General features: G+C 44.8%; 3 protein-coding genes across 8 annotated transcripts in view; 2 read left to right on the top strand and 1 right to left on the bottom strand.

Moving 5' to 3' along the window:
* The window catches only part of LOC115532669 (5-hydroxytryptamine receptor 4), a 49,390-nt gene extending 34,113 nt beyond the window's left edge, over positions 1-15,277 (top strand). Inside the window, exon 7 of the mRNA XM_030342550.1 lies at positions 12,757-15,277. Coding sequence (XP_030198410.1) covers positions 12,757-12,850 — 94 coding nt within the window. The 3' untranslated portion in view covers positions 12,851-15,277. The remainder of the gene's footprint in view (positions 1-12,756) is intronic.
* An 11,971-nt stretch (positions 15,278-27,248) lies between these two features.
* On the top strand, positions 27,249-47,106 carry slc26a1 (solute carrier family 26 member 1). Of its 2 annotated transcripts, none has more exons than XM_030341377.1 (8): positions 27,249-27,370; positions 35,704-36,178; positions 36,538-36,726; positions 40,785-41,031; positions 41,348-41,579; positions 41,841-42,024; positions 44,283-44,570; positions 45,010-47,106. In XM_030341377.1, exons 2-8 carry the CDS (start codon positions 35,780-35,782, stop codon positions 45,595-45,597), a joined length of 2,127 nt encoding a protein of 708 aa, XP_030197237.1. In that variant the 5' UTR covers positions 27,249-27,370; positions 35,704-35,779; the 3' UTR covers positions 45,598-47,106. The 2 variants fall into 2 exon arrangements, with proteins under 2 accessions (XP_030197237.1, XP_030197236.1); XM_030341376.1 differs by lacking the exon at positions 27,249-27,370 and adding an exon at positions 28,189-28,348.
* Positions 47,107-47,902: 796 nt separating this feature from the next.
* Positions 47,903-58,522, bottom strand: paqr3b (progestin and adipoQ receptor family member IIIb). Of its 5 annotated transcripts, none has more exons than XM_030341378.1 (7): positions 57,993-58,513; positions 57,209-57,469; positions 56,652-56,814; positions 53,055-53,210; positions 52,407-52,604; positions 52,206-52,296; positions 49,938-50,300 (listed from the first exon to the last, which is right to left on the bottom strand). In XM_030341378.1, exons 2-7 carry the CDS (start codon positions 57,421-57,423, stop codon positions 50,155-50,157), a joined length of 969 nt encoding a protein of 322 aa, XP_030197238.1. In that variant the 5' UTR covers positions 57,424-57,469; positions 57,993-58,513; the 3' UTR covers positions 49,938-50,154. The 5 variants fall into 5 exon arrangements, with proteins under 5 accessions (XP_030197239.1, XP_030197238.1, XP_030197240.1 ...); XM_030341380.1 differs by having other exon boundaries at positions 57,209-57,315; positions 57,993-58,511; XM_030341382.1 differs by having other exon boundaries at positions 57,209-57,315; positions 58,105-58,508.
* Between the last annotated feature and the right edge of the window lie 13,567 nt (positions 58,523-72,089).

The raw sequence follows: 72,089 nt of genomic DNA, 5'->3' as shown, positions 1-72,089 counted from the left end.
AAAACCATTATAAGGGCTCGAAGGGTGTGTCTTCTAAGTCAGGCTCAAATCGGCTTCTGTCGGTTTACAATGCAAAATTCCTTCCTTGGAATCATGATTTGGTTATGAAAGTGTTTCCAGAATCCAGTTTCAATCTAGATTTACTAGCTTGGTGTAAACAGGGTAATCCGTGAGACACCTTGTACTACATTGTCAAGGGCGATTGGAAGTTTTCTGTTGTTGAGCAGTATAAAAATAATGGCATCATCTAGATAAATCACTGACCCCAAAACCAAGATCTAGATCATCTTGACCAGTGATTATGTAGGTCACAGATTGGCCAGGCTCAAAACGTGTGTCTTTTTGTGTGTGTGTCGATGTGTGAGTGGGTGTGTGTTTTTATTCTCTGCGGTCATCTGCTGGTCTGTGTGAGTGAATGTGTGAGTGTGTGTGTCTCTCAAAGGTCTGTGTCTATGCATGTTCTAAATGTGGCTGTCAGTGTAATTGCAATAACAACCTTGACCTCCCAGCGACCCCAGGGATAGTCCCTCAGAACACACACTCCCCATATCTCAGAGCCGCTCCAATGTCGGAAGAAGAGGAGAAACAGCAAGCAGTGTGTTTAATGTAAAGCTAGACGGATACAGAGAGGAGCAGGGGGAGATCCAAGTGTCTAGATATATGGTCTAGATCTCATCTTGTGGATGTTCTGTCCCAACATGTTTAGGTGTGCGCCTTCTGGATGTGGTTGTGTGTGTTTGCTCCAGTGCGTGTGGAGGGGTGTGTGGGTGGAAGGGTAGGAGTGTGTTAGAGTGTTTGGAGTTTGCAGGAATGGATGACCATGTCTTTGTGTGTGTGTGTGTGTGTGTGTGTGTGTGTGTGTGTGTGTGTGTGTGTGTGTGTGTGTGTGTGTGTGTGTGTGTGTGTGTGGGGGCATGTGCATTCTTGTGTGTGTCGGAGTCAGTTTCACACATTTCTTGGACAGATTAATCTAATCTCAGATGCAAAACAGAATTCAACCCTGTGCTCATCATGGACAGAAGAAGCCAGCGTTGATTTGAATGATGTCTCCTCCGTTGAAAGATTAGACACGATGCCATGAAGGTTCCTTAACCTTGCCCAGGAGCTCTCCTCTCACAGCAGAACACGTTGAGTGAGTTGCTTCGATGTGTGTGTGTAACCGTGAGACGCGTAGCGTCCGGTATGGGACGTCACGATCCAGCAGTAAACTCTTCAGGTAGAGCCGCTAGGCTTCAAGGAAGACTTAATGTGGGTTTCACAAGTTTCAGAAATCGAATTTGTCTTGCTCCTAGCACCGTTAACCCCCAGCCTATGAATTGCATTTCGGTAGCCCAGATATATGCGATAAAACTCATGACCTTCTTTCCCTGTTTGTTGTGTGATCTCCACTGTGATTGTCTACTCTTTCCTGTCAATCAAAGAGGGAGCATTGTGAGTTCTGATGAATAAAATAAAAACAATAATCAAATAAATAGAAAGAAAAATTATATATCCATAAATAAATATCAACAACCCAGACCTCAGTAGTTGTCGTGTGCCTGCTGGAGGAAGTGTTTGTTCTGCAGGGTGAAGATGAGACCGGAGGGTTTGTTTGTTGGTCGGCAGCTGGTGGTGGAGATGGCTCTCAGAATGCGTCTGTGTGACTGTCGACTACTGGGGGTCTGGTACCTGGTGGGCGTATCTAGGAGCTCAGTCTGTCTTAATGTTTTATATGAGAGAGGGAGAGAGATAGAGAGAGAGAGAGAGAGAGAGAGAGAGAGAGAGAGAGAGAGAGAGAGAGAGAGAGAGAGAGAGAGAGAGAGAGAGAGAGAGAGAGAGAGAGAGAGAGAGAGGGGCATCAGCAGATATGAAAGTGTGAATTAATGTTTAATTTATTGTTATTCATATTATCATATAGTTTATTCATAATACAGGAGGGTGATAGAGCAAGGCAGACAGACGCTCACCCTGTGTGTGTGTGTGTGTGTGTGTGTGTGTGTGTGTGTGTGTGTGTGTGTGTGTGTGTGTGTGTGTGTGTGTGTGTGATTGTTTGTACGTGTGCGTGTGATGTGTAACGTATGTAATTTGCTTTAAAATCATTGCAAAGAATCGGGATGGCTCATTTAACGAGAGCCCCTAGATCAGGCCTATTCAATTACAAATTCAGTTGGGCCAGATTTTCCAAACAAGAAATTCAGCTGGGCCAGACATTTTCAGCAGCAAGTAATGACAAATTTTGGACCAACACAAATGAATGTATTTAAATACACAAACGTTTTATTAACTGAAAAATTACATTAATACATCTTTGGTGAATCTGACCTAGGCAAAACTCTGTCAACAATATTAGGACTATCAAAAGCCAGTTTCCTTTTTGAAACAAAATAAAATAAATAATTGTCATATCTGACCAATAAGCAAAACACAAGGTGCATTGAAAACAAAATATAAAAAATGTAACAAAATATTTATCAGATTTTTCCTTATTTAAATAAATAAAATAAACATTTGGGTCACATATTAAAACAAGCATATCCCCCCTGGGATCAATATGCCAAAGTGCATGAAAAAACCAGAACCAGGCATATTAAAGCTTGGTAAACAAACCCAAAACAAGAAATAACTAAGTAGATTAACACACATGAATACTTTGTTACTCACTTAGTTACACATCCTTTTGTTGCTATGTATGCAACAGTTTCACTGCTGAGTTCTCAGTGGGAGAAGTGACATCTTTTTTTCTGAATGAGAGCAGTGATTCTGGGCTCATAAGATGTCAATGCAATTCGGCGGCATTCGTGAAGTGTACTGTCAGACAGTGAGCAACGAGAGCTGCTTTTAATTGAGTTCATGTGTGAGAAGCTTGATTCACATGTGTATGTTGAGCCAAACGTACTTAGCACGTGGACTGCTGCTCTCTTGACGTTATGCCCTGTTTACACCTACCCGATAGTGGGCCCCGATGGTGCCCGATGGCTAAATCAGCAGCTATCGTTATAACATCGGCAAATAGCGTGGTTGCATCGGGAAACACCGTTACTCTTCCCGGGAACATCGTTAGACAACGGGAAGAAACGGGAAGAAATGCTCAATGATCGGGCAACATCGGGCAACATCGGCAAAGAACGAACATGTTTGTTAATTTTGGGTCTATCGGGGTAGAATCGGTTACCAGGTGTTGCTATGGTCTAATCGGCTATAATCGGGAATAGAATGGGAGTATAACGTAAAACATCGCAAATCGTTCGAGAATTTTCCTGGGCACATCGGCTATATTCGTTAATCTTCCGCGCTTTATCGTGTTTTATCGTCTTTATATCGGCAACCTCAACACACGAAAGACCCTCGAGAACCCTAGACAATTAACGATTGTGAGTGACCAGATTGTGTCAAGGAAGACCCTCAATCTGGCACTTGGGTATAAATAGGGGGTGATGGATGGATGTCCTACTTTTATAATTAAAGGGTACTTCGCCCATTTAGAACCGGCGTTCTATTATTATAAAATCGCTATTGTAATATAAATAAATATATAAATAAATATCAGTCTAAACCAGTCTCCCCTTTGCCTTCTCCCGAAATGACGTCAAATGACGCCAAACGAACTTCGGGTGTCTTCCCTGGCATAAATCGTTATGTTATCGTTATAACATCGGGTATGTGTAAATGCTACCCCGATAAGTTGACCCGATCATAAATTTTTAGCCCGATGTCACCCGAATCACCCCGACTTCCACATCGGTGGTCCATCGGCCATTAGCGGCCATTAGCGGGATGGTGTAAACGGGGCATTAGGGAACTGATGTGGGTTGACATCAGCCCAAAACCTGGCAGGCCCGTTGGTGCGCATCTCCTGTGCCATGGTTAAGGATGACCGCATGTCCACAAGTTCGAGAATGAATTTCCCCTCGTCAATGGGAACGGCCAACTCCTTTGCTTTGGCGGATAAAGCCCCTTCTATTGCGACAGTGAACGGGTCTCTGGCAAAACACATCACCTCTGTTTGCAAAGCAAGTCCATCCAATCGATCAGCAAAGTTTTCTTTTAACCTCGCAACAAAATCCGTCATTACAGCGGTAATGCGTGCCGGGGATGAGATGCATTTGCAGAGCGTCGGAAAATGCAACATTCAGCCTGTGCTCAAGTCGGTCCCCAAAAGATCCAGTTTGACTTGGAATGCGCACATCTGTTCCACCAGTTCAATGACAGTTTTGTCTCTGCCTTGTAGTCCCACATTTAAGTCATTCAGGTGTTTGAATATGTCACTGAGAAAGCAGACATCGCCAATGAAGTTGTCATCCAGCATTCGGTTCAAGTGTGTTTCGGCTTTTTTATGCTTGCTGCTGCCGAGGAAGGCTGTGATTTCCCCTCTTAGATCACAGAAACGCTCGAGCGCTTTGCCTTAAGGACAGCCACCTGACGTCGTTCTGCAAAAGCAGGTCATGGTGCTCAGCAGACATTTCTGACAGCAGCATGCGGAATAGGCGGTGTTGGAGGCTTGATGTGGAGCGGATAAAATTAATTGTTGCCATCACGCTGTCCATTGTTGACTTGAGCTCTCCGCTTAGTTTTGCGCACAATACCGTCTGATGTACAATGCAGTGTAGGGATATCATTTGAGGTGCAACAGCGGACCAACGTGCAGCCAAACCTTTAACTTTTCCCGTCATGGATGGAGCCCCATCCATTACAAGCATGCCCACACGTCTCATATCAAGGCCATTGTCTTCAAAAAAAAGTTGAAATCTTCTCAAAGAGTACCTCGCTTGTTGCGTGTCCTTTTAACGGCAGTAAGCTGAGCAGTTCTTCTCTGAAGCATTTGCAGTCAAAAAAACGGACATATATGCACAGTTGGGCGGTGTCCGTCTTATCTGTGGACTCATCTACTGCTATAGACATGACATCAGCTTTCTTCAGGCCTTCTAAAAGCGTTTCTAACACATCAGTAGCAAGAAGTTGAACCCTGCGAATATTTTAGGTGTCTGACAGGGGTACGTTTTTAATGGAGGTCACGCTTGTTTTTACTTTGTCGTCATTTATAACCTCATTCACGACGGCCAGCATGCACTCTTTCACGGTTTCAGAGTCTGTAAATGGCCTTTTCTTTTTTGCCAAGATCCATGACACAAGAAGGGAAGCAGCTGTAGCTCTCTCTTGGGCCGTGCATGTCCGCATCATAGTAGCACAGCTCCGGTTGTAAGATGCCAGCAAACTCTGAATCTTTGCAGCCCTATCCTGAGATCCCTCGGGAAAGCTTGAGCGGAAAGTTGAGTGTTTATTATTGTAATCTTTAAGTACCGCAACACACTCATTACAAATTAAACACATCGGTTTGGCGTTTGGATTCGGCGGCAAAATGAATAAATACTTGTCAGTCCAGGCAGGGTTAAACCGACGGTTTTCAGTGTCCACTTGGCGTTTTTGAGTTGACAAAGCCATGTTGGATTCAGATAAGACGACTCGCCTTCAATCACTTTCTTGACAGACCATGGACATTTAAACACAACGCGCGTAATTGAGGGTTGAATGATGCTAGGTTCCTGTTGCTAGGTTGCGCTGAGTGTTGCATTCAGGGTCTGTACTACTGTAGGAATTTCTGAATACAAGGCTCGATATATATATATATTTATTTTATTTTTTTACTTTTCTATGCGCTTTTTGCGGGACCACGGGCTGGGCCACTCGGAAGGGGCTTCTGGGCCGGATGTGGCCCGCGGGCCGCCATATGAATAGGCCTGCCCTAGATGCTTGGATAATATTTATTTGATTAAACTTATTTTAACATTCGGTTGTCAGTCCGAGTGGGAGCGGTTTAGCATTGCCTCTGGATATTAAACCTCTTCTCCTCTATTCTACGAACTCTACACCACCAAATAATTACTGAAATACACATGAAGTGACGGGTGAATTACAAACGTCACGTAACGTTATTTCTTCAAGTGCACTAAACTGGTCAGTTTGTTGGCCTGCAACACCAGGGCATGGACCTTAGTCATCTTGGTTCCATATGGGGTACTGAAGGCAGAACCAGTTCCCCCAGCCAGTCAGTGTTCAGAGCCAAGATGGAACCAAGATGGCTGCTAGGTGGCTGAGGCCCATGGGGAGCAGATTGGGGAGTGGAAAGGCCAAGATATTCCGCTGTGATTAATTAAACTCAGATTACCAGCCGGTCCTCTGGCTGCCGATGACATGCAAGTTGTGGGAAAAGGGCAAAGTGTGGAAAAAACAAAAAACACGGATAAGAAAGATTATCTATCTATTTTAATTTCCCACAAACCCGCCCTATATAATGTCACTGAAGATTACGCAGTCCATCATGTGTAACCAGTGTCCTGCTAAAGAATTGGTGGTTGTAGAAAATGGCTTTGCTTTTTCCGTGCACACAGAGACAAAAGAAGAGTACGTGACATCTTCAATTTGTCCACCCTTGAGCAACCGCCGGCCCTATCCTCCTCAACCTAAAACGAAACAGTCTGGGAAACAAGAAGGGATGAGTGGGGACAGATGGGGGCCCTGGATGTGTTTACTTCAAGGGGCTGAGCATATCTTCCTGTAGGGTATCCTGCAATTTGTCGGGGTACAAAGAAATGACTCAATCAGAATCAGGTGAATTCTCAACATGGCCACAATAAAGTCAGTGTGGGGTGACTCTGAAGTCCTAAAGTAAACCAGCAGAAAGGTAATAATAACTTTAGCCACTGTAGTAATGTATCGTTAAAGGCCGGCCTATTGTCACTCAACCACCAGGACTATGAGAAACCTCATAAGAAGCTCTGCCTCTACTCTGTATTCCCGCGTTCCCACCAGAAACATGACTATATATGAACATTTGTTCATTATTGTTATCGCAAACCAAATATGTTGTAGCGCTCTCCAACTCTCAAAACATGGAGAGAATCAAACCCTGATTGCGGCCGTGATTCTGTGATTCATGTTTTGGTTGAGGCCGCTGCCATCGGCCAGCTGTGCAGACCTGCACTCGAGTCTTATTGGCCGGGAGCCCAGGACATCAGACTTCATTAACCAATCAAAGCACTTCCTGGGAGAGAGTAGACCCGGACAAACAACGGATTTCACTTTGATGGTTCATCCTGCATTTCTTTGAGCTGACAATGGGAAGCAGACGAAAGGAGACATCCACCACACACACTCCATTAGGGAGGAAGGAAGGAAGGAAGGAAGGAAGGAAGGAAGGAAGGAAGGAAGGAAGGAAGGAAGGAAGGAAGGAAGGAAGGAAAGGAACGCATGTAGAGTTAGAGAAAGGAGCAAAGAAAGAAAGAGAGAAAGTAACGACAACATGTCAGTTTAATCCTTTTGTTCCTGCAGTATCCATAGCGTTACTGTTGGAAAACCTCCCCCCGCCTCCACTCCAGAGAGCGACATCTGAGCCAGGGTGACATCCCGACATGTCCCTCCAAAGTTATTAGCTTGAAATGAAAGGTACACAAAGCTCCCTCCTCTCCGCGGGCAGGGGTCATGATGAGGTCACCCTCACCATGACTCTAAAGTCTGACAGACTTCAGAGTTATGCACAGTGTGACGTCACATTGTTTAGTAATCTCCTTTATGAAAATGGACTTCTGTGTGTTTTGGTGTAGTCATTTTTCATTTTATATGGCGTTCGTCTCTGATCTAAATGAAGTGCGGTGAGATATTTGTTGAAAAAAGAAAAGTGTCCTATCTTTATCAGGACATCAAGGCAGGTGTCCTGTGTTAGGCTATGTACTGGTGTCGCTGTTTAGTCATTAGGCAGACACTTCATCCAAAGAGACATGCAGTGAGTTCACTAATTAATTGAGGAGCGGTTAGGGGGCGTCTTGCTCTCGGAGGCCCACAGGTTAGGCTGTGGACACAGGGGTTCAAACCCAGAACCTTTTGGCGAGGAGTCAAACAACACTTTCTTGGCTCATTGTATGTACTGTTATGAATTTGCCTTAAGGCATGCAGCTGTAGCCCGAAAAGCACGGGAAATATACTGTTAAACTAGTAAACAACGAACACAATTTTTTCCTAAAAAGAAGGACCCAAACAAGGACATTAGAGTCATTTTGAAATCACATTATCCCCATGACTCAAGAGACACACACACGCACACACACACCTACACACACATGCACACGCACACACACGCACGCGCACACACACACACACACACAGATTGAACACAATAGTATGGGGTCAGAACAGTCTCATTAATAATGAGTGCACAGAGAAGGATTCACAAATGTATTTTGTGATTTATATATAAATTACTCTCTTCTCTCAAATACATTTCAATGCACACACAAATGGATATCGGTATGTATAAACGTAAAATAAATCCATAAACAAAAATAAGTTTCACAAACACATTTCTGATCCACACACAAATGTGTCTTGTTTTAAATAAATGTAATATAAGTCCATAAAAATATGAATTAAAAAATATTTGCAAATTTCATCAAAAATGTATTAGGATGTTGTTACATTTATATACAAACTGTTAAACTTGAATTAACAAGACGCTTTTCATTTGTGAAATTGTTTGCATTTGTGTGTGGATTTTTGAGACTCTCCTGAAGTGGCTGGATTCACAAATGCATTTTTTCAACAAGGAACTCTCTGTAGCCAATCAGATGCCTCCCTCGTTTTCAGCCAATCACATGACTGCAGTTCCGACCCGTGAAGAATATTCCAGCCTCCGAGCCTCCCGGTTCCCTCGGTCAAATGTCTGGGAAATAACATGGGGTTTTTGAATGATCGTACATAACTAACAATCTCTAGGTGGCGAAGAAGTAAAAGCTGCTTCACGTTTTAAACTACACACTTTTCCCATCTAGTTTCGACTGGGTTTTGGGATTGTCGGTGCCGTTAAAGTAGTAAACGACACCTACAATCTAAAAACCCAGTCACTGCAGTCATATGATTGGCTGAAAATGAGGGAGGCATCTGCTTGGCTACAGAGAGCTACAGAAAAAAATCCATTTGTGAATCCAGCCACGTCAGGAGAGTCTCAAAAATCCACATATAATACAGACCAGTTCACACCTAAATGACAAGTTCACAAATGAAAAGCGTCTTTTAAATTCAAATTTAACAGTTTGTATATAAATGTAACAACATCCAAATACATTTTGATGAAAATTGCAAATATTTTTTTAATTCATATGTTTATGGATTTATATTACATTTATTTAAAACAAGACACATTTGTGTGTGGATCAGAAATGTGTTTGTGAAACTTATTTTTGTTTATGGATTTATTTTACGTTTATACATACCGATATCCATCTGTGTGTGCATTGAAATGAATTTGTGAGAAGAGAGTAATTTATATCTAAATCACAAAATACATTTGTGAATCCTTCTCTGTGCAATCATCAATTAATGAGACTGTTCTGACCCAATACAATAGAGGCTAATATCATTGCATAGCTATCAATGTTCCATGCTAGCTATGCTATCTGGAGCATACTGTTTTATACTCATTCCCAAACTGTTTATTCCACCGCCATATGAGTCATCTGGAACTCTGTGGGTCCCCCATTCTCTCTGTGGGTCCATGTATTTATACGTTAATCCATAGATAGAAAAATACTGACATCAGTGCCATTCTACCCCACGCATCAAACTATTCATACAACACTCTTTATGTCTGTGTGGTTCTCTTCGACAACCGTTCATCCGATCAATTTCACCCTTGGCGGTTGTATTGCTTAGGACTCAATTAAGTGCTGTCTGGAATGTTAAGTTGTTTGGATGAGCGGTTCTCCATCAATCTCGCATGCTCGCGGCCGTGCAATCGGCTCGTTCCAAACAGGCTCTTTTTGGCATTGCACTACTAGACTATTTAGATTCCAGCTATAATTAATGCTAATTTGAATGGCAGCACCACATGGCATTACTGTTCCTCTAGATGCAGTCCTGAGACAATTTCATCCAAAGGGACTTACATGTGAGGCCAAGAACTTTTGAGCCTATATAAACATGGGAGCGGCTACAAAGTACAAACTAATCCAACTATTGTATGAAATCTGGCATAGAAACTTAATTGAAAGAGATTAAATAATCTATATTCCCTTCTTTTTCCTAATAAATGAATATTGAATTTTGAATATTCTTGCACACGTATTTCTGTTTGATGACTAGCTCTTTCTTCAATTCTCTGGTGAGGGTCATTTTGGTCTATTTGTTCTTTGTTCTACAGTCATGGGTTCATGATATATCCAGGTATGGGTTGATGTGTTTTGTAATATCTGTGTGGTTTGATATTCTCATTGTTTATAAGGTATGATAAAATTGTATTCACTTAATCCTAAACGGGCCATCCAGGTGTCACATCAGAAAGAACACGACAGTAGCAGACAGAGTAAAATGTGCATAAGAAATATGTATGCACAAAATAAATCTGGATACACAGAATGAGCAGTGTCAATGTAGGGATGAATTCAAAATAATGTTTGTCCACATTAGGAAGTAGAAGCTATACATTATTGACAAATACGACGAAAAAGGACGATGATTATCTTCATGTTAAACATCTTTGGCTGCTGTCAAAACACCTCCTGTTGTGCGTTGATTCTCTCGATAACACGTCTGTCTTTAAGCTGTGGATATAACATAACACCAAGTGTGTGTCACTGCTGACCTGTACGTGAACTACATCAAGAATAATTGAGAGTGAAAAGTATTATATAAAAAGCCTAACCCCAACTTCATCAGTTCAGCTATGGTCTTGTGATTGTATTTGTCTGCCTCAACTTGAATCTGAATCTGATATGGCAGCGGAACTGTTCTGAACGCATCCAGATGTTCACAACTTATTTCCTAATATTTTCTTCGTGGAAAATATTTGATACTTCTTCCACACACATTGACTGTGATTTATTCATTTTCATCCAAAGCGAATACAGAGACAGACCCTCTCCCAGTTGAGCCCCTCCCTCTCCTAGAGGACAGACCCTTTCAACTGGGCTGCAGACATATATATACTGTATACATCAAATATATAATAAACATAAAGAATAATCTGTGTTTATAACACATGAATATAAGAGATACACATCTAGTGGAAAGTGATATCTAAAAAAAAAAGACAACCTTTGCCACATAAAGGATGCTAGCTCTGCATTGGCTTGTTTTTGTTTAAAGACAAGGTTTGTGTTTTGTGTTGTTGTTGGTTTTGACCTCACAGAGCCGCTGTGTAGGACTGTACTGGTCTATTCTTACTGGCTGTTGCATGACTATTCAAATAAATCAGATCAACGCAAAATATTGCCATAGGACATTTTGGAAGTGAGCAGCTCTCAGAAGACTATGAAGAGATTGAATTAAAGCCTAGTTCTTCTCAGGACAGGAGAGTTACAGACTCGCGACCAAAGCGGCTAGAAGAATCTCATGGTGAAAAAGTACCAGGCCCGTCATTACACTATTGGAGGGGTTTTGGTTCAAATCACAACGTGCCCTCAATATATTGATATAAAAAAATACCCATATTAAGAGAGAGCAGAGGACTAGAGAGGTAAGGGAAAGAGAAAATAGCCTTCTTATTTGATTATGGTTATGGTTGTACTTTATTCATCCCAGAAATTACAGACAATTTAAAAAAGGTTTAAGAAAAACTGAAAAAAAAAAAAAACATAATGCAATGTACTTTTAGACATAATTGTAAAAAAAAAGAATAATAAGAACTTCAGAGTTGGAGTTCATTTGTTTTATTAGGAGAGGGGCAGTGGACCCGCGAACCCAGCAGAATCGTTCCCTAAAGGTTGACTCGATGACTACGGCCTCGCACAAAATGGGCAGCAAGCAGAAGACAATGACATTGGTTTTGTTGCTAGGGCTACGTCTACCTGTATTAGCAAATGTTTGGTTTCTTGGAGAGTGAAGGTGCCATAAAATGAGATTACGACAGCTGTCATGATAAAGAAGGTGTATAAGTGTGTGACTTTGCTAGCGGTTGGTATCTTCAGTTTGTTTGGGTCTATGAGCAATGAGCTTCCCGTTTTCCCGTAAGGAAATATTCCTGTGTGTGTCCTTGACTTGTATGTGTGCTAATCAGATGCTAGATGCTTCTGGGAAATGAGGAAGAGTTGGGCATATTAAAGCGACCGGTCAAACCTTGAGTGGAGAGACCAGTGCGTCTGTTTTTCCTTTGTCTAACATTTTTCCTGTCTTATTTATTGCCGTTGCATTATCAGGTTTTCCTAAGAAAGCACTGTTTTCATTTTGGCTTGTACCTCAATTCTTTTGATTATTTTGCTGTTATTCATGTCTGCCCACCCAACATCTACAGGCCTCCTACCCATTCCTGGACAGAGAGTAATCTGTCCTGCTTTCCTTCTCAGCGTTCCTGCGTTCTCCCTCTGTGTTTCGGGGAGATTACATGTCCTACACACAACACTCAGAACACTCCCAGCATTGGAGAGAGCAAACCAGCATTGGAGATCCTTTTGTTAGGCCATTGTGTCCCACGGCCCGGGCACACTGAAAGGAATCTGCTCTGGACGGTTGAGGGTTTGAGGGGTGTAGTCTTATGCAGGGGTTCAACCACTCAACATGGAGACGTGTTGAAAATATGTATTTGAATCAGCTTTCAATTCAATTAATTGAATGTATCTCTCTTTTTCTCTCTATCTCTCCCTCTCCCTTTCTTTCTCTCACTCAATCTCTCTCTCTCTCTATTTCCCCCTCTCTCTCTCTCTCTCTCTCTCTCTCTCTCTCTCTCTCTCTCTCTCTCTCTCTCTCTCTCTCTCTCTCTCACTCTCTCTCTCTCTCTCTCTCTCTGTCTCTCTCCAGACTTTCCTTCCTACCGAACCGTAGTTACAGTGACAACGGACGCCGGATCCTCGCCAGCGAACCGGAGTCCCAGGATTCGTTGGGGCCACTATGAGGTCGTATCCGCGGCAATGCACATGATGTAACATGCCGCCACACGCCATCCGACAGCATCGTGATGCAGTACAACATGGTGGCTGTAGGGTTGTGTGTGTGCGCCAGGGATCATTCCTAGGTACTCAAGGGCTCAGCTGGAAAACAAATATCGGGCACAACAACAACCACAACAAAAAATCGAGCGCTATGGAGCGATTCAGCTCTGTACTCAAAACTCAAAGCTAAACCTGTACCCACGTTCCGCTGCTGCTCCTACCTCACCTGGACAACACCTGATGCATCACCTACACAACAGGTGTCCTTATGACATCTCCTACACAACAGGTGTCCTGATGACATGAACTACACAACAGGTGTCCTGATGACATCACCTGGGCAACAGGTGTCCTGATGACATCACCTGGGCAACAGGTTTCTTGATTACCTCACCTACACAACAGGTGTCCTGATTATCTCTCCTAGACGACAGTTGTTATGACTATGGCTGCATCTTTTCGGTCCAGTGACATCATCCATTGCTGCAGCCAATCGCTGGTTAGTTCTTGACCTCAGACGGACATTGAGCATGGTTCATTGGGACCAACAGAACCAGGATTATCTTCCAAAGATGAGGGTCAGGGATCAAACATGCAGGGAAGGACCTGTTGATGCCCTTGGGGGTCTGGTGGTAGTGGGGTCCACCGTTGGTAGCTGGCATGCTGCTCTGCAAAACAAACACATCTCACCTAAAGCCATGGGGCTTACTGTCTAGACTTCTGTCTGACTGTAGGAACACGTTGGGGTTCAGCTACACACTGTGCTGCCTTTTCCAACTCTCCTAGTCCCTTTCACTCTCTCCTCTTGACGTTGGCGATTGAACGGATGACATTAGACAAGGGTTAAAACACTGAAATGGCCTGGAAGAGAAGAGGAGAGGGGAGGGGAATGGAGGGGAGGGGAGAGGAGATGAGGAGAGAGGTAATGAGAAGAAAGGAGACGAGGAGAGGACACGAGAGGAGACGAGTACTCTGCAAAGCGAGGGCTTGATTCTGCTGGTCTTTGTCAACATTCCATGAGATGTGAGCTCAATGTGGGCCGTCCTGTGACTTGGTGCAGGGGTCCCGAGGAAAATCCCAAGATAATGAAACACGAGCAGCTTTCAAAGGTCTTCATATCGGCGCAGAGTTTAAGATTGTTGCCACAATTGGGGAGCAACGTTTGTGTCATTATTATTTTGTTTAAAAGCATATCTTCTGTGTCCCTAGAAATACAAATTAAATGGGTTCTATGTGGATAAGGCACCTAGTCCTTTCTCTCTGAAACCCTGACAGACGGACAGACCAAAAGAAGGACGGACCAAACCCACGTAGGACGCAGGACCCCATGAGGGTCTGGGAGGGAATAAAAGTTTGCATCCAGAGGCTTTTCCAGTTCCAGCTAACGACACGTACACAACGACTAACTGTGGAACCGTTAATTAATGTACTTACCATGTTAAAAGATGTATGCCATGTTTTGATCAATCTTTCACCGCAAGGCAGTTGATACTTTGTGCTATTCTCAGCTTTTTTAACAGGACGTTTTAAGAAAATCACATTTTGCATTTTGCACTTGTTACTTGTGTGATGCACAATTCACACAACTAAACAAACCACAGACGGGATGGAGGAGTGGAAAGTGCATTCTGTCTGTAAGGTCGACCCAGATCACAGTATTCATGATGAGGACTGAAAGGTTGAAATAAACACCAGGCCTATTTGAAGCGCACAACGTCTACCAGAGAGGTGCCAAAGTCGATTGTTTATATCTGTTGTCGCCAGGGAGGATGATTAAATACATATTTGGGTGGAAATCTGGCATGTTTGGACCATTTTAACCCCAGCTTTACAGAGGTTAAATGTTCAAGAGGTAAACTACTCCCTCCCCTCTCTCTCTCTCTCTCTCTCTCTCTCTCTCTCTCTCTCTCTCTCTCTCTCCCTCGTCCTATCATCCATTCTGTTTTCCCTGTTTTCCTTATATTTTATAAGTTACAAATGACACATAGATAAGGCCAACAGGTGTGATTTTGATCAGCGGTTGCAAGCGCCTTGCAGATGTGAACCACATCACAAGGAGGAGTGTCCACCCAGATGTGTGTTGTGATGTCACAATGAGGTGGATTGAAGTCCTACCTGGTGGTGAAATAGGGACCCTTTAAAGAGCAGAAGAAGGAGATGCTGTCCTCTAAGCTCAGAGTGATACATTGGTAATCAGTTATTAGTATGCTGTTGTTCTGCTCACACCCCCCTCTGCTGTAACCCCCAGAGGAACAGCCACACTTGTCATTTGGGCTTCTCCCCATGTCAGTTCCCAGCTCAATAATGGATGTCTTGTTGCTATGTGACAACAGTTCATCGTGCACTGTCCCGTGTTCCCTCATTGTTATGAAGGATTTTGAAGTAAAGTTTTGGAGGTCATTCTAATGTTCTGTTTGTTCATTATGAGGTCTGCTGCCTCACCCCTCTCCCATGTTAACCTTTCTTCTTCCTTAAAATGCTGCATCATTAGAATGTGACATCCTTAGCATGTAGCATACTTAGCATGTAGTGGACTTAGCATGTAGCATACTTAGCATGTAGCATTCTCAGCATGTAGCATACTTAACATGCTGCATAATTAGCATGTATCATACTTAACACGCTGCATAATTAACATGTAGCATACTTAGCATGTTCCACAGTTAGCATGTAGCATATTTTCCTGTAACAAGTAGCATGATTTAGCTTTTAGCCTACTTGACCTGTAGAGTACTTAGAGGTGCCAACCTGGTTTCAGAGTTTAAACCAAGTTGGCTGTTAACCAGCCTGGAATTCTACCAGGTTAACCAAATCTGATGACTTTACTGATCAAGTCTCTCGAGTTCTGCATATACTTAACAACCAATGAAACCTGTGGCTGCTGAATCCGATTAACTGAACAACTGATGAACACATGCAGGCTACACCATGCAGGGTCCTCAACATGGGCGTTTGGCGTGTGGCATTCCAACACATCATACCGTGTTAAAACAAGCCTTTGTTTTGAGGGGGCGCCGATGTATTCACTAACCCCTCTCTCTATGGGCGCCTGCTTGTTCTACAAGGTAATCGTCTTCCAGAGCAGCAAATACACACAAATTCAGATTTTGTCGTCTTGGAGATGATACACTTATTAGAGCTGACCTTGGAGGCCGCTGGCATCTACCAATCAGGAGCCAGTGTTCAAAATATATTATTATACTTATATTATTCTGAGCCCTTGTCTAAACTTGCGGAATCCAAAACAATCTTCTCAGGATTACGCTTGGCCTCCAGTACCGTGATCTCATGGCTTTACCTCTGAGGTGAACGCAGCCCGTGTTCCACCTCCCTAAGGCAAGGCATTCAGCTCTAAGAATAGCCCGATGCCGGAGCAGGGATCATGTTTATCTATGCTGTGGAAAAATCGGAATTGCAGAAAAAGTACACAAAGACAACGTGAGAAAACGTGTCAGTGGAACAGGATGCTTTTTTGTAACGTTCCAAGAAATGTCAGAAATTTAGACTTTCAGGCACAAAATGAATAGACATTTATTATTTCATTACACCCTCCACTCGAGCGCAACAGCTGTCTCAACTATCCTTATTCTAGTCATGTGTGGCCTTAATTCTGTTTGTCTTTCAATGTTCTCTCCTTTGTCTCGTCTCTTTAGATTCTCCAGGGCTCTATCCATCCCTGCTCTGCGGAACAAACCATCTTCACAGAAGTCCTCTCAAGGCCTGAAGGGTGGAACTTAAGAAGGAACTCATTCTTAGCAAAATACCATCAAATCAACAAGTATATCAATGACGGAAAGCGAGCGGTTGTTTTTGTATGATCCTACGTCGGTCAGGAGGATTTTCCAGGTTACGATCTGCAGGTCTGCATGCCTTCCTGTATGAACTAAAATATGCCAGATCTTGTCTCCTGTGATTTAAAACAGCACTGAAATCAAACTGTCTGAGGCTTGTTTAGGAAGGGGATCAGGAAGTGTTTTTTCACTGCCGAGCAGGAGTTTTAGACCTAGTACGAGAAAACAACAAAATAATCTGCTACAGATACAGAAAACTTTTAACCCTCTACACCAGGACGTCTTGATGCCCAACTCTACCTCAAAGTGAGGTTCCAGAGCGGACAAATGTTTAGTCAGTTATTTACCAATCAGTGAATCAATAATACACCAGAGACAAACCGTTGCCCAGTGGACGACATACTTTTCCAATAACCCTACACCTTGTTTTGGATCCTCAACAATCTTCATGTTTACATGCAATGGCCTGGTTTGATATGCAACACACTGGTCATTTAGACACTAATTGCCTTTTTTTAACTACATACCATACTAACTTGCCTTTAAGTAGTACATATGGTGTATTTTCTGAGCTTTAGTGTTTGTGCAATTGCTTCTCTAGTTTTCTCTTGCTTTTAGTTTGGTCATTTTGTCACGATAAAACGTGACAAACACCACACGGTCTATCGTTGGTTTAAAAACGTCTTTACGTGGCTGGCTATTGCTCAAGGTACAATGCAATGATCAACTTTCAGTGATGATGGCCAGTAAAGGAACAACGTAACCTATAGGATGTGTTTTAATGTTTTAAGACAATTTTTGGTGCTGAGACAGCTTAGAGTTCAGTGATCAGCTCTCAGGTTCTGGGTCCTGACAGCTGAGAGCTTTAATTATTATAGTTATTAATTATTATAGGCATTTCTACCTAGAAATAGGTATATAGGTATTAGGAGGTGGAGGGAGGAGCCTACTTTTTTATAGTGTAGTGGTTAGTGTGTAGGATACTCAACCAGCCTAGAAGTGACTTACTGGCCTAGTGGCTATACTCACTGCCTTGGACTCCAAGCCAAAGGTCTTCAGTTTGACCTCCATGTCTTAAAAAGTTTATCTTAGATCTAGATTGAATTTAGCTTTTACAGTTTGGTTTTCGGTAGTAAGGTTTGTTAGTCCGGTTGCGCTCTGAAACCCGGCCTTGTACAAGGCACAGAGCTCGCGTTTAGGGCCAACTGCCCAAGACGCTCCGGCTCCGGTTAAACGACATAGTTTGCATAGATTACCATCAGAAAGATAATCCTTTTCTATCCACTTATGCTACTAATACTACATTTACTTCTACTCGTATATCTTGTGTATGAGAGGACACTGTCCATAAGCATGTGTAGGCCATAGAGGAGAAAGAGGTGATGTCCTCAACACAAGAGCAGAGCTGAAAGGGTACACTGATCAGCGCTCTGTAGGCATCATGTTCCCGGTTCACGCCTCACAGTGGCCACCAGAAGTACTGCATCCCCTATTATATATATATATATATATATATATATATATATATATATATATATATATATATATATATATATATTAGAGCTGTCAGTTAAACGCGTTATTAACGGCGTTAACGCAAACCAAATTTAACGGCGTTAAATTTTTTATCGCGCGATTAACGCAATTATTTTATAAAAAAAAAAAAAAAAAAATTTTTTTTTTTTTTTTTTCTTTGGCTCAAAACAAAGAAGCAGTAGCCTGACTGCTATGTTCAAATGATATTTGTTCAAAGCAGTCGTTCAATTGCACTATAGGCTCATTTTTTGTATCGTCCTGTTTTGATCAGTGTATAAAAGTGTAAAAATCATTTGCACAAGGCAAGCCGATGCACTTCACCATGTTGATAAGAGAATTAAAATGAGAAGAATTATGGGACAAAAAAATCAAGGGATATTTAGCATAGAAAAATAATTTGTGATTAATCGCGATTAATTAGAGTTAACTATGACATTAATGCGATTAATCACGATTAAATATTTTAATCGCTTGACAGCTCTAATATATATATATATATATATATATATACATACATTAGTGCTGTCAAGCGATTCAAATATGTAATCATGATTAATGTCATAGTTAACTCACGATTAATTGCGATTAATCTAAAAAAAAAATCCATTCTAAATATCCCTTGATTTCTTGCTGCTAGCCTTTTAGTGAGATCAGAGATTGTTGAGAAGGACAGTAATAAAATATATTTGGTAAGATGGATATAAGGAGAGACCCGCAGTGAATTCAACCCGGTCCTCTTGACATCGGGTAGATGCATGCCAGTGGTAGGCCTACCGTAAAACGTCAATAGTCCAGGCTTTGATTTGTTTCAATCACTGAACTTTCGAACAAAACTCTTGCTCAGCAAAGATGGGAAATACTATAACATTTATTATTTAAACCAGTATGAATATTCCTACCCTACGTAGGCCTATACACATTACCAGGCTATCGAATAACGCCTACACACACACACACACACACACACACACACACACACACACACACACACACACACACACACACACACACACACACACACACACACACACACACACACACACACGGTTGCGGAGTGGTAATCGGGAGAGTCGGGAGAATTCCCGATGGGCCGTTTACGTTTCAGGGCTGTCGGGCTGATTACTGCGGGATAACATAGCGTTTATAGCGTTTATAAAATTCCTTGCAGCGCGATCCGGCAGCCTGAGCTGAACTGTCAACGTCGCAACCAAGTCGAATTTGTCTAGAGGGGAGTAACTGAGGCCTTGAACTGTGATTGGTCAGAAAGACGTAACAGCTAATAACATTGAACTCTAATGCAGGCTCGAACAGAGTGACACACAAACACACACACTTTTAAGGAGTTTTTCACCCGCTCCGTATCCTTGCTTGCCCCAACAAGTTTGTGCGGCGTGCTTGTTGTTTTGTTTCCGGTGTAGCTAGATCCGGTATGGTGTTGTAGTTTTTCTAACGTGACTAGTTGTTGCTAGACAGCAGGTGAAAAAACGACAACGTTTGCCAAGCCAAAAGAGCGTTAATCGGGCGACAAAAAAATTAACGCCATTAAAATTGGTTTGCGTTTACGCCGTTAATAACACGTTACCCTGACAGATCCCTCTAGCGGTCGAGAGATCATTTAACATGGAGTCAGTCCCTGAATCATAAACCTTGGTTCCTGTATATGTATTTGTTTAGTATGGTAAAGTATAATTTAATATGTTGTTTTGGTGGCCTGTATAGGAATACTCAAACAAACTACCCAAACCACTGCTGTTTCTTTCTGTAGTTGAAGGGTTGTTTGTGATTCCTTATTGTTGAAGTAAAAATTGAATGAGTTCAATGTTGAGTACAACTCCACTAGGGGGTGATACAACACTATCTTTGTACCACGACTATGACCATGAAACATGTACTGTGTGTGTGTGTGTGTGTGTGTGTGTGTGTGTGTGTGTGTGTGTGTGTGTGTGTGAGTGTGAGTGTGTGTGTGTCAGTTTGTAGACTTTTAAAAAGACAAGATCTGGGGAGCTCAATCATCATTGTTCCTATGGTTTATTTGGTCTCCATGGCGATTTAAATACTTGGATAAGAATTCCAAAAGGGATAGGAAGTTTAATGTCAGAAGAGCAAACAAACAATATTATGTTTTTAATATCTTTCTTTTTGTCTTTTGCTCCTGCTCTCAAAGTCATAGTGGGGTCCGTGTAAAGGCAATTTGTCATTTTCATTTAAAATTGATGCAAAAGTTTTGTTTACACTTCTAATTTGTTTGTAAGGGTCTCTATATAATTGTTTTAGCTGCTATAACTTTTGATCAGATTATCTGATCTGAACATTATAAGTATATATTGATTCAGGATCAGAAGTAGCAACTGATATATTTATCATATGACTGATACAACCCATATTTTGTCCAGGATCACTTAAAAAATAGACAGAAAATCATAGGGCTGGTGATGTAAAACAGGTGTTTCTTTTTAATAATCTTTACAGTTACACTCACTTACACTTGCACAGACGTGTACACTTCAGCTTCTCTTTCATGCACTTGCATCGAGAGCTGGTAGACCTACTTGAACAAGTGCTTTTACAACTGCACTTCCCATCTAAATGCAATACATCTTTAGCGATGGGCAAAATCCAAATGGTAAGCAGCTTGTTGTCCTCTTCCTCCCATCCATGTTCAATGGGATTCTGAACAGGAATCATGAACCTGAATTAAAAATGTACTTAATTGATTAAAGAATAATGTATGAATGAATTAGAAATGTTGATACAATATATGTACACAATACTCCGTTGGGCTGTTGGAGGACACTCCTTTTGAGATGTTGATCCAAAGCATCACTTGTTGGGAGAATTCTCTCCACATCCCTAGTCTTCTGTGAGACTAGACTCATTCTGAGAAAAGACATCAATCTCTTCATTTGATTAATTGGAATACAGCCAATAGACAAATTTTGACACCACTTCTTTCATCCTTGGTGATGTTTGGAATGGAGTGTCGTCGATGGTTGCAAATTCCTCCATGAGGAATGGCACTATGTGCACCAACTTGCAGCAGAATCGCTTGCCCATTACCTTAAAATAAGATGTGCTGTCTTATCCATTGAATGCACAGAAGAGATTGTGTTCAAGGATATCATTCTGGTTCTCTCTGCAGCTTTAAAGCAGATCAAGATTTCTGCAGCCACATTCACAGCCTTCATGTGATGGAAATAATTCAGAAGGATTACAATCACATCCGTGCCTCCAGTGTGCACCAACCCTAGTGATGATGTTTGGAGGGCATGGAGGAGATCTACTAAGACACGAGTGTCAGCTTCCTCATGATTGCATTGACCCATTGGATCCCTGCCAACATGGTGGACTTGATCAGCCTGCATTGATGTAGACATCCTTATCATCTGGGAACTTTTCATCTGTTAACAACTTATTTGAAAGGAATGAGAAAAGCTCCTTCTTGTTGTCAACGTGTGCCAGAAACTTCTGCCAAACTCCTGGGATTTGGCCATTCCAGATACACGTTGTGGGGTGCCTGTTCCTCGCTTTTCCCTTGTGCCTCCTTTGATTGTTAGTTCACGATACTGGTCCCAGATGATATCTACTCTTGTTGATCGTTTTGAGTCATAGTGAACTCTTTGGCAGAATACCTTGTCGAAATATGAGTCAAAGGTCTTCCCTTGGACAGTTGTACCAGGAAGAGAATGTATCAGCACACCACCATCAATGACAATGAAGTCATAAACACCTAGCGCAACTAACTCCTCATCGATAGAGATGTTGCTACTCTTACCAACATCCATGATGTATACCAACAAAACTGACTCGTTGCAAGAGTTGAGTGCTCCTTCAGATGATAATGCAGGTAGGTATGGGGAAGATTTGTGACCAAAGAACCCTTCCAAATCCCCCCATGTCTAGCACAATGAAAGCTTCCCATAAAGCTCAGTATGATGTTTGAAGTGCTGCATTCTCAGCTTATTTACGGTCTTCTTCTGTTTTCGTCTCATGGAACAACAATAAGTTGTTTTGCTTGATTGGTGTTGTCAAAAGTGTGTCATTTGATTCAAGTACACTCTTCCTGAAGTTTGTGTACTGCTTTTATCCAGTAGATTCAAGTTGGTCGACAGATACAGCAGCAGCTGCAGACTAAAACACCTTGTTGTCCAATGTAACCAGGTCTTTACCGACCTCATCTCGAAGCTGAGATGCAGATCCTTTCTCCTGATGTGGACGTTCTTCGCAATATTCGTTTTCACCTTCAGTGATAAACTGCTCGATAACGCGGCTGATTTCTGGGCCAGTCACAACGCACGTACATCTCAGGTTTCTCTGTCAGACCAATTATGCCACAATCTCCTTTCACATTTTTGTTGGTCTGATCTATCAGTATAGATGAGAAACAATGATTGCTTCCGGTTATTGTCCAGTGTCCCTCCTTAAACTGTGCCTGGATGGTATCTGGGAGCCCATCCAAGTCTCTAATAAAGACTGGAATCAGCCTGGCATCATTTTGGGGATCAAGAGCAAAGAACAGAGGCACAAGCTTCTGCAGGGTAATGACCATGAACTCAAACTTCCTTTCTCGATGTGCCCGGATAAACATGAATATGAGCGAGTCCGTTATCCCCTGTTTCTCACCCATTCGTTACAGAAAACAAGGGAATTAAGAATAGTAGATAAATAACTAAAGGGCATGAAATGTAAGATTGTTAAATATTCATGGCATACATTAGGCCTATACCAAATTACTGTACTTGAAATGGAATAAATAAAAAACACCTTCCCTTTTTCGCAATACTCACATTATCCAAAGTTACTATAGCCATCAATATAATGAATAAAAAAATATAATTCAAAACTTCAATATTTGAGCAGCAGTTGATCCCCTCCAAGTTAAACAAATCCTCTCAACCTCTTCGGACTTACTTGTTCTATACTAGCAATTACTAGCAAATGTTGAATTTGATTAGTTGGTTAATGATCTTTATGTAAGCAGAAAAGTTTTCTTAGACAAGACAACACAGGACAAAAAGAGTAATCCCACTTAAACATTGACCCACTGGTTGACCAACCTGCCTCACCTTTTGGGCTTAATCAGTAGAAGAGAAGTGCCCTACGAAAACGTCCACTCAGATCCAACCCTTGACTGGGAGCACTTATATAAACCCACGTGAGGTCGTCAGCTAGAAGGACCCTTTCCTCTCCAAAGAATATATTAAGTAGTTAGTAGCAAGAGGACACCGTTTCCATCACTGTATATACAGTGAGCAGGCCTCATAGTCACCTTCAGGTCATTCTGCAGACATTTGGGAATCAAACTGAGTACATTGTGCTCACCATAGTCCTGCCTCCTTCAAATAGCAGAGGAAACGTTGAACGTCCCTGTTGTCTTGAAATAGCCCTTAATATCACCAATGGTTTAATGGAATAGCATTCATCCCAGTATGTAATAGCAAGCATCCCAGTATTGAATAGGAATCATCCCAGTATGGAATAGGAATCATCCAAGTATGGAATAGGAATCATCCCAGTATGGAATAGGAATCATCCCAGTATGGAATAGGAATCATCCCAGTATGGAATAGCAATCATCCCAGTATGGAATAAGAATCATCCCAGTATGGAATGGGAATCATCCCAGTATGGAATATCAATCATCCCAGTATGGAATAGCAATCATCCCAGTATGGAATAAGAATCATCCCAGTATGGAATAGGAATCATCCCAGTTTGCTGGTTAGGGTGCTCGAGTCCCAGCTGAGAGGTTCTGGGTTTGATGTCCACCTGTAGCCTGCTCCTTAATGACCTGGATCTGAAATCACTGTTCTATTACGGCTTAATTATATAACCTAATATCACAGAAGCTGCTTGATATATTAATACAGTATTTCTGGATGAGGAACTAGTCAGACATTTCAGTTCACTCCTAGGGTTTGAACTCAGCACATTTCAAAGCTTTTAAAGATGGAGGGGAATCTCCCGGATCAGGAAAGGATCTTTAAGGCGTCAACAGGATGGTAAATAACACAGTAGCTCAGTACCTTAAGTATCTCTAACACCGTACCTTCCCACCTCACAGGTGTAATGAGTGTTCCTGTCGTAGGCGCCATAGCAACCTCAGATCGGGCGTTTGTGAAGACCAGGTGATCCAGACATGGCCATCAGGTAAGCACTTAGCGGTATGACCACAAGGTTGGTTCTCTGTTCTGTAGACACTGTGGGGCTACACACTATGGACAACATGCACACATAATACTGAACTATACAACATTATTTATTGCATCATAAATCTTTAATTTGTTCTTCATTGGATGCTACTTCACTCACAACGGAACTTCCCTCTTTGGGTTAAACAATGTTCTTAGTATAGTTGAACATAGCTTAGCTTAGTTTAGATTTGCTTTTTATCTTAATTTGGTTTAAAACATAAGGTACCATAATAAAATATATTGTTTATTCATATTTATGATCTGTATGGGGAATATTTGATAATAATAATTACTCTGTAACTGATAGAAGCCATTTGATCTTGTTTCTGTTGTGATGGCTATATCAGAGTGGGTGCTTGGAGGGCCCAGTAGAGGGAGGGGTTTAGGACACTGGTCTTAGTCTGAGACGTATTCTGTTCAGGACTGAGGACACATATCTTCCTCCAGAGTCTTCACCAGTTCAAACATTGACCAAGAGCCTGAAGTTTAACCAGTTAATGGCCCTAGAGGTTTTCCACTGGTTAGGAGGGTTTGTAATGATTAAAGAATGGACCTGTCCCACTTCGTGCTTCTTTGAGTTGAGTCAGCTAATGTCCACCCTCCCCCTTCTGGCCACCATTGTACATTGTATTGTATTGTGTTGTATTGTATTATAGTACTTAACTGTGTAGCAACTGCAGTAGCTGCTAGCATTGCTGTAACACGGGGAATTGGTTAGCCTAGCGATTGTTGTACATGCACTTGGTTCTATGAACATCCTTACTGTACCGACAGCGATATATTGTGGCACTTCTTATGACAAATGTACTTATTGTAAGTCGCTTTGGATAAAAGTGTCTGCTAAATGCCCTAACTGTAAATGTAAATGTACTTAAATAGCTTTCTCTTTCAACATGTCTAGATGAATAGATTGATAAAAAATCTGTGAAACCCCATTCTGTTCAGCATCTACATAAATGACCTGCCATCAGTGTGCACTGGATGTGAGATTCTGATGTATGCTGATGATACAGTCATATATGTTCATGCAAAAACTAAAGCCCAAGCTGCTGCCAAGCTCAGCGACACAATGGTACATGTACGTAAATGGCTTACTTGCTCACAGCTGAATCTCAATGTTAACAAGACAGTCTGTATGTTTTTTAGCAAAAGCAAAACTGTATCTCACTGTGAACCCAATGTCTGTGTGTCTGGGGAGGTCATTCAAACAGTTACACAGTTTAAATATCTAGGCATTATTCTTGACTCTACTCTATCATTTAAACATCAAGTGAGAAAGGTATTGCAAATAACCAAATATAACCTAGCGAACTTTAGGTATATAAGGAACTGTTTGACAACACCTGTAGCAAAGCTATACATGAATACTATGATAATCCCTCACCTAACATATTGTATGACAAGCTGGACCTAGGTATGTAGCACAACATTAAGGCCTATTTTATCACTTCACAAACAAGCACTTAAAGTCTTGGACAAAAACCCCAAACTTTACCACCACTGTAACATTCTTAACAAATATAACTTACTCAGTTGGGAAAATATTTTAAAACACAGTGATGCATGCCAAATCTTTAAGATCATTAATGGGAAGACTCCTCCACCACTCTGCACTTTCATACAGCAGAAGTCATCTAGCAGCAGAACCACAAGGTCTGCCTTAAGAGGGGACTGTGTAGTCCCTCTTAGGTCCAGTTCCTTTGGCCAATTATGCTTATCTGTGAGAGCCTCTAAACTATGGAACCAATTGCCAGTGGACATTAGAAACTCCGCCTCACACCATACATTCACACACCATCTTAAGGGCTGGCTTTTGACCATACAAAAATGTGAGCACCTCTCATAATACATTAATGTTTGTCTACCTCTATACTTTAGCTGTCCTGTAGTTATATGGATAGTTGGTTACTTTATTGATCCCCTAAGGGTTGTATGGCTGTATGGTTATATGTCTTATGTTTTAATGTTTTAATGGAGCCAGTCCTATAGCATTATGTTTTATTGCTGTATATCAATTGCTGTGTGATTTAATATGTTATTTTATTTTCAGCCACCATGTGCCTAGTATAACATCTTGCCAAAGGACTACAGTTGAAAATTAGCCTGCTGGCTAACACTTGCGCATTTACAGAAATGTTGATCAATGTGCACTGTCCTTTAAATAAATAAATAAATGAAAATGCAATAAAATGAAAAGATAAGCTGTGATGGAAATTACAAGATTATATGGTAATTGTACTATGTTTATGAAAAGCTCCCAGATTAGTTATGATCTGGATGGAAGTTCAATCCCTTCCTCTTCCCTGGGGTGTACCAGTATAGTACTGGACTGCAACAGCAAGTTATACTCATAGTTTAATACCATTACAATTACATTTATAATGTGCATGTGAACATTATGTACAGTACATATTATTGTAGATCACACATAACCCTAACCCTAACCCTAACCCACATTCTAACTCTCAAACAAACACATAAACACACAAAAACACACACACAGACAAACTCAGACACACACACACACACACACACACACCAAGGCACAGACGAGTGCATGCAGACATCAGAGTGTTCCAACATAAAGCTCTCTCTCTTTCCCCCACTAGCTCTCCCTTTCTCTCCATGCACAGACACACAAACGCTCAGAATGAGTTGCCATGGTAACCGCCCACAGGTCCACCTCCCCCCTCATGCTGTCTCTGTCTGCTCCCGCCCAGGCCCCCGTCTGCTGCGTCTTCATTGGCCGGCTGAAGGGACAAGTGTCTGGACGAGTGAATTCGTTCTACCTTCCCATCCTCCTCCCATGATGCCTTGCTGCAGGAAGCAGGAAGTGGCACACTGGTAGAGGAGGATGCCGGCATTGAAGAGGACAGCAGGAGTGATAGAGAGAGAGACTTCAGGGAGGACATGGCCTATGCTGCTCTCCCTCCACCACCTCCCCTCCCCCACCACCACACTCCCGGTGAGTCTCTTCACAAATCAAAGATTTCGCCTCTCCTGCTCTCTTCTCTCTTCTATCCTATCCTCTTCTACATAAGCCCCTCTCTCATCCCTTATCTTCATCTCCTCTTCTCTCTCCTCATGTCCTCCTCTCTAACGCCCCCCGTGTCTTCTTCTCATCTTCTCTTCCTTCCTCTACAAATCCCTTCACTGTCTGGTTGTGAGAGGGGGTTCTTCATAAGGTCTTGGTTTGATCCCCAGTGTCTGCAGGCGACCTGTAGTCGTCCTTAAGCAGGGTGACCCCTAATCCTTACCTGTCCTCTCTCGGGACATGCATCTGAATTCATTAGAAGTTGCTTCCAAAGTGTGAAATTACTCTGGCCAGCTGATAAGGTGATAAGATAGTTTGTTTAAGGCTAACATAGAGTTTGAACACGTTATTAGCTTAGAAAAGACCCTGGGAGTGTGTGTTTCACAAGCTTCATCTCACATACACACACACACACACACACACACACACACGCACACACACACACACACACACACACACACACACACACACACACACACACACACACACACACACACAATCCACACCAGTCAAACACCAGCTAAGAGTTGAGGTCCCGCCCACCAGGGCTGAATAAGAGCCAATAGGGAAACAGACCTGCTTTATCTTTGAGTGATTACCCCTCATAGATCAACCACACTGTACAGGGGAGAGAGAGAGAGAGAGAGAGAGAGAGAGAGAGAGAGAGAGAGAGAGAGAGAGAGAGAGAGAGAGAGAGAGAGAGAGAGAGAGAGAGAGAGAGAGAGAGAGAGAGAGAGAGAGAGAGAGAGAGAGAGAGAGAGAGAGAGAGAGAGAGAGAGAGAGAGAGAGAGAGAGAGAGAGAAGTGAGAAGGTAACTTGAGGTTGGACCCTATTGGAGGTTTGTCTTGGATCAGAAGGGCTCCAGAAAGGTTCTTATTCTCCACCTCCACCACAAACACCTCTACCAACGTGAGTACATCTCCCATCATCTTCTGGAACACTAAAACAAAGGGTCCTAGTTCAAAAGACCCCAAGTCTGTTTATTTCTCCCCCTCCACCGAAACTCATGGAATTGTCCTTGGTTCTCGAGAGGCAAAGTTTAAGGAGTCCTGCTGTAGTTTTAAAAAGAAACGGATTGGGTAAATAAATCACCCTTCACCTGATAAAGGTGATTAACGAGCATCTCTCAGCGGTTTTGTCATGTAAAGGTCAGCCTGAGATGTACTCTGTGGTTTTGTCATGTAAAGGTCAGCCTGAGATCTACTCTGTGGTTTTGTCCTTCAAATCATACATTCATGCTAATGTATGTTTTCCATGGGGAAACAAGTGATTTCTGACCTCGTACTGTTGATATTTCTCCATAGCTCATTAGTGAGGGTTTCATTTCAGAGTTTGGTTTTAAGATTAGGGTTTCCTATTAGGGTTAGGTTTGAGGGTTTGGTTTTAAAGTTTATTTTTAGGATTAGGGTTTTATATTAGGGTTAGGGTTGAGGGTTTAGTTTTTTGTTTTTGTTTTAAGGGTTAGGTTTATTTATTTGCAATATGTTTTAGGGTTAGATTTTCTGCACTAGGGTTTGGTTTTAGGGTTAGGGTTTCCTATTAGGGTCATGTTTTAGGGGTTGGTTTCTGAGTTTTAGGGTTTCCTTTTAGGTTTAGGATTTGGTTATTTGGTAACCTGTGCTCTATAAAGACACTACTATACAAAGGAGGATAATGTAGGATCAAATTAGTAGCCTGAGAATAAATGCTAAATATGTACACATAATAACCTTGTTGGAACAGAAACATAAGAATCAACAAGCCCATCTCCTGCGTGTAGAATTAGAATAGGAACTCAGGAAACAGATGACATGTCTGGTGAATAAACCATGTTTATGCAGTAGCTGTAATGCCTGTGATGGGCACGTCAAGGAACAGATAACATGTAATTTATGACAGCAGGGTGAATCCATCAAATAAAATGTGTTTATGTAGCAGCTGATGGGACCATGGTGGCACCTCAGCTGCTGCATTTATTTTGGATAGATTCACAGGGACCAAAACTCTAAAATCTAACACCCCCCCCCCCCAAAAAAAAAACAAACCTAAAGCTAATCCTCAAAGGAAACCAAAAAAACGCAAAATCACACCCTTAAACCAATGACATCATCAGTTGATTAATAAACCTATCCTAAACGTCACCAGATGCTTCCAATTGAGACAGTCAACCCTGTAAGAGGTGTTGGGTTGATGTGTTTGTGGCAGGAGTCATCTCTCTTCAGGTTGTTTGACTGGTTAACTATAGACCATTCTCTTCAACACCATCTCAGTAGATGATTAACAGCTGAACATTTAACGCTATTCTTCCAATGAGGTTGGTGAACTGTGTTTTCTAAATAATACAATGTGTCTTCAGATTACATATTTTAAAACATTATTCAGGCATCCCTCCTCATTCGAAATTAGGTGAAGGTCCTAATGTATAGCTTAAATAAACAATGCTACATAATGCTAAATTAAGCTAAAATAAACTAAATAAACTACAAGTCCAGCAGAGATGTAGGAGGAACAACAGTGTAAAGTACAGTGTAAAGTACTGAATCCTAATGTCTTATTTTCTACAGTTACAATTAACTAAATCAAATAAACTTTAAAACAGAAGCTGCAAGCCAATACATTAAATCGAATACATTATCCTATGATAAAGAATAAAGCATATATTTCAGAGTAATACAATAAAATGGAGTATGCAAGACCAACACACATATATTATTCGTCAAGGAAGCCGCCTTAAGCAATCTGCACTTTCCGAAGCATCCTTCAAATACTTCAGGATGCTTTACAAGAACATTTCAAGGACAATACAAATAGATATTATTTAACATGTAAAATGCAGAAAATATGAATCTTTGAATTAAACTATCAGAGTGGTCTATATTTATAGCCAGGTCTCATTTAAAGGCTATAATGAACTTTATTGCTAATATTGTTCTTGGATACCTTAACCTTATTGAACAAGCAGGAGCAACATTAGGAACAATGTTTATGACCAACCGCGTCCATCAATCTCCGTCAGATAGATGAACTATGTTGGCATGGCTCCAGTTTAGTCAATGATTCATGGCTTAATATGATAGGTATTTATAGAACATGCTCGTAAAGCTCAATGGTGAGAGTTCATTCTTTGGTTGGAAACTTCCATGTTTCCTTTGCTCTTTGCTCTAGTTATTAAGGTGTAAATATCTGGACTTCACATGGAGAAGGTTAGTGCTGCCTAGATGAATATGATGTACTCTGGAGTAATGAAGCACATTGTCTAGTATTTTGTCTCTTAGAAATACATTTAGACACATACATTTGTGTGCCTATTCCAAGGTTTCTCTGACTTTGACCTCCATGACGGGCCTATAGTTTCAACGCTGTTATGTAAAGGGGCCCAATCTTGGACTGGTTAATGAGTGCCTGACTGCTAAAAAGCTGTCCGAACATCTTATGTCCATCGGCGTCGCCATAAAACCTTACGATTAAACATAGACCTTGGACCTTACTTTTAAAGAGGTTACAAGTCTGACGTTTATTACTCAAAATGGAGCTCTTAGAATCCTGCAAATTCTAAATAGAATCTGTATATTTTTAGTTAAAAGGAAAACTTTTAACTGATCATTTTGGGTCGAAGGGACTATTGCAGACAGCATTATTTGAGATTAGTGCAGGATTGAACGAATACCCTGCAGCTGTAATCCTCTCTTTCTATTGTGGCAATCCCGGTCATCGGCGGCAGCGATTCCCGAAACAAACGCTCGAGACAGTAGCGGTGCAACGGTTTTGTTACTGCAGCTCACAAAAGAGAGGGGAAATCATACAGTAACTCAAGTTTCTTCCACACTGGGGCAAAAAGGGGTGAGGGGTCTCCGGGTCCGGTCCGTCGGTGAGGTCGGCGTGGCTCCCGCTCCCGGCTTCTCCCGCGACTGTCTCTCACTCGGCTCCCTCCCGGCACGAGCCCCATAGCTGAGAGCCCCGAATGAGTGGAGAAGCAGGCTATTTAAGCTGCTTCTCCACCGGTTCCTCAGGTGCTCTTCATCCCCCTAATTGGCAACGGCCGGGTTGCCACACTATCATTTTTTAATATTCCATCATTTTGCAAGGCTCCTTAAAGAGGAATAAAAGTTTTGTTTATTTACCCTTTGCTTGATCCGGTCTGTTTGTTGTTGTGTATTATCAAGTCCGGCTCAAGAAGATGCCTGTCTGTACAAGAACCAGCTCTTTAAAAGACTGCATGGACTGAGGCTATTGCCCCAATGAGAACATTGCAGCCTGTAAGAAATATGTATTTTTTTTTATTAGTTTATTCATATCTCTATATATATATATATATATAAACAAAATAGAATGATATATAAATATATATATCATTCTATTTTGTTTTTTTATTTTATTTTAAAGCATTTTGAATAACCTTTGTGTCTGATACTGTGCGATACATATATATTTGACTTTGACTGATATTACAGCTTCTGCGTAATCGTTCAGTACTGGACCAATCTCAAAATTGGATGTCCGCATTATGATTGGAAAATAGGGTCCGGGTTGAAAAATCGCAAAGTTTTCCTGTAAGACAACTCCGCTGGTCCAAACAACAAATGTTTGGACCAGCGGAAGGTTTGCGAAAGGTGAATTGGGTCTGTAACATCAAGGGATTAGTTAAAACTGAAGTTTTCTTTGCGTTGGAGAGCAGTACTAATGTGCAGAAATGGTATGTCTGTTTAGATGGTGGTGGATACACAGTCATCAGTTATCACTGATGGGCTCCTGGTTGGTCAAAGCTTCTCTTTCTACGGTTGTCAGGGTAACATCTTCCTTCGTAGAAAATTGATTGATTAAACGGTTCAGAGTTTCTTTAGTTTTAATTGTTTTTCTCTCTTAATGTTTACCCTATTTGATCAAATGTTCGATTTGGTATGAAATTCAAGTTCTCTCACTTTAATTTATTCATGTCGGTCAGTGTCTCCATCTGTGAACAAAGTCTGTTTGTTCACAACTTTGTTGCTGAGAATCCATTGAATTAACCTAGGTGTCGTGGTATTGGTCTATTTCCCTGTCTGGGCTTGGAGAGATATGAGAAATAACCAGAGCCGGACAGTAACGGAGTACATTTACTTGAGTACAGTACTTAAGTACAATTTTGAGGGATCTGTACTTTACTCGAGTATCATTTTTTGGGAGTACTCATGACTTACTCAAGTACATTTGAGAGGCAAATATTGTATTCTTTACTCCGTTACATTTCTATCCATAACCGTGAGTATCCGTTACTCCTTCTGAAAAATAAAAGGAGAAAAGAAAAATCACGGAAACCCTCAATTTGTTGTTTCCCTCTCAAACGTGATTCCCTCTCAAACTGATTAGGACAGCCTTCAGCCTATCAGCAATCACCTTCGCTTTCCGCCAAAGCCAACTCCATGGTCAGAATTAGATGAGAGACGATTGTTGATTTGATTGATAAAAAAACGGAGAAACTCACACATACATAGAATTGTTAGCTGAATTTTCTTTTCTGATATTGCATATTTATGTAAGCTGAGCAATTGTTTTTATGTTCTTGAGTATACTGTTATACTGTATACTATTGTGCTATTGCCATGGTAAAAATATGAAAATTACTTGATTTTACTTTCAATTCCTTTTACATTCTCCAAGGTGTTAACATTTTTCATAACTCCACGTAGGACGTTTCTATACATAAATGTAAGCACTGTGGCAGTAGTAATGCAATATTTAGAAAACATACTCTTGTACTCTTGATACTCAAGTACTTTTAAAAACAAGTACTTCAGTACTTTTACTTAAGTAGACATCTGACTGTAGTACTTTTACTTGTACTTGAGTAAAATTTAGCAAGGGGTATCTGTACTTTTACTCAAGTAAGGAAGCTGTGTACTCTGTCCGCCTCTGGAAATAACACACAAGCACATATTGTGTATGGCATGGAGTGACATTGACTGACCTTCACTGCGTTCAGAGATCAAGTGAAAAGACTTTCACTTGATTTCGGACTGGCAGACTGGCGGCTTTGTTCACGGATCCATAACCTCTCCTGGTTTAAATGAAAAACTTGCTGGGTAATTATTCAGCTGTCTGCTGAACAGAGAGACCCACGTACCAGAGTTAAAGGTTGGCAGTTTCTTAAAAAGCCAAGCAGACAAACACACTGGCCAGTACACACCCACACACATGGGCACAGGCATGCACACACACACACACACACACACACACACACACACACACACACACACACACACACACACACACACACACACACACACACACACACACACACACACGGGGAATGCACACATACAGGCGCAGGCGCACACATAAAATCACACACAGACAAGCGCACACACACACACACACATACATGGACATGGGCATGCAGACACATGGGCATGGGTACAAACATTAACATTCAACACACACATGCACACACATAAACACACACAGGGTAGTCTAGTGGTTGTGGTGTTGACTCCTAGCTTGAAGCATGTCCGTTAGAACAGCAAACCTTACCCCAGCTGACATGTATCTAAAATTGAGTTGCTCTGGACCAACCAGTCTGCTAATGAATTATTAATTGTGAAGCTGTGCAATTTTAACATGAAATTACTCTTAACAAGACAAACGCAAAATCCAGTGTCTGTGTCAAGCCGATATCCCAATCTGCATCTCAGCGTTCCTGTGATCCGCCCAGATCCACATCTCCTGTGTCCTGGGGGGACTGGGAGAGCTCTGGGGTGTTCTGGGCCTTTTTGCCCTCCTCCCCTCAGCCTCAAACAGAAAACACTAAAGCTCCCTCGATCCCGGAGGGGGAGTTAAGAAGCCGCAGTGTCCTTGGTGGACGTTGTCCTGACTGTGTGTTCTGTGCTATCGTGTCCATCTCGTCTGTCTGCTCCATGCACTGAAGTCTGTTGTGTTTGAACATGGGGGTGACATTAAGGTGGGGGTCCTCCCCCAGGAAATTTTGAGGGGAACATTATTATGGAAAGATCAGCCCCCAAATGTGTGGCTTTTCTGCATTACTTTATAGTGGAAATGTCTTAAGCTATGTAAAGGAAAGCTTTAAATATAATGGAATGTGATTTTTATTTGACCAGGCATGGCATTACAAACTATTTTTATTTACAATGGCGACTGGGCCGAGGGCCAAGCCTCTTGCAGGAAAGAGTTAGGGCCAAAAACAAATGTCAACAGAAAAAAGACAACAGCGCACATCCATGCATTTCCAACCCACCCAATACTTAGACACAATAAGCATGACATAAATGGCAGACAAAGCATGAGGCAGGTTGTCATGCAGTTAGGCTTGCACGCATTTTGTATTGCTTAAAATATGTATTATCTTGTGTTTGTGTGTGCGTATGCGTGTGCGTGTGCTTGTGAGTGTGTGTGTGTGTGTGTGTGTGTGTGTTTGTGTGTGTGTGTGTGTGTGTGTGTGTGTGTGTGTGTGGTTGTGTGTGTGTGGTTGTGTGTGTGTGTGTGTGTGTGTGTGTGTGTGTGTGTGTGTGTGTGTGTGTGTGTGTGTGTGTGTGTGTGTGTGTGTGTGTGTGTGTGTGTGTGTTTTGGGTGTGAGAAATATCCAAAAAGCCCATACCCTGTCTGAGGCATTATTGCATCTATGATTACGGTTAAAGTTATTGATAATGTTATTTCATGTTATTATTGAGGGCTGATCTTTCCTACATCTGCTCTGTGTTATCTTGTCTCTATCTGTTCAGTGGTATCTTGTCTCTATCTTCTCACTGGTAGCTTGTCTCTATCTGCTCCCTTGGAGCTTGTCTATGTCTGCTTTGTGGTATCTTGTCTCTATCTGTTCAGTGTAAACAATTAAACATACAGTAGTATGTACAAAATAAAACATTTAATAAACAACCAAGCAGCAGTAGACAACAACACTAAATCAACAGTAAGGCATGCAATAAGCGACAGAGCTCAACAATCAATATCGTAATTTAAAATAAGACACAGTTTATGAAGCTAATAGGAGAAAACTGTGTAAGAAAAGGGTTTTAAGAGTTTTTGAATTCTTTAATATAATCCAGTATGTGGATATGATGGAGAATGGAGGATGAGGATTGAGAGTAAACCAATGTCAGCTGACAGAGGAGGTCATTGGGGTTCTTAACCAGGGCTGTCTCTGCGCTATATTTGGGGCGAAAGCCAGATTGGAATTGTTCAAAGAGGTCGTTAGCAAGGTCGATCTGGAGTCGAGGTGATGGGCAAGAGCTGAAAGAGGGCAGTTGGCCACCCAGCCTTTAACTCTTCCGGTTCCTCTCTCTGCATCAACACAGGAGCAGAGCTGACCGCCCAGGCCTCCAGCCAACCTCCATCCTCCCCCCAACACATCGCCTTCTCCAAGGGGCCATCATGGAGCCGCAGGACCTCCCCCTCACGGACCCACCGCAGCTCCTTGAGCGCCGCGTTCGCAAAGCCCAACCCCCGCTCTCGGCCCTCCGGTCCAGAGTCAAGGAGGAGGTGGCGTGCTCCATGCCCAGGGCTCGCTCCACCCTGCTGGGCTTCTTCCCCGTTGTCAGCTGGCTGCCCAAGTACAAGCTCCAGGAGTACGTGTGGGGCGACCTGATGTCCGGTGTCATCGTGGGGATCATCCTGGTACCGCAGGCCATCGCCTACTGCCTCCTGGCCGGGGTGCAGCCCATCTACGGCCTGTACACCTCCTTCTTTGCCAACATCATTTATTTCTTCATGGGGACATCCAGACACGTGTCGGTGGGCATCTTCAGCCTCATGAGCCTCATGGTGGGCCAGGTAATCTGAGGTTTCATACGAGGGTTTAAGGGAGTTTAATACACGTTAGACGGGATTATCTTTCATAATATTTGTCAAATGATCTTGAATTAAAGGAAGTTCAGAAATACACATGATATTCTCAGTTGTAGTCTCAAAGAGCTTCACAGACCCACTTTATAGCACACCTCTAAATCCTCTAAACCTAAAGGACCTAAAGGAGAACCTCCCCAAACCCAGGGGGAAGGAAACTTGAGAAGGAACCCAGAATAGAGGTCCCGCGTTCAGGGATGGTTAGCTGTGCAATCGCTGCCGAACGAGTGAACAGGTTGTATCAAATGATCTCATCAATCTGATTGTTTGTGCTGTGCTTTTCACAGGTGGTGGACAGAGAGGTGTTCCAAGCAGGGTTTGACCTCAGCGACACAGACCCAGGGTCCTTCAACGGAACGGGTGTCGCCTCAAACCTCTCGGCAGCCACCGTGGAAGTGATGGGAGTAGTTTATAGCAAGGAGTGCTATGCTATTGCCATAGCAGCCGCTCTCACGCTGCTAGCTGGAATCTACCAGGTAATGAACAGATCAGTGAAATGTCTCATCTCATCTCATCTCATTTTCGTCCGCTTATCCGGGGTCGGGTCGCGGGGGGAGCAGCTCAAGCAGGGGGCCCCAGACTTCCCTTTCCCGGGCCACATTGACCAACTCTGACGGGGGGATCCCGAGGCGTTCCCAGGCCAGTGTTGAGATATAATCTCTCCACCTAGTCCTGGGTCTTCCCCGAGGTCTCCTCCCCACTGGACGTGCCTGAAACACCTCCCAAGGATGGCGCCCAGTGGGCATCCTTACCAGATGCCCGAACCAACTCAGCTGACTCCTTTCTAAGCAAAGGAGCAGCGGCTCTAATCCGAGTTCCTCACGGATGGCTGAGCTTCTCACCCTATCCCTAAGGGAGATGCCAGCCACCCTTCTGAGAAAACTCATCTCGGCCGCTTGTACCCGCGATCTCGTCCTTTCGGTCATCACCCAGCCCTCATGACCATAGGTGAGGATAGGAACGAAGATCGACCGGTAGATCGAGAGCTTTGCCTTGCGGCTCAGCTCTCTTTTCGTTACAACGGTGCGGTAAAGCGAACGCAATACCGCCCCCGCTGCTCCGATTCTCTGGCCAATCTCACGCTCCATAGTACCCTCACTCGCGAACAAGACCCCGAGGTACTTGAACTCCTTCACTTGGGCTAAGGACTCATTTCCTACCCGGAGTAAGCAATCCATCGGTTTCCTGCTAAGAGTCATGGCCTCAGATTTAGCGGTGCTGATCCTCATCCCAGCCGCTTCACACTCGGCCGCCAGCCGATCCAGTGAGTGCTGAAGGTCACAGGCCGATGATCCAATGAGGACCACATCATCTGCAAAAAGCAGTGACGAGATCCTCAGACCACCGAACTGCAACCCCTCCCCACCACGACTACGCCTCGATATCCTGTCCATGTATATCACAAACAGGATTGGTGACAAGGCGCAGCCCTGGCGGAGACCAGCACCCACTGAGAACGAAACTGACTGGCTGCCGAGGACGCGAACACAGCTCTCACTTTGGGAGTACAGGGATTGGATGGCCCTGAGGATAGACCCCCTTACCCCATACTCCCGCAGCACCTCCCACAGTTTCTCCCGGGGCACCCGGTCATACGCCTTCTCCAGATCCACAAAACACATGTAGACCGGATGGGCATACTCCCAGGCCCCCTCCAGGATCCTTGCGAGAGTGAAGAGCTGGTCCGTAGTTCCACGTCCGGGGCGAAAACCGCATAGTTCCTCTTCAATCTGAGGTTCGACGATCGGCCGAACCCTCCTTTCCAGCACCTTGGAGTAGACTTTACCAGGGAGGCTGAGAAGTGTGATACCCCGGTAATTGGCACACACTCTCTGGTCCCCCTTTTTGAACAGGGGAACCACCACCCCGGTTTGCCACTCCTTTGGCACTGTACCCGACTCCCACGCGATGTTGAACAGGCGTGTCAACCATGACAGCCCCTCAACACCCAGAGCCTTTAGCATTTCTGGCTGGATCTCATCAATCCCTGGGGCTTTGCCACTGCGGAGATGTTTGACTACCTCAGTGACCTCCACCAGGGAAATTGACGATGAAACACCATCAACCTCGAGCTCTGCCTCCAACATAGAGGGCGTGTTATTCGGATTCAGGAGTTCCTCAAAGTGTTCCTTCCAACGTCCGACGACCTCCTCAGTTGAGGTCAACAGAGTCCCATCCTTACTGTACACAGCTTGGATGGTTCCCCGTTTCCCCCTCCTGAGGTGCCGGATAGTCTTCCAGAAACACTTTGGTGCCGACCGAAAGTCCTGCCTCCGAACTTCTCCCACACCCGCTGCTTAGCCTCCGACACGGCAGCAGCTGCAGCCCTTCGGGACTGTCGGTACCCTGCAACCGAGTCAGGAGACCTCCAGGATATCATATCCCGGAAGGCCTCCTTCTTCAATCGGACAGCTTCTCTGACCACCGGTGTCCACCACGGTGTCCGAGGGTTACCGCCCCTTGAGGAGCCTAAGACCCTGAGACCACAGCTAGCCACCGCAGCTTCAGCAATGGAGGCTTTGAACACCGCCCACTCCGGCTCAATGCCCCCAACCTCCACAGGAATGCCAGAAGAACTCCGCCGGAGGTGTGAGTTGAAGATACCTAGGACGGGGGCCTCCTCCAGACGTTCCCAGTTCACCCGCACTACTCGTTTGGGCTTACCAGGTCTATCCGGAAATTTCCCCCATTCCCTGATCCAACTCACAACCAGATGGTGGTCGGTTGACAGTTCTGCCCCTCTCTTTACCCGAGTGTCCAAAACATGCAGCCTCAGATCAGATGACACGATCACAAAATCGATCATTGATCTTCGGCCTAGGGTACTCTGGTACCAGGTACACTTATGAGCACCCTTAAGTTCGAACATGGTGCTTGTTATGGATAATCCATGACTAGCACAGAAGTCCAATAACAAACGACCGCTCGGGTTTAGATCAGGGAGGCCGTTCCTCCCCTCCACGCCTCTCCAGGTGTCTCCATCGTTGTCCACGTGGGCGTTGAAGTCACCCAGCAGAACTACGGAGTCCCCTACTGGAGCCCCATACAGGACTCCATTCAGGGTCTCCAAGAAGGCCGAGTACTCTGAGCTGCTGTTTGGTGCATACGCACAAACAACAGTCAGAGTTTTCCCCCCTACAACCCTTAGGCGCAGGGAGGCGACCCTCTCGTCTACCGGGGTAAACTCCAACACCGCGGCGCTCAGCCGGGGATTTATGAGTATCCCCACACCTGCCCGGCGCCTCACGCCCTCGGCAACTCCGTTGAAGAATAGAGTCCAACCCTTATCCAGGAGTACGGTACTAGAGCTGAGACGGTGCGTGGAGGTAAGCCCCACCAGATCTAACTGATAGCGCTCCACCTCCCTCACAAGCTCCGGTTCCTTTCCCCACAGCGAGGTGACGTTCCACATCCCCAGAGCCAGCTTCTGCCGCCCGGGTCTGGTCCGTCGAGACCCCTGACCTTCGCTGCCACCCATGTGGCTGCGCACCCGACCCCAACGGGTCTTCCCACAGGTGGTGGGCCCATTGGATGAAGAGAGGGGGGGTGCCACGTAGTTTGTTCGGGCTGTGCCCGACCGGGCTCCGTGGCAAACCCGGCCACCAGGCGCTCGCCATCGAGCCCTCCGTCTGGGCCTGGCTCCAGACGGGGGCCCCGGGCTTCCTCCGGGCCGGGTCACATCTCCTCTTCTTACGTTATTCATTGAGGATTTTTGAACCATTCTTAGTCTGGCCCCTCACCTGAGACCACTCTGCCATGAGAGACCCTACCAGGAGCACAAGGCTCCAGACAACACAGCCCTCAGGTTCACAGGGACACGCAAACCTCTCCACCACGATAAGGTGACGGTTCCAGGAGAAACGTGTCAGTGAAATGTATCATGTAAAAGGACACATCTGGAATGTTCACCAGCAAATAGAAGCCATTGTGTAATCTATCATCGAGCTGCATGATAAGTGAGAGTGTCCATCCGGATGGATGGGTATCAGCCTACGGGTTCGAAACTTGGTTCCAACTATCATCACACATCTGCATTGACACCTGGTGTGGAACAGGCCTTTAAAAGGTGCAGCATGTATGAATATCAGTTTAAAATTAATAACCGTCAATTATCAACTTTACAATGCAACATTGCATTGTTGCTTTCCACTCCGGGAGACAGCTGTTGGAGTGTTAAGAAATTAAGTTGATGCTGATCTCACAACTTTTCTTCTGGACTGGTAAGTAATTAGATGTTAATGCTGGCTATGCAGCTAAAGCATATAAAGGTATCTATTTATTGATCGTTTCTGGCAGTGTTGGTATGTTTGCTAAGAAAGATGTTTGTTGTTAGAAAACCATATGGGTGGACACGACACGGGTTCTTCCTCCCCTCTACAGATATCCATGGTGGTGTTCCAGCCTAACTTCTCTGAATCTTGATAGCAGCCTAAAATTCTAGCTCCTCTAACCTTCCTTCTGCTTTCTGTTTCCGCTCTAGGTCCTAATGGTGGAGTTCCATTCTAACTACTCCTACCTTCCCTCTCCTCTCCAGGTCTTGATGGCAGTGTTCCGGCTGGGCTTCGTCTCCGTCTACCTGTCGGCTCCTATGCTGGACGGCTTTGCAACAGGTGCCTCCCTCACCATCCTGACAGTGCAGGCCAAGTACCTCCTGGGCCTGAAGATCCCTCGCCACCAGGGCTACGGCACTGTGGTGGTCACGTGGATCAACATCTTCGCCAACATCCAGAACACAAACCTCTGTGACTTAGTCACCAGTGCCATCTGCATCTTTGTCTTAGGTAGGCGGGTCTACTAGTCGTAATGTACTCGTTATATTGCATTATATATTTATATATAATGCATTATATATATATTTATATATAATGCACTATATAAATTATATACATGCACGATTCATTAAATTCATCAGCATACATTTCATAAACACTTACGCTAGTTTATAGATATCCAATAGTTTTAGTCTGCCAGTATATTTTTTAACCTTAAAAACAAAAGAAAGTTATTAATTAGCTGCTGCTCCTTTTAACCCTCATTCCCATATAAAAGTCCATTATTTTCAAAATCTGAAACAATATCTTGAATGTATCCTCCTAGTGGCAGGAAAGGAGATCCAGGATCGCTACAAGAGTCGCCTGAAGATCCCCCTGCCCACGGAGCTGGTGGTGGTGGCTGGGGCCACCCTGGCCAGCCACTTTGGGAACCTGAACGCCCTCTACGGCTCCAGTGTGTCCGGTCACATCCCCACAGGGTTCATCCCCCCCACGGTGCCCGCTCTGGACCTGATGCACCGCGTCGCTCTGGATGCTGTCCCCATGGCTGTCATCAGGTATAGTGCATGCTCTGAGAGAAAGAGTCACTAATTTTACCACCAGGTTGATTTAAGTTGTTTTAAGCTATTGTAAAATGTAGCCACTCGTGAACTCACAAGTGGGAGCATCCACCTAGATTATACTCCAGATTACCAGTTGGCACAGTCCACCAAGTGGGTGAACAGGAAGCTCAACTATCCATCGTTCAACATCTTGTTGGATGCGTGATCATTTCACGGTTTCAGTTGGAAAGTAAAGCCTGTCTGTTGTTTTTTCAGTTTTGCCTTCACCGTGTCGCTGTCTGAGATGTTTGCGAAGAAGAACGGCTACACGGTGCGTCCCAACCAGGAGATGTTAGCTATCGGCTGCTGTAACATCATCCCCTCCTTCTTCCACTGCTTCACCACCAGCGCTGCCCTGGCCAAGACCATGGTGAAGGACTCCACAGGCTGCCAGACTCAGGTATAACCCCACGCACTGAATATAGATTCATGATTTAATTGTTGTTGTGACATTGTTGTTTATGAAAATCTAATATTTTATAGTAATTCGTATTTAAGTAAAGAAGTCTGTGGTTCATACATGTAGTGGAGGAAGGCAATCCTTAAATGGACTTTTATTTTAATATTTATTATTTTATTCTTACTAATATTATTCTAATTATAATTTTCCAACATCGTCACAACATCATAGTTGAAGAATAATCCTGTTTATCGGGTTTACCGTGATGAGATGAACGTGCACGTGAAGTCATCCAGATGAATTGCTGTTTGACAGTTACCGTACTTGGTTAATATTTTATTGTTAATGCTGTGCCATGATTACGCTTACGGCAAGAACCATGTGTTACCACCAAATATGGTCCAACTCTGGTCAGGGAACCCCTGACCAGAGTTCCCTTATAAACCAGATACATAGCCCCCTCTAGTGGTCAGCACGTTGTATTCTCTAAATACATTACACACCGTTTATTACAACTATAAATAAACCTGCTAAATGTCTGCTACACCGGCCCCATAATTGTGTTGGTGTGCAGCTACAATTACCCTATTTAAGATAAGGACCCAAAAGGTGTGTGTACATGTGTGAATCTTCAATCTTCCTGTGTTTGGGGGTTTCTGGAACATTTCAACCAGTTCTTCTGCGTCCAATAGCATACAGAGTTAAGGCACACCCAGGTAACCCGTCTTGGTTGACAGTTGCACAGAGCGAACTGTCTTGTCAGGATCGGTCTTGGTTACCTTTTACCACAAGCCAGGGGCTCCATGGACAACTGGGGTCCATGAGGACCACTCTGTCCCCAGGAGCCCCCTGGGGCCCCTGGGGTCCATGATAACCACTCTGTCACCTTCCAAGAAGTCCCTTTGTGGTGCTGTCCATTTGGACTCTCCTAAAGCAGAGGAAGACACCATCTCACCCAACGCTTCCAGAAGGTCGGACAAATACTGGACCTGTCTCATCTTCTTTTGATGTAAAACTCGCTCTTGGAAAGAGTCCAAAAGGAAGTGGATTGGACTCACAGATCCGTCCTTTTGTGATAACCAGGATTGAAAACAGAAGTTAACTCCTATGTTTTTGTCAGTCTACGGCAAACAGTTTGTAAAATGTTCCACTATGCTCCGTAGTTGGAAGTGAGTGATACTGAGTCTTATGTATAATTTGAAAATGTTGTGATTGGACGGCCATTAAGAGTGGCCTAGCGGAGAATGCATGGATTCACTCGACATCCAGAGACAAATGAGAATGGTTCACAGCACTCGCCTAATGAGGTGAATGATCTGCTCCCATGCTCCTACATGGTCCAGCAGGGGGATTAAAGCTCCACTCCATTCCACTCTGCACTAAAGCACTGTATCTTGTAGTGGTCAACGTTTTAAAGGGCTTCTCTAATTACCCTTTCAGCTCCAATGAACCGTTGTCTGATCTCAGATGCGTAACTTGATCTCCGCAAAACAAGAAACGTTGAAAGGGGTTGAAACATTGTCCAAGCAGTAGGCTACATACACTGCCCTGCTATTGATACATGGAAAGATAACTCCATATCTCTTAACAAGACCGTGACCTCTCTTCACTTCTATCGGTCCAAAGTTGGACCAATGTCAACTGGCAAGTTGGTCATTATTTGTTCTCAAACTCTCCCTTGAAGGCGACAGCAGAGAACCGAGTCAGCTATGATCTTTCCGCTGGATGAGTTGCGATATCATATGATTTCATCCTGCTTGGCCCACTTGCTAATGAATATGGTGTAAAATGAGAAATGACTCCTACAGCTACCTTTTGGTGTGATGCCCCGATTTCCAGAGATAAATATGATCTTATTATGTTAGAATTTAAAAAATAAACATATACAGCTGCTGTTGGTCCTCATATGTCCAGTGGTCCTCAGGTCTCCTGTCTGGTCAGTGCCCTGTTATAACCTCTATTACCGCTGGTCCTCAGGTCTCCAGCCATGGTATAACCTCTAATACTTTGGGTCCTCAGGTCTGGTCAGTGCCCTGGTATAAACTCTAAGACTGCTGGTCCTAAGGTTCCCAGTCTGGTCGGTGACTTGGTATAACCTCCCATATACTGTGGGTCCTCAGGTGTGGTCAGTGCCCTGGTATAACCTCCAATACTGTGGGTCCTCAGGTGTGGTCAGTGCCCTTGTATAACCCTTAATACTGCTGGTCCTCAGGTGTGGTCAGTGCCATGGTATAACCTTTAATACTGCTGGTCCTCAGGTCTCCAGTCTGATCAGTGCCCTGGTGGTCCTCCTGGTGCTCCTCTTCTTCGCTCCGTACTTCTACTCCCTCCAGAAGTGTGTCCTTGCCTGCATCATCATTGTCAGCCTACGGGGGGCACTCCGGAAGTTCCGCGACGTTCCCGCCAAGTGGCGCGTGAGCAGGGCCGACGCCGTGGTCTGGCTGGTTGCCATGGCAGCCACGGTGCTCATCAGTGTGGAGATCGGCCTGGTGGTGGGGGTGGTCTTCTCCATGGTCTGTGTCATCTTCGTCACGCAGAACCCCAAGGTAGGTTTGGGGGGGTTTCTTTCTTTGTCTCCGTCACCTATGCATCCTGTCATCCATCCCTCCCCCCTTACTCCCCCCCTCCCTTTCTTTCTCTCCCTCCCTTCCTAACTTCAGGAAATGTAAGAATGATGCAATTTGTATGTGTATATACTGTATACCATTTGTTAAATGAGGGTCGGTACTCAAAATGCGTTGCCATCCACTAAGAGGTGGGTCTTGTCCTGGCAATACACAGAAGCCCTGTAGCGAATGCAACATGAACACCCAAAGTGTGTTTCCAGTTTTCTGATTGTTCTGTACTGTTCAGCGGTCCAAGAGGCACATTGGAGTTGTCTTTTGGGTCCCGAGTTAAAAAAGCTTCCCATCCGTGGTGTGTACTGTATGTATTCAGTACGTGGTTGATGGTTCACAAAGCGCTCCGTCTCTCCTGTCCCTTGAGGTCTCTCTGCTGGGTCGCTCCGAGGACTCAGAGCTTTATGAGGACCTGGACGAGTATGAGAACCTGGCCGCACCAGCTGGAGTCCGGGTCTTCCGCTTCCAGGCGCCGCTCTACTACGCCAACAAGGACAGCTTCCTCCGGACGCTGTACGAGACCGTGGGGGTGGACCCCTTCCTGGAGATGACCAGCAGGAGGAAGAGAGACAAGAAGGCCACCAAACGCCTGGCTGCCAAGCAGGCAGGGGAGGACTCAGAGAACCGCAAGAACGGCAAGCTCTGCGTGGGACTGGTCCGGAGGGAACTGGAGTTCCACACCATCGTTCTGGACTGTTCTGCCATCCCCTTCATCGACTCGGCCGGGATGGGTGCCTTTGCGGGGTTGGTGAAGGACTACGGTGAGCTGGGGGTGGCCGTGCTGTTGGCCGGCTGCAACACCCCCGTCATCGACGCCCTGCGCCGGGGGGCCTTCTTCGGGGAGAAGGACCGAGACATGAGCCTCCGGCTTTTCTACACCGTCCACGCTGCAGTGCTCTCCGCCAGGAGCAGGGCGGCAGCTGAGGGCCACACAGCCGGCGACTCACAGGTATAGATGACATGGAAGGAGCGTTCAGAAGAGGAGAAGAAGAAGAAAAGCAAGGGCTGCAGATGACCACGATTCATCTTGCATTGAATCTACCATTGTTTTTCCTCTACCTCCATTGTACGCTGTTCCATTTGTCAAACGCTCGACAAGTTAATCGGCTGCTCATTCGGCTTGGGAAGCAAGGATACATAGGTGTATCATAACAGGAAGTGAGATTCTTCGATCCGCTCACACGTCACCAGACATTTACATATCACGCAGCCGTACGGCCACACGTAACAAATGTGCTTGGCAGTTGCCTCTGGGGACCCTGAAGCACCTCACAGGCTCCGGGATCAACGGAAAGGAAAAACGGATGCTTGTTTACTCTGAAACGACAAGCTTTGTCAGCGTTAGAAAGTCTTACATTCCTCACAAGAATTAGTTTAAGAACTCCAGGAGTTTCCTGAAACCCCAACATGATCCTTTTTCTGATACAAAGACTATAAAGGGAAGTCATCCAAAGCAGTGCCAAAACGGCAATGAAGATTCATTTTGTGATTAATGAGAAACGTGTTTAATCACTTTTATCCTTGTTTGGTCTGAAGCATCCAAACTTCAATAATCCAATGACGAATTTTCTCGTGTTTTCATGGACATATTACCCTTTTAACACTCTTCTGCCTTATTAAGGGAAGAATTTATTATTAAATTAATAAATTTGGTTGGTTCAATGGATGGTACCAATGGATGCTCAGCCAATCAACAGAGCAGGAAATTACTCAACATTCCGTTAGCGTGCAGCTTTAAATTTCCTCACTTTCGGTTGTTTTCTTTATTCATGTATTTATTTTAACTTGGTCTTACTTACTGCTTGAGCTGCTGCCCCCGCTACCCGACCCCGGATAAGCGGATTGACGAAGTTAAAATATTTAGTTGGAACATTTGTAATGCTATAGGGTGCACTCCTGTTCATGTCTGTTTGTGCTTTTTTGTGGTCTTATGTAAAATCAGACCCATGCAGCCTTAACACTGATACTTGAAGAATAGATGGCCAAGAGCCATGTTGTACTCAGACAATTTCATATTCAATGATATTTAATTTGATTTTTTTATGAATTGTTGCAATTCCCCCAAATAGCTTTTCTCCCCAATATATTGTATTTGAAATGGTTCATGAGAAAATCTTGAATGAAATCAATAGAGAGCTAATGAGCTTGGTTGATGAAAACCCAAGCTTGGCCGTTATTGCTATCTGGGTGGGGGGGATTCAGCCTTCAGGAGCACAACTCAGCTTTAGCACCAAGATGGTAACCAAGATTGCAACTTAGTTGACCGTCACCAAGTACGAGATTTGTACTTTTATCCTCTAAATGTATTGACAAGTTTGTCCAATTGCTTTTATTTGATTCGTAGTTGAGAATATAATTATTCTAAATTGTCCCAATACTGTGATATCTATTGTAGCAAACACAATTTGCAAAAAAAATCAAAACCAAATAAATTGGTTGTTTGTATTAAACAATTATCGCTGTCTTTTCCCCTCCTTTTGTAAAAATCAACCTACAAACATGTGAAGCATTAAGCATGCCAACATCACAGGTAATCCAATAAATCACAGCAGCGAAAACAGCGCTGTATTATCTGTGTTCACCGACATACTACAGTCTTGTCGTGTTGCTACCGGCACTCGTTTTGAATAAGAAGCTATTAAAAAAACATTGGAAGTCTTTTGAAGTAATTTAAAGGGTATTCCCCTGACATGAACCGCTGCTAGGCCACTGGAACTCTGCAGGTCAATGGAAGGGGCTAACAGAGCTAACGCTATCCCAGCAAAACCCCCTCCTGGACACACAATGAGGAACTTAGAAATAAACCAGTTTAATCTAGTTAAGACAGTCAAATACCACTTTACAGATATTATGGAATATCCTTTTAAAGGTAATGACTGTCCTTCCATTTGGGAAATAATGAGTGAATGCGTCTTAGAGTACCATATTAAGCGCTATATAAATGTCATTTATTATTATTATTAATGCAAGAATGGTTGTGAAATATTGAATTTGTGGGAGCAAGTGAACACGTGTGTAAACGACTATGTATGTGAATGAGTGATTGTATAGTTTCACTAATGAAGTGAATGGCCCTAGTGGATAGAGAAACGGTACATCTCTTCCACATTACAGTATCAGAACTGGATGGTCTTTGGGCCTGAGTGAAGGCCCATCACTCTGGCTACGCCCTGCAAGAGACCCAGGACCACAATGGTCTAAACGGTGGAAAGCACCCAATCTGGTAACGCATCACAGCTGGGCAAAGTACACTCTGGAAATACCCTGCAACTTTACAAACAAAAGTTGCTTTACAGATTTATTTTTTTATTCAATCAATCCAAATATTAAAATATAGTTTACAGCGCAACTAAACAAAAAATATATAACACGTGATAATCATGTGGAAAATCAAACACTGGTTGTGTGTGCTCAAAGCAAGGACACACACACACACACACACACACACACACACACACACACACACACACACACACACACACACACACACACACACACACACACACACACACACACACACACACACACACACACACACACACACGTCCATAAAACCAAAGCCCAGCATCTCAAGGCAATGTTTAAAATAAACAATCATTAAAAGGTAACACTAAATAAACCGTTGCTTCTTGGCACCAGAAGATAACCACATTCTCCGATAACCTGCTGGGCCCATTCACATCGCTCATTTAAATAATACAAACGGGCATGGTCACAGGCCTCCGGACCTCAGCGTCTCACAGTAAGGAAAGCATTCACTTGTTTCTCAATGGCTCTTTGGGAAAATGGCTGAAACCATTAAGCCCACATTTCATTATTCAACACCAGCATGTGCAAGACAGATTCAAAAAGCCACTCATTAATTCACTCTAAACGGCTGAAACATAATGTGGACAAGGCAAACCTGATACAGGAATAAACGAATGCACATTTTACAATAATAGTAATGCATGTAGAAATAACATTGCACCATTAAAACAGAAAAGATCTGGAATCACATGAACCCAACCATAAAATCCCCCCCCTCAACAGAGAACACAACACACCCTCCCCACCCCCGTAACATTACTCCAGCAGGATGCCTGTACGACACAGACAGAAATAAAACACAACATTTCAAGTAACGGCAATAAAACGCCGGGATCTCGATCCCAGTCTAACTCAGAGTAAAAGTTTAGCTTGTTCAACACTTTGTTCCTCCTTGGCTCGTGATCGCTGACCTGTGACCGGGTAAAGGGATCCTGTTTCACCACCAGGCTTCATGTTGATGAGCCAATAAGCGCCAATTAGAAATCGCACCTATGGTGACATCACAAATGGGAGCCCACCCCAAGCTGTACAGTGGAGAGCCGACACAGTGGACTGTACCAACACAGTTGACCATACCATCACAGTGGACTGTACCTACACAGTGGACCGTACCAACTGGGGGGGGACGCTCGTATGTGATATCATCAAAGGGGATTTTGAAACGGCTAATCAACACCAAACATGGTGAAAAATGAAAACAGATATTTGTAAAAGAAAAAAAAAGGCGTATTTAACATCTGGAATGGGCAGTTCACCGAGAGTCTTAAAAACATTCTAGTTTTGTGACGTCGTTTTGACCCAAAACAAATCCAAAACAAAACATTGTTCACACAGTGTAAGCATTCAGTATACTCAAAATCACACACAGGGACTTCAATAATTCATGCCTAGATAATCATTTCATTGTTTGATTGCTCTGATCGAATGATCAATAGAACTGTATACAACTGTGGCTGCTTCTCTAAAAACTAGAAAAAGGATGGAGTTGTTTTGTTAACAGGGGCCTTCATAACCATAAATATTCAAGCAGACCCCTCTCTCAGGATTAGATAACTGTCCTTGAGTCGTTGGTCAGGTAATAGAGGTTATGATGTGGATATATACCCTATATACATGTACTACACTCCTCACAACCATGCTAGTAGAACCTCTTATAGTTATAGTATGGGCTCAAGGGTCCCAGAATAAAGAATCATGTTAATGTCTAAAGGGCCCTTATTTTACCACGCCACGGGACCTTTACAAACCCACGCTATCGTGACATCACAAGTTGGCGGTTCCCATGGAAAGATGCCAGACCAGCCAATCCTGTGGACTGCACCCACTATGACACACGCTCTTGGTATGTCACTATAAGGTAGTGACATACCAAAGGCCTCACACGCCCCGTGGTAAACTGAGGAGCCCTTAAGAGCCAATGTCTACCAAGCGCTACCAGCAGTTCAGAAACCCACCACTGGGTGGACGGCCCCCACTGTTCTCCGAAACATTTAAAAGGCATAGTTAGCCGTTAACCCTTAGTAGCCCTCACCTTCACCAAAACTCACCACAGGAACCTGCGGTGGGAGTTGTTACCGCTGCAAACCATTAGCAGCCAATCTGCTGCCCCCCGCTATAAAGTTTTTGATGTTGTTGGGCCACTTCCTGTATGCTAGCTCACCGCTGCCAGCCGCCTCCTGTGTTAAAGTCCCTTGGCGGCGGACTAGTGGGTGGAGTGTCCACGGCCCGGGCACGGCTGGCTGTGTCTGAAACGCATGATGTAGACGGCCGTCTGGTGCCACCAGTAGAACATGAGGACCACCAGGACATGCCACACCTGATGGCTGGCCCCCACGTAGTTCATCTGGCCTAGGGACACACAGAGTACCGGGTTACACTAGAGACCATACCGGGTTACACTAGTAACCATCACCTGGTCACACTAGAGACCATCACCTGGTCACACTAGAGACCATCACCTGGTCACACTAGAGACCATCACCTGGTCACACTAGAGACCATACGGGGTTACACTAGAGACCATACCGGGTTACACTAGTGACCATCACCTGGTCACACTAGAGACCATCACCTGGTCACACTAGTGACCATCACCTGGTCACACTAGAGACCATCACCTGGTCACACTAGTGACCATCACCTGGTCACACTAGAGACCATACCGGGTTACACTAGAGACTATCACCTAGTTTAGAGAACATACTGGTTACACCAGAGACTCACTTGGTTTAGAGAACATACCGGGTTACATTAGAGACTATCACCTGCTTAGATATCATGCAGGGATACACTAGAAACTATCACCTGGTTTAGAGGACATACAGGGTAGGGCTGGGCGATTTGGCCTAAAAATAAAATCTAGATTTTTTCTAACTAATGGACAATTTACGATTTAAACCTCGGTTTTTCTCTAAACAAATTAAAAAGACCAAGGCAAAATTTAAATACATATTTTCTTTATTAACACAATAAAAATAAATGAGATTACCAAGTAATCTAGGCCTATGTGAACGAATCAGTTGTTCGAGGATAAAAAATAAAATCAGCACCACTTGGCTGTCATTATTGTGCAAAGATTTTTTTATATCAAACTGAAAAAAAAAGATCTTGTAGGCCATCCCTGAAAAACATGTAAAATGCGATCGACTTTCTACAAACCTTACACGGAACAGTTTGTTCTATCTCTGACTGCTTGTACCCGAACCACTTCCATACAACTGAAGTAGCACCCTTTTTATGAATGAGTTCTTCATCTCAAAGTAAAAATGCAAATTAATCGTTTAAACCGAAAGAATCGCCCAGCCCTAATACAGGGTTACACTAGAGACTATCACCTGGTTTAGATATCATACAGGGTTACACTAGAGACTATTGGTGCAACGGTTCACGGGTTAACTGTACAGATCAACCCTCACGTTCAGGACGCAAGTGATCCGCGGATCGGCAAAAAAAATAAGTTGTGTGTTCACGGGATCAACGCATGTTTAAAGGACAATTCCGGTATTTAGCACATTGAGCTCCCTTTGTGGTTTGTCTTGGATGAAATATAGTGGTTGACACACCGAAAATTTGACTATTGGTCCTGCCTCAGGTATTTGGCTCATTTCGATTCGCCCCTGCGTGCTTTAGAATGGCTGGCTTTGGGCATGCAAAACATGTCCTTAAAACAACCCTAAACGTTCGTTCAACCCTAAGTGGTTAGTGGTGTTCGTTGATGTTCCTAATCAAGTATCGTAGCGAAATACAGTTTCTGTTGTCTTTTATTTGGCGTTTCGTAAATCCCATTGAAATGGAAACCGGGTTACACTAGAGACTATCACCTAGTTTAGAGAACATACTGGTTACACTAGAGACTCCCTTGTTTTAGAGAACATACCGGGTTACATTAGAGACTATCACCTGGTTTAGATATCATACAGGGTTACACTAGAGACTATCAACTGGTTTAGAGAACAGAGAACATACAGGGATAACCTAAAGATTATAATCTGATCTGGGGAATTTACAGAGCTCATAAATGTAATGTTTATTTACACTATAGGATTATATCATCTGGCCTGAGGAATGTGCAGATCAATGGTAATATTTAATAAATCATAGATTATATGATCCAGATTTAAACTATAGATAATATGATCTGGGTTTAGATTGAAGGTTATAATCTGGTTTTGGGATTGGTGAACAAACAGTATAATCCTTCTCATTATCATAACGAATGATATGATGATGGGGTCTGATGGGACGGGGTCCTACCTGGGAAGTATCTCTCAGGGACCTTGGTGACGTAGAAGAGGAACGCAGCTCCAGCGATCAGGTACATCACCATGATACGAGGCAGGAACAGCTGCACAAACACACACACGTCAGTAACACACACACGTCAGTAACACACCCACACACCCACACACATGTCAGCAACCCACACACACACAAACACACACACATACACACTACCTCCACGGCGTCAGTACGAAGCCCTCCGTTTAGCCACACCCAGTGGAAGGCGGGCACGATGCTGCCGCCCGCCACCGCACAGAAGATGGCCGTGCGTAGGCGACGCCAGTCGTTGCTAAGGTAACGGGGATGCACCTGGGCGCAGAACACGGCCAGGATCAAGGAGAGGATCATCATCAGGTAGAGCTGCCGCCAGAACTAGAGATGAACAGGAGCGAGCAGAGAGTCAAGGTGTTCTGCATGGACGCTGATCAGTGAGGGGTTTTACAGGGGATTCACATAGAGCCAAGGTGGTCTGAGTGGAGGCTGATCAGTGGAGGGGTCTCACAGGGCGCCACAGGGGATTAACAGAGAGTCAACTGGCCTCAACTAGGTTCTGTTGAGCTGCTTTTGCTTAAAGACACAATGGTGGACTCCGACAGGCCTATAGAACCACAACCATAAAGGTAAATGTGTACTATGCAACATTTACCCAATTAAATATCTAAAAACATATCTACTTACATTACCCGAAATGTTTCAAAGAATGCCCAGAGAAATGTGATGTTTTGTTCATGGCATCATTCTGTCAATGGCACACACACAGAAAGACACAAAATGCTGAACTACGAGCAGTACTGCAGTAAATAAGGTGAATCAACAACTCACAGTATTGCAGAAGAAGGCGTAGTATATCCCCGGGACGTAGCAGCCCAGGATCCCCACAGAGATCCCAGCGTAGTCCAGCGCCAGCCAGCGCCGGCACGTCCTCTCGTTACGGTGACAGGAGAACAGATGGTAGCCCACAGAGCACAGCATGCACACCTGGAGACCGGGTTTAACGTTACACATCTGGAGGAGACCGTGTTCAACGTAACACATCTGGAGGGGGCCGGGTTCAATTTGGAACACCTAGAGGGGACCGGGTTCAACGTAACACACCTAGAGCAGGGGGACGGGGTTCAACGTTACACACCTAGAGCAGGGGGACAGGGTTCAACGTTACACACCTAGAGCAGGGGGACAGGGTTCAACGTTACACACCTAGAGCAGGGGGACGGGGTTCAACGTTACACACCACGAGCAGGGGGACGGCGTTCAACGTTACACACCTAGAGCACGGGGACGGCGTTCAACGTTACACACCTAGAGCAGGGGGACGGGGTTCAACGTTACACACCTAGAGAGAGGACCGGGGCCCAATTCGGAAAATCAAATCTCGTAACCTCTATGCCACCTTTCCTTAACCCTTTGTGGAAAACGTCACGGGGTCAAGAAGAGTTGCTTCCTTTTGAACATAGGAAAAGACAGCACTGTTTAAATGAATTAGACCGACGTCATAGCCCGAAGATGGACTAAAACAAGCGTTCGTTCAATCAATGCATTCTTGTCGTATTTATTTCAATCAGGTTGTCGCCAACAATAAGATTCACTTAGGTTGGACTTGACCCACGGGAACCTTTTAGGCCACTTGAATCCCAATTCACATGTGAAAAAAATAGGTATTTTATTGGGTCTTCTTTTGGTCTTTTATGAGTTCTTTATTATCTTTAGGGTTTTTCATTATGTTTGGACATTATTTGGAGTTATTCCATTGCCTACTTTCAACTGTGTATTTTCATGTAATTTTATTTACTAACCAGCAATAAATGAATTGATTTAGATTCAAATAAATATGTTTCTGGAACTGGGATCCATTATCAATTTTCTTTTCTTCTCGTCGGTGGCCTGTTGCTTTTAAATATTGCCACCATAAAGGATTATGGGTTACAAAACTCTCCTTCCTTTCGTAAAGGTTGGTCAGGAGTAACCTATGCAACAACTGAGGGGGACACATTGCTCACACCTAGAGCAGGGGGACGGGGTTTAACGTTACACACCTTAAGCAGGGGGACAGGGTTTAACGTTACACACCTAAACATACACACAAATCTCTCAGCTGTGGTCTTATAAACTAGTAAAGTATGATTTCCAAATACTGCTGCTCAACTATAACTCACTCAGGCGTTTAGGGCCAGTTCTCACTGAAATTGAAACTGATTCCTCACTTTCTATACAGTGCAACATGCTTACGGCCTTTATATTTATTTATTCTGACAACACCTGTCCTTGTCTTGTTCCAAATGTTTTTCTTATTTCTGTCTTGTTTTTTTTTTACAATTTTTAACTTAAATTGCTTGTTTATTTATTTTGTATGTGTAATGCACCTTCAGTTGGCACTCCCAATTTCGTTGTATAGGTGACTGTACAATGACAATAAAGTCAATCTTATCTTATCTTAAATGCTTCCGCTATAACAAACCCTCTAGACCTTTAAGATCCACTGGGACCAGTCAGCTAATTGTTTCCAAAACAGAACATGGAGGGCAGGATTCAGCGAATATACAACACAAAGCTGGAACAAACTTCCTGAAGAGCTGAGACTTGCTCCGACCCTGACTATGGTTAAATCAAGGTTAAAAACGTTTTGTTTTTGCTTTTATTCAATTTTAACTTCAATGTCTTTCATGCACTCTTTTAAAACTGGTTTTCAAATGTATTTTACGGATCATTTTAAATCCAGTTGTTAAATGAATTTCACGCCCTCTTATTTATCCTGTTCATTGTGAGGCATGTTTTTATGTGAAGCTCATCGAGTCTGCCTTGTGTATGAAATGTGCCATATAAATAAAATTGATTAATAGTAAATCATTTTGCAAATGTGCTGCAAATTCTTCTGCATGATAAAAACCTCACTTAACCTCCACAAACTACAGATAAATTCATTCATATCGCTAATGTAGCATAGTTAAAAAAAACATGAGAAACATGACAAAACCATTAAAAACAGGGTCTAATACTGAGGTTCACACAATACAGGAGATCCACACTAGGGATGGCGAAAATGTAAAATATTCTTAACTGACCACCGAGCCTCATTAACCGGTTGAAACCGGTTAACCGATCAGAGAAAAATGTGCTATTTGAAATAACAGCCATTTTGAGCCGCGCCAGCCGCCTGCTATTTCGTAACTCTGTATATCTCCCTCCTGTTCTGCCTCCGACTCACACACACACACACACTCTCCGATTGAGTGGCTCTAACCGTGGCACGACCTGTGTTTGAATTGAAACACGAGGCATGCTTAGTTGACCGTGTGTAGAGAGCGGGCTCGAACGGCCACAATGGTCTGAGATGGCGCGGACCTGGTTGAGACCCTGCGCGGGATTCACCAGGGGCCAATCGGAAGAGGGCAGTGTTAGGAGCTCATTTGAAACATTGCCGCGGCCCATATAAGAAAATGACAGCTCCGAAGAGACGCCGCTTGTTTAGTTTTGAGCAGACGGAAAAATTTAGTGTGAGGGATACCTTTTTTTACTGCACACAAAAAGATCTTGGAATGAGATGGCTAACTGTAGTCTTATAGCGCTTAGTCCACTATCCATAATAATTTAGGAGATCATATTCTCCGCCGCTCGCATGCGGGAATAATTAAGACTTTAGGAGAAATTAAACAGTGGGCCAGAGACGTGGTGTCCGTCCAACTTCCAATAAGTCACCTCATCTTTTTGTATGAAGTGAAACCAACAGACACTCCACAGTCCACATTGACCCCAATTTTTTCTTTAACCGACAAGCGACAAGATTGATCGGTTAATGTTGATACGGTCAACCATCGGTCAAATGGTCATCGGTTAACATCCCTAATCCACACTCAGTTGTACAGTTGTACTACAGACTGAGCTCACACTGATACACGTTTTACAACACTACCACTACGCTAATATCAATGCTAGTGGAGGGGCGGCACAGTTGATTTGGGTTAAAAACAGACATGCTAAGGCTAACCACCTAGCAGCCGTGCTAAGGCTAACATCTTACCAGCCTTAGAGGGAAGAGATGTGTGTGTATGTGACTGTATGCGTGACACATGCATACACATGGCCATTAACCGTCTGATGTCTGTGAAACCAATGCAATGAAAACAACACATTGTGTAAATGACAATCATGATTAACCCAGATGGGGGACAGGGCAGATAATATCACCCTTGCAGCAACAAATTAAAATACATCTTAAATTGTAAATTTAGATTGAACATTGAGCATTGAACAGAAATATTAATTCAAATAAAATATCCAGACAATATGTCTCTTAACAGCCCATAACATTACCATTTTTATCTAAAGTCGCTTTTATTCAAAGATATTCACAAACACACACACACACACACACACACACACACACACAAACACAAACACACACACACACACACACACACACACCTGGAAGCAGAAGAGTCCGGCAGCGTAGATGAGGTAGTCCTCGTGGCTGGCGTCAGCCGAGGGCAGGACGTAGGCGAGGTCGTTGACCCCCAGGGTGAAGAACAGCAGGAAGCCCAGAAGGTGGGTCCAGATATTCACCGTCTCGTTGGACAGCATGAAGATACTAGAGACAGGAAGGCAGTGGAAAACTATTAACTGGCTAAATCCAGCTACAGTGTTGACATGACCAGTCAAATGTTAATTAATGTGCATGTAAACATAATGATACATGTTTTTATTACTATACATGTACATCCATTTTTTTTAACTAATGAATTTCACGGAATTTCGTTGTCAACATGGTTAATGAATCCGACGGGTTGCCTTAAATCAGATTAAGATCAGTCAAAGTACACGTGCTGAATGTCAGTTTTTCTAAATTTCTAAACGTGTGTGAATGCGGGCATTTCTTAGCGCACAAACTGTAATCATGTCGTAGCCTATATATGCTTCATTAATTTCACACACATAACCAGACTTTATATCACAGACAGCCTGTTATGCATGTCGAGTCTTACCTCTTGAGGCATAGTTTGGAGGGGAGGTGTGCCCGGTAACCGTCCGTGATGAAGGGGTTCTCCTTCAGGAACTGGGGGATCTGTTCGTACGTGTACAGCCGGATTCTCTGCGGGAGTACAACGGGCCAGTGGTGGACGCTGCCTCCATGTACCATGTACTGCTCCATGGGCCCCCCGCTGCGCACAGCTTTCTGCTGAGAAGCTTTCAGCAGCATCGTGCGCTTTTATGCGCAAATACCGAATCTAGCTACGGGACACAAGCTGGGGCGACGGGGACAGAACGTGGTGGTGCGGATTAACAGCTGATTAACTCACTTTGTGGCAGTTCAACATAACCCACACACCGGACTGGTTTATAGACTGGACTGTTTGGTTTAGATGTGGGGTGCTGGTAGGATAAGGGCCTACAGTTCCCTGCCTCGGATGTATCCGTATGATCCCCGACTATAATTATAACTTATTGTGGGTTATGATGGCAGTCAGCTCCGCTGCCTGGTTTGATGAAGTCAATGAATGAGTGAACGAGTGAATGAATGTTTTAATGACTGAACCTGAGGAGTCGGACCCTGCTCCACTGCAACACCCATGTGACGTGGATTTCACAGTCAAAGCTAAGCAATATGAAACACACGCAGGCTTCACATACCGATCTCTACAGAGGTCCGGTGTTGTCCTGTTGGTGTTGTATGACGGGTGTTGTGTTACGTGTGTGCACTGTAGACCTAGTGTTATAGCGCTAATGGGACAGAGATAATAACAGGAAATAATCCATTAAACTCCATACCATTTGTTGTGGTTTGGCGGTCGAGGTGTTCGTCCGGATAGTTGATACACATCGATATAGCTACACTTGACAAAAAAAGTACACTTCTAATACTGTACAGGAGGAATAAAACCTTGTGTGTAGCGCTATGCTCCCAGCCCGGGTAACAGCTCCGCTCCGGTTACCGTACAGCAGGTCAGGTCCTGGAAGATAAGAAATACATTAAATAAATGTAATGATTATCACTTAAATTGATCTGAAATCCTTTTTTACTTGATCAGCAGTCAAGTTGTGAATATAAATAAATGAGCCGTAGTTTCATTTAAGAAAGATCTCAATGATTGTAAATCATTGTGGATTGTCAATTCCGTATATCTTCCTGGTAACTTCCGGTGGATCCGTCCTCTCTTTCTCCTCTGATCTCTATAAAGTCGTGGTAGTAGATTAGCGAGTTTAAATCCAAAACCAATTATTTGAGTATTTGTAGAAAGAAATATAAAAGATATGAAATAATAATCCCAAAACATTAGACTTAATATAGATGACACGAATAATAATTATTACTAGCCACTAATAATGTTATTATAATAAATACAATAGAGTGGCGAAGTCACGCCCTTTTCGGTTAGAGCCCATGGGACCTATGAGATCGAAAAATATGAATGGGTTTCAATTGAGAGAAAGTGATTATTTTCTGGTCCCAGTCTTTATATGCCCCGGATTACACACATGTTGTTTGTGGATTTAAATGATACGTTTATTGTGCAATTGTTCAGTTAAAGGCTGTAGAGAAAACTGAGGTTTTGGAGTTTAACACGCAGCTGCGCACGAGGTTGAACGTGATTGCTGTGTAACGACTCGTACAGGATCAGCTGATTCCCAGCTGACTCGGTTTAAACTGCTTGGAAACCGGAAGTACTCTGATTTCTAGTATACCCCAGCAGATGCAGTCTTAATTTAATGGGTGATGCATTTTGTGCTATAAATACCAACAAAAAATTAATGTGAATGTAAAGTGAACTTTAATATAATAAAACTATAATAAATAAAAACGCTAATAATGTTGACATATATTATGAAATAGTCTAGGCTACTTTTTGTGGAAATCTGAGTCTGGAATCTGCCCTCACCTACGTCAATCAATTACTTGTCATTGCTAACCATTTTAGTTAAGCATTGACCTTTTTATGTTTCGTTGAATGGTACGAAGTGCAGGCCACAGAGGTAATATTTGAAGTGGCGTACAGCTCTAGCCAGCAGCTTGTGACGAGTGACGCAGTAGCGGCGTTCAGCTTTGTTAAATGTCCTGCTGTAATACGCCACCACCCGATCCCCTTCCGGCCCATCCTGTGCCAGGACGGCGCCATTGCCTATGTCACTAGCTTCCGTGTCCAGGATGAAGGGCAGGGCAGGGTCAGGAGGGGAGAGCACCGGGGCTTTGGTGAGAGCTCCCTTGAGTGTCTCGAAGGCAGACTGGCAAACCTCTGCCCACACAAACTCCCGGTTCTTCTGCAGCAGGCGGAACAGGGGACCGGCCACACAGGAGAAGCCACTCACAAAGCGTCTGTAGTAAGACGCCAGTCTGAGGAAGCTTTTCAGCTGTCTGGTGTCAGTGGGGGTGGGCCAGTCATGGACAACTTGCACTTTGTCCTCCATGGTGCTAATGCCTTCTCCCCCCACCTTGTGCCCAAGGAAAGTTACCTCTCTCCTCATGAAATGGCACTTATCAGGATGGAGCTTCAAGCCCGCCGCAGCTACTCTCTCCAGAACCTGACGCAGCGAGGCAAGGGCTGTTTTGAAGGAGCCCCCGGGTGCCAGTATATCGTCCAGGTTGACGATACACTGCTGCTGGGGGATGCCGGCGAGCACTCTGTCCATCAGCCTCTCGAAGGTCGCAGGTGCATTGCAGAGGCCAAAAGGCAGGACCTGAAACTGCCACAATCCTCTGCTAGTGCAGAATGCAGTCTTGGGTCTGGCATCAGGGGCGAGAGGGCACTGGAAGTAGCCAGAGCAGAGATCGAGTGAGGAGAACCAGGACTGCCCAGCAACGACATCTAAGGCCTCATCAATGCGCGGGATGGGGTAGGAGTCCTTCCTTGTTACTGCGTTAAGTGAGCTGTAGTCGACACAGAACCTCCACTTACCCCCCTTCTTAGGCACCATCACCACGGCTGCTGCCCAGGGACTATCTGAGGGCTCTATGAGGCCCGCCTGCTGCATCTCCCACAGCGCCTGGTCCACAGCCTCCTGGCGGGCCAAGGGCAGGCAACACGGGCGCAATCTGATGGGCCTGGCATCCCCAGTGTTGATTTCATGCTGCACCAGATGCGTCTGACCCATATCGCTCTCATTCACGGCAAAGCTGTCCTTAAACTCTGCCAGTAGTCGCCACAGCTGCTCCTGCTGTTGAGGGTCTAGTCCATCACAGTGCCCCTGCGTAATTGCCCGCAGTAGACAGCACAGTCTCCTCACCTGTCTGGGGAAGCTAGGCAGGGCAGGGGAAGGGGCCCAGGCTCACGGAGTTGGGTGTTGGGGTGGCAAGGGAGTAGTCTGCAGGGGCCGCAACATTGACATGAGGGGATGGGAGGGAGGGGGAAGGGTTGCGGAAGGAGGACTGGGTCAATCGAAAGGGATCGGGAAGACAGGGTGGTTGGAAGGTCTTTGCATGGGGGTGAAGGGGGCCGGCGACGTGTGACTGGTCCATCTGGGCTGTCGGTGGGGGCCGGATGTAGGAGATGTTGAGCGGGGCCATATAGACTGTGGGCCCTCCTTGGAAGCCAATCGCCCCCCTGTCCAGGTCCAGCTGGCAGCCTGTGCACCGCAGGAAGTCCAGCCCTAGGATGGGTGGAGGACAGTCTTTCCCCCCATGCAGATGGACGACAACCCCTTTCCTTTCATGGGAGCCCTCTCCCCCATGACTGTGCGGAGCTACACAGTTGTAGGTTGTACTTTCCAGCTTGGCAAAATGTCTGGCCTCACCAGGGTCACTGTAGACCCTGTATCGACTAAAGCCAAACAGGCCACCCCCTCAACAGTGACAGGAACATGACAAAAGTCTGCCGCCCAGGTCCGCCCCACCACGACAACAGGCTCCAGGATGCCATTGTCTGCTTCTGGGGGGGGTGGAGCCCCGCCCCCCCGGCTGCGATGGTGGGCTCCTCCAGACTATGACGGTGAGGGTAAGGGGGCAGGGCCTCGCGTCTCCCCAATTACGTGGACCCTGACTCGTTTCATTGGGCTCTCACAGCTTTAGGGCACTCTCTGACAAGGTGGCCAGGCTGCCCGCAGCCCCAGCAGACCCTCTGCCCTCGGCGAGACAGGGAGCGGCGGTCCACCTGCATAGAGACAGCGCGGACGAGTTCAGTGAGCTCGTCCCCCCAAGCAGGCATCTGTGAGTCCTCACTCTTCTCCCTTGCCGATCTCACCATCGGCTGGGGAGCAGGATGACTGACGATCGCTCCACCCCACACCAGCACCCTCTCTATGGCCATCTTCAGGGCCTCTTGCAAGGTCTGCGGGTGGGCTAGCTGGGTTTGCGTGCGTAGTTCTGTTGGGGAAAGGGCCTGGAGAAACTGATCCTGAGCAAGTTCGCTCTGCACGGCTGGCGGCATGTGGGCATATGCTCGCCGAGACAGGCTCTCGATATCGTTGGCCAGGGCCCGCAGCGTCTCCCCCGGCATCCTGCGCCTATTACAGAGTTCTGAGCGTATTAGCCCCGGCTTAACACAGTCCAAAGCGCCTCCTTAGTGCCCCCAGTAGGGGAACATAGTCCCCCCTGTCCTCTGGGCTAAGCAGCAACAAACATGACAGTGCGTCTTCCGCCAGACACATCGCAAGCTGCAGCGCTCTGACCTTCAATGACCATCCGGCAGCATCGGCCAAAAGCTTAAATTGAGCGTGGAAAGCTTCCCAGTCAGCCTTACCGGTGTATCTAGGCGTCTTGATGGTCACTGGGCTCGATGTGAGAAAGGCGCCGCCATGTCTGTCGCCGTCGGGTTCCCGTTGGGTTCTTCCCCTCACCAGAGACCCCGAAGCTACTCCACACGCCCACTCGCCGTAGTCGTCCATCTCTATCTTCACACGACAGTCCGATATTGAATTTGACAACTTTCAACATGGCGGCCAAATTATCATGTTGCCATGGGAAATAATTTATTAGCTATATGAAGAGTTCTGACAGTATCACCAGATATTGAAAATAAGTTTGAAACATACTCATGTAAAGAGAGAGAAGTTAAAACACCTCTTCATTAATTATAGCGCCCCCTAGAGGTCTATGGTCACCAAATTGAGAGTTTCTCCATGATGACATCATGGGTCTATGTACTACGTTTGGTTATGATATGTCAAAGGGCTGCTGAGATATGGGCTAACTTCCTATTGGGCGGCTTTGCGGTCAAATTTGATTGACTGTCCCGGCTAAACGGTTTTGAATTTGATCAATCGGTCAGATACGTTTTATCAAGCATGGCCGGATGATCATGTCTGCTAAGATTCACGATGATTAAACAAAATTTGTGATGAGGTTTTTGACACACACCAAGATGGCGGAAAATCCATCATGGCACAAAACGACAATATAGGGTGCGTTGAACTCGACTTGGATCAAGGAATCCAATGATACCATGTTTGTGAATATTGGATGAACGGGTCGAAAGTTATAAACATGAATGCATGTCCAACTTTGACCTGTTGGTGGCGCTAGAGCTGATGGGCCAGCGACCTCAAATTTGCTTCATGGCCTAATGGGACTATCCTGAACCAGTGTGCCAAACTTCACAACTTTTCACGAAGGTGTTCTATGGGCTGCCATAGACTCCCATGGCAGCATAATAATAATAGGAATTCATACGAAAACAATAGGTTGTCTCGCAGCTTCGCTGCTTGACTTGCGTGGAGGTATGGTGAGCTTGGTCGGTATGGTCACATGGCATTGGTATGCCTTAAAAACTGGTTTAAGGCTGTTTTAATGCCTGGTTTAACCCTGACCTGAGGAAACACACTCCTCAATGTCAAACTTCTTATTTAATGACAACGATGAAGAAGCCCTGCAGCAATAAACAAAATAACAACATAAGCTACAATAATTCCTAGTCTAACATAAATATCTTCAGGAACTTAACCCACCTTGACAATAACAACAACTATAGTAATCAAGAATTATATTGGACCTACACGAATAATCTTAAACAGCTTAATATCCACTATAACAGGAACGTCTGTAATGCTGGAAAACACAATAAGGTCGACGCCTAACTGAGCCGGTTAGCGGTCTGTAATCCAATACTATCCCCTAGTGGCCGGTGGTAATCTGTGCATCGCCCCCAGTCCGGAAAGCTATGAATAGGAATAGGTTAACTGTCTCGGTCCTGTATCCAATGGCCCGTCTCGGGCTCGTAGCGTCTGGGTGGCCTCCTTGCACGGCACGGCTGTCCAAGATGGGGCAACTGCGACGCTGGAAGCGATGCATCCGGGCCGACACCTGTAGGAACGGGGACATCCCGGGGGCCCCGAGACCAGAGGTTTGCCCCACCAGGGGGCTCCGGCGGGGAGGTGTCCAAAGCTGTGTCATGGGGTCCAGCTGCTGCCTGTGGAACAACACCCTGGGGCATCACTGGCCCGGGGTGGACAGGCAGGGGCTGGTGGTCCAGGGTTGCGGGTGGCGGCAACAGGGCAGTACCTGTTGTGGTACTGCCCTGTTGCCGCCACAGCAGTACCTGCTGTGGAGCATAGGACCTCCACCCAGCCCGAGAGTCGATCTTCGACAACCAGGTAGTGGCGGCCTCCATAATCAAAGAAGTCAGCAAACACCGCCTCAAATGGGGTGGAAGGTGGCGAGGATGCTAGGGGGGGTGCGGCTGCCTGTGACGGAGCATTGCGGTTACAGTCCGAACATCCATACCTGGTGGATCGGATGTCCCTCGACATCCCGGGCGAGAAGACTATGGCACGGGCGTGCTGCTCCATCGGAGAAGCTCCTTGGTGGGCGGCATGGAGGTGCCGAAGGACTCGTTCACGGAGGGACGTGGAACCACGACATGGTCGTAATATAGGAGGACACCATCCTGCGTGTAGATTGACCCACAGACTGGCGACAGACTCGCTAGGACAGGAATATTAACATCAACCCTGTCCTCATGCTCGATCAGGTACAGAAGGTGGCCGAAGCACGCGTCAGCTGCCGTCTCTCGTGCGAGAAAGGACCATGAGATGGCTCCTAGTTCTTGTGCATCGTCACGGATGGAAGCCATAAGTGCTTCATTCTACGGCGTCAGGGACGCTTGGCGATCCTAATGAGAGGCCGTTTGCAGAGCCTGAGAGGGAAGGATGCCTCGAAGTCGCATCAGCGGCATGGTTGCTCTTGCCAGGCAGGTAAACAATATCAAAGCGCCATGGGAGGGTACGCTGCTTGAGTCTAAACAGGATTGAGTTTGTTATCTCATCTAGCGTGGCGGGTGTTAATTTCCATCCCTGCTCACACCCCTCACTTTTTTTTTTTTAAGAGGGTGTTGCATTTCACCGGAAAATAAAAATATCAACATGCTGCACATTCACAACAAAGGAGATAAACGTCTCTACTTTGAAACATAGTCCTTGAACCGGACAGGTTCCTTAACCTCTCTCCCTGCCAAGGTTCTCCTTGGAGAAAACCGCGGGCTGATGGGTACTACTGTAGCTGGAGTGTCAGGGGCCACAGGAGATGTGGGAGTGGAACCCGTGTCACAAGAAGAGTCATGGTTTAGGTCACTAGTCCCTTGTGCTGTAACTGGCACTGATGACTGTGGCACCTCCTGGATATGTCTCCTGTTCCTGCGGGCGACCGTGCCCTGCTCAGTTCGCACGTAGTAGGACCTGGGCTCCGGTGCTTTTCCAATGACTCTAGCCGGAGTCTTCCGGGCTTTTTCTCCATCCAGTTTGACGTTGACACTCTGACCCGGCTGGAGAGTAGGCAAAGGTCGTGCTGAGTGACGCCTGTTGCAGAAGAAGCGATAGGCATTCTTTGTCTGCTCGTCTCTGAGTTCAACAGCTTTGTGGTCAACAGGACTTGGATGCAACTGCTTAGGCAGCATGGGGACTGTCGTCCTGATCTGTCGACTGGTCATAAGTTGGGCAGGGCTCAGACCTGTTGCAGTTATCGGGCCGGCTCGGTAGCTCATCAGAGCCAGGTGAGGATCAGGCTGACGCAGGATTCTTTTAGCTGTGGCAACAGCCCTTTCCGCCGCCCCATTAGCCTTTGGATAGTGGGGGCTGGATGTTACATCCAAAGTCATTCGTTTCGCTGAATTGCCTGAACTCTGCCAAAGTGAAGTGGGTACCGTTATCTGATACCAGTTCCAGCGGGATCCCCCACCTGACAAACATGCTCTTTAAGCGAGAAATAACTTGCTGGCTACTCATGGTAGGCAGATGTGCAATTTCAATGTCCCGTAAATAATAATCCACCACTACAAGATATTGTTTACCAGCTTGTTCGCAAATATCTGCTGCTATTTTCTGCCACGGTCCGTGTGGCAGCGGCGCGGTCATTAACGGCTCTTTCCTCTGAGTAGGTTTGTTTCTCAGGCAGAACTCGCATGTTTTGACCATTTCAGTTACATCTCGTCCAATTCCTGGCCACCAGACAGTCATGTTTGCTCTCTGTCGAAACTTAGTGAGGCCCTGGTGACCTTGGTGTATCTGAGACAGTACATTCTTTTGCTGTGATGAGGGAACAACAATCCTGTCGTCGTGCAGAAGGAGTCCCTGAACTTCGGAAAGATGGGCTCTGGCTGCATGGAACTTATGCAACGCATATGGAATATGAGTCAGCTCTACAGGCCAGCCTTCGTTTGTGTAGCGGGCGACTGTCTGCAGAGTTACATCCTGGCTAGTAGCCTCTCTGATATTATCCAATCTGTCAGCTGTTATTGGTCTTGTTGATATTACCCCCTGTGCATAGGCTTTGACCTTGTGTTCTGTGTCGGACTCACCACATTCTCGCAGAGGGTTGCGGGACAAGGTGTCGGCCACGATGAGCTGCTTCCCTGGAACATGAACAGCTTCAACATTAAACTTCATCAGGCGCATTAATCAGAATCAGAATCAGAATCTCTTTATTGTCATTGCACAAAGTGCAACGAAATTGGGGTAGAGGCTCTCAAAATAAGTGCTTTTAAAACAATAACTAAATGAGAAAAGGGTTATTTTTTGAAAATAAATATAGAATGTTAAAGAACTCAAACAAACAAATATATACATTTTAAAATGTCAGCCAATTTTAAAGGTCATATTGGTATGATAATGCAATAACTTATAATTCTGCATTATTTAGAGAAATAACAGCTCTGGGGTAGAAACTGTTTTAAGCCTATTTGTTCTTGATCTGATTGCCCTGTAGCGCCTCCCAGAGGGCAACAGTTCAAACAGGTTATGGCCTGGGTGGGATGAGTCTCTCAGGATGCTATGAGCTCTCCTGAGGCAGTGTCTATTGTAGACATCCTCAAGAGAGAGAAGAGGACATCCAACGACTTTTTGTGCCGTTTTTATGACCCTCTGGAGCGCTTTCCTCTCAGCTGCAGTGCAACTGGCAAACCACAGCGAGATGCCGTAGCTTAGGACAGTCTCAATGGTGCAGCGATAAAAGGTCATCAGCATTTTCTCCTGAAGATTGTTCTTCCTGAGGATCTTTAGGAAATACAATCTCTGTTGGGCCTTTTTCATAAGCGCCTTGGTGTTTATTGTCCAGGTCAGGTCCTGCTGAATGTGCATGCCCAGGAACCTGAAGTCCGAGACTCTCTCCACGCTCTCCCTGTTCATATAGATGGGCTGAATGTCCGGCTTATTCCTCCTACGATCAATGATCAGCTCTTTGGTCTTTGAGGTGTTGAGGATGAGGTTGTTCTCCGCACACCATGTAGACAGTCTTTGGACCTCCTCCCTATATGCAGTCTCATCCCCACCTGAGATGAGCCCCACTGTTGTATCATCCGCAAACTTAATGATGGTATTGCTGGGGTGGCTGGGGATGCAGTCATTGGTGTAGAGAGTGTAGAGAAGGGGGCTCAGCACGCAGCCCTGTGGGGAGCCGGTGCTGATGCTGAGTGCAGAGGAAAGATGGGCACCTACTCTAACTCTCTGGGAGCGCTCTATCAGAAAGTCTTTGATCCAATAACAGATTGGTTGTGAAAGACCCAAGGCCATTAGTTTAGTGAGAAGTCTGTTTGGTATGATGGTATTGAAAGCAGAGCTGAAGTCTATGAAGAGCAGCCTGGCGTAGCTCCCCTGATGTTCCACGTGATGCAGCGTGGTGTGGAGCGCGGTGGCTATGGCATCCTCTGTAGACCTGTTTGCTCTGTATGCGAACTGGTGGGGGTCAGAAGTGGTTGGCAGGCTTGTTGTGATGAGGCTCCGGACTAGTTTCTCGAAACACTTCATGATGACTGGTGTAAGGGCCACCGGCCGGTAGTCGTTGAGGCTGCTGACAGTAGTCTTTTTTGGTAGAGGAACGATTGTGGAGTACTTCAGGCAGGGTGGGATCTTGCACTGGGACAGGGACTGGTTGAATATATCAGTGAAGACATCAGCCAGTTGGTCAGCGCAGTCTCTCAGCACTCTCCCCGTCACAGCATCCGGTCCAGCAGCTTTCCTAGGATTCACTGCCCGTAGTGTGCGCCTCACCTCATGTGCCTGCACTGTGAAGATGTCGTTGCTGGAGGCTGGTGGATGTGATGGACCCATCTCCAGTGTCTCAGCCTCGAAGCGGGCAAAGAAGCAGTTTAGTTCCTCAGATAGCGAGGCATCACCGTTGGTTACTGTGAGGTTGCTGGACTTGTAGTTTGTGATGTGTTGGACCCCCTGCCATACCTGCCGTGAGTTGTTGCTGCTGAAGTGGTCCTCAATCTTCCTCTTATATGCTGTCTTGGCCTCCCTGATGCCTCTCTTCAGGCAGGTTCTGGCAGCGCTGTAATGTACCACATCTCCAGACCCCTCCAGACCTCCAGACCTGTCCCTCTCCTTCAGCAGGGTCTGGACGTCTTTTGTCATCCAGGGTTTTTGGTTTTGATACACCCGGATGCGCCTGTCCACAGTGACAGTGTCAACACAATGCTTGATGTAGCAGAGAACGGTGGAGGTGTACTCTTCCAAGTGCTGATTTTTTAAAATGGCCCAGTTGGTATTTCCAAAACAGTCCTGCAGCTGCTGTGCGGCATCATCAGGCCAGGTTTTAACAGTCTGAGTTACCGGGGGGGCTCTTTTCCTAATTGTGGTGTATGCTGGAATCAGAAGCAGGGACATGTGATCAGATGTTCCCAGGTGAGGTAGCTGTTTAGTCTTGTAACCATGCTTGATATTTGAGTATGCTTTGTCCAGAGTGTTTCCTCCCCTGGTAGCACAGTTTATGTGCTGATGGAATTTGGGAAGCACTACTTTCAGATCAGCATGATTAAAGTCGCCTGCTATGAGATGCACTGCCTCTGGATGAGTGTTTTGCTGAAGGCTAACGGCATTGTACAGCTGACTGAGGGCGGAGTTAGCATTTGCATTCGGTGCTATGTAAACAACCGTAACCATGACAACAGTAAACTCCCATGGAAGATACTTGGGCCTGCCAGGGATTAAAATTAACGACGTCCCGTCGTCCCGGGGACGTAATTAATTGTCATCAGGAGGATTTTTATTCTCTCTCGGGTCGACTTCGGGACGAAGAGAATTTTGCAGACACTGACTTTTTCTGTTTAAGTTTTCAACACTTTCTGCGATGTTCGCGATCGGTGGAAAATACTTATTTGATGGAAAGGGCTTCGTTCAATTGGCTGGCGCGCTCGCGTTTGTGTTGTTCAGTGAGACAGCGGGGGTAAAATCCCCCGTTCGTCAGGCTTTCTTGGTTGACTGGAGAAGGCGGGGCTGCGCACGGAGTCAAAAAAAAAAGTGGGCCGGCCCACCGGGAGACTTCCCGATCTCCAGCCTATGCTGCAGAGCGAATTTAAATCGCCGGCAGAACGGCCTGGGGGTCTATTTTACACCATCATTTATCTAAATTTAATTTATCTAAATTTCATCTATATACATAGCATTTCACATTAATCGCAATTATTACATGGGTCTTCTCAATGCTCCGTTCACTTGCATGGGACCTTCACAACTTCCGGCGGTGAATTATATTTGATAATTCACCGTTGCTAAGTATAATCATGAGTATAATTTACCGCTGTCAAGGAAAACAACAGATTTTTCGCCTCTAATGAAGTCTGTCACTCCGCAAGTACCGGTAACTTGTCAACCCCAGCGTCTTCGGTTGCTAAGCGACGTCAACGTCTTTGGCAGACTATTTCTCTGCTGATCAACACTACGAATGCTGGTGGTATCAAATAAATTGTAAAAAGACACACCATGTGAAGTTATTGTTTCGTTTTGGCAAGTTGCCGTGTAATAAGCGGGATATGTAGAGAACATCGCCGGTCATGATCGAAAATAAGCCCCTTCAGGGCGAAGCAAGTTCGCCCTGTCGGGGCTTATTTTCCCGATAATTACCGGCGTTCTATACACTATCCCTCTTTATATTCCTGCTGCTTCGGGTTTGCCTTTGTAGGTGCATTGAGAGGATGAGCGGGCGAATCCGCTGTCAGTGCGTGTGCATGATACGTGGGTTTATCCAATAAGTGGTAGTGTACCCGCGCACCGTTGGCATGTATGTGCGCTTGTCTCTGTGTGCGTCTGTGAACGAGAATGACAGGGAGAAAGATTGCTATGCAGAGATGTACGAACGGAACAATATTTATGTTTCAAAATCGCTAAAACGTTTTTAAAAAAAAAAGCAGAATCAATTTGTGGCGCTCGGTGTTGATTCTGTGGCGCTGCGTCACACATTGTTCTATCTATGGGAGACTCTGCTCGCTCCCGAATGTTTTTATGAATGAAGACACCCGCATGCAAGAATGAGTTAAAGTCTGAGTGTAGGCTACAAGCGCGATTAACTATTTACAAGTGCAAAAACGCAACACATTATTTATTTTGCTGACCACTTTTTATCCCGACAAAAGCCTCGTAAGGACAGTTCCTCTGGTCTCTCTCGTAGATCACACCATCTTTCTTTGTTTAATGCGACTGTATCACCTTCTCTTACATGGTCAGCAGCTCGCGATCCTTTCTTTTCAGTTAGAACTGCTCATGATGATATGCTGCGTTGTCTCTTTGCAGACAGCGCAACACCTCTACCCAAGCCCCCCCCCCTTGAACTGCGGAGCCGTCGCATTTACATCAGAATGAAACCCAATAAACCGCCAATGTGTGTAGGGTCCGGGAGGGTAAATTGGGGTTCTAGCTCAAGCAGGCAATTTACCTCGGGCATTGTAAACATGCGGACCGTGCCGCAAATAAGGCGTGCATAAGATGGCATATTAGGCAGTCTCGCGCTGCTCGAGAGGCAAGCAGTGCGAGAGCCTGCTGCTCTGCGATCACAGGCGCAAAACTGTGGTCACGTAGATAGACCACAGTTCTGCGAGGGTGTTGCTTGTCATCTGGAAATAAATATATTATTTCATCAACATAATGTATTGTGTTTTTATTATATTATCAGTAGGCCTAAGTAACGACTCAAAATGTAAAAAATATTTATGGGAAAAATTTGGGACGATTCGGGACGGTTCAAATGTTTTTCGGGACGTTTCCGGGACGGTGGTGAAAAAAAGTTCATTTTAACCCCTGGGGCCTGCATTTGATGGTCATATACTCCAAGTCAGGGGAGCAATGGCTATCGATGGTAGTAACGTTGGTGCACCAATCGTTGTTCACATAAATGCATAAACCCCCTCCCCTCCCTACCGGAGTCGCTATTTCTGTCGTAGCGGTGGGCTGTACGACCTGTTATTTCGATAGCCGTGTCCGGTATGCATGAGTGAAGCCAGGTCTCCATTATCAGCAAAATGCAACAGTCCTGGATTATTTTGTTTGCTGCAATCTGTAGTTTTAGTTCATCCATTTTATTTGCGATTGATCTGGCATTAGAGAGGAAGATGCTGGGAAGCGGCAGTGTGTGTTGTCGTTGTTTTAGCCTCAAGAGAACGCCAGCCCGGCAGCCTCTTTTTTGCCTTCTCTCTCTACGCCGCCTCCGCTTCCTACCTGCGGGGATAACAATCCACGGAGCGCCCGGCGTCCTTGCGATACATTCCGGTATGCCGTTGGAGTGAATAAAGTCCTTATTTACGGCCTGTTCGGCCCGAAATCCAATGCTGATTAGATCCTGACGACTGTAGACAGGATTTGCCCAGCTGACGTTACAATTGAAAAACAAATGTATGTACAAAAACACTAAGAAAAAGCACCGAAAAGGAGAGCTCAAAGCCGCTGCATCTAGACGCGCCGCCATAGCAACGCTAAAACTATATAGCTATAATAACCGCTGACATCTTACAGATGCTATGTCGAGGTCGTATGAGTTTATCAGGGGGACGAGCGGCTTATGGTCTGTTTGCAAACAGAACTTTTCAATGCCCTGTAGATACCTCACAAACCGCTCACACGCACAAACACCAGCAAGGCATTCCTTTTCGATCTGAGAATACCGCCGCTCTGTCTCAGTCAGTGATCTTGAACAAAAGGCGACCGGCTTGAGGCCGTCCCTCTGCTCCTGATACAGCGCGGCTCCAAGACCGAAGCTGCTGGCGTCTGCACTAACCACTGTTGGCTTGGAGGGGTTGTAATATGCCACGACCGGTGCAGTGGTTAGCATAGTCTTTACCTGTTTGAAAGCTTCTTCCTTTGCTTCTCCCCATAACCATGCAGTCTCTTTTTTCAATAAGCTGTTAATGGGGTGCATGATGGAAGTTAGATCTGGGAGAAACCGACCCAGGTAGTTGATCATCCCAGTGCACTGGCGTAGCTCTGTGACGTTGGTTGGACAGGGCAGATCTGAGATCGCTCTGACTTTTTCAGTGCTGGGTTTATGCCATCTTTTCCAACGATGTGTCCAAAGTATTTGATCTCTGATTTTCCAAACTGGCACTTTTCTCTATTCAGTTTGAGCCTTGAAGCCCTGACCGTCTGCATAACTGCTCTGAGGTTACGGTCGTGTTCTTCTCTGTCCTTACCAAAAAACAGGATGTCATCCATTACCACAACGGTGCCAGAATGATCCCTCCT

This window comes from Gadus morhua, chromosome 19 (genome assembly GCF_902167405.1).
Source record: "Gadus morhua chromosome 19, gadMor3.0, whole genome shotgun sequence".
NCBI classification, from domain to species: Eukaryota; Metazoa; Chordata; class Actinopteri; order Gadiformes; family Gadidae; genus Gadus; species Gadus morhua.
This window is presented reverse-complemented; position numbering and strand designations above follow the sequence as displayed.

Coding starts and splice junctions, on each gene's coding strand:
- slc26a1 (XM_030341377.1), top strand. CDS start 35,780: ATGGAGCCGCAGGACCTCCCCCTCACGGACCCACCGCAGCTCCTTGAG. Junction 41,032..41,347: donor CATCTGCATCTTTGTCTTAG/GTAGGCGGGTCT, acceptor GTATCCTCCTAG/TGGCAGGAAAGGAGATCCAG. Junction 42,025..44,282: donor CCACAGGCTGCCAGACTCAG/GTATAACCCCAC, acceptor GCTGGTCCTCAG/GTCTCCAGTCTGATCAGTGC.
- paqr3b (XM_030341379.1), bottom strand. CDS start 57,423: ATGCTGCTGAAAGCTTCTCAGCAGAAAGCTGTGCGCAGCGGGGGGCCC. Junction 56,815..57,208: donor TCCAAACTATGCCTCAAGAG/GTAAGACTCGAC, acceptor TCCTGTCTCTAG/TATCTTCATGCTGTCCAACG. Junction 50,301..52,205: donor CCCTGAGAGATACTTCCCAG/GTAGGACCCCGT, acceptor GTGTGTCCCTAG/GCCAGATGAACTACGTGGGG.